Source organism: Vigna radiata, chromosome 7 (genome assembly GCF_000741045.1).
Source record: "Vigna radiata var. radiata cultivar VC1973A chromosome 7, Vradiata_ver6, whole genome shotgun sequence".
Lineage (NCBI taxonomy): Eukaryota > Viridiplantae > Streptophyta > Magnoliopsida > Fabales > Fabaceae > Vigna > Vigna radiata.
This window is the reverse complement of record NC_028357.1, coordinates 15,088-68,874: the sequence shown is the minus strand read 5'-3', so window position 1 is coordinate 68,874 and position 53,787 is coordinate 15,088. Positions and strand designations below refer to the sequence as shown.

The 53,787-nt window shown below is 33.2% G+C and overlaps 3 protein-coding genes across 5 annotated transcripts; 1 reads left to right on the top strand and 2 right to left on the bottom strand.

Annotated features, from left to right (window-relative positions):
• Positions 1-767: 767 nt before the first annotated feature.
• LOC106768898 (lysM domain receptor-like kinase 3) lies at positions 768-10,997 on the bottom strand. Of its 2 annotated transcripts, none has more exons than XM_022784486.1 (12): positions 10,148-10,997; positions 7,254-7,287; positions 7,146-7,153; positions 6,857-7,015; positions 5,866-6,059; positions 4,886-4,975; positions 2,796-2,889; positions 2,527-2,681; positions 2,356-2,450; positions 1,474-1,612; positions 1,260-1,358; positions 768-1,165 (listed from the first exon to the last, which is right to left on the bottom strand). In XM_022784486.1, exons 1-12 carry the CDS (start codon positions 10,773-10,775, stop codon positions 1,001-1,003), a joined length of 1,860 nt encoding a protein of 619 aa, XP_022640207.1. In that variant the 5' UTR covers positions 10,776-10,997; the 3' UTR covers positions 768-1,000. The 2 variants fall into 2 exon arrangements, with proteins under 2 accessions (XP_022640207.1, XP_014509761.1); XM_014654275.2 differs by having other exon boundaries at positions 6,857-7,012; positions 10,148-10,995.
• Positions 10,998-15,590: 4,593 nt separating this feature from the next.
• LOC106769378 (GPN-loop GTPase 3) lies at positions 15,591-22,348 on the top strand. 2 transcript variants are annotated; one of them, XM_014654980.2, is made up of 10 exons: positions 15,591-15,771; positions 16,232-16,291; positions 16,404-16,512; positions 16,608-16,689; positions 16,808-16,893; positions 17,215-17,318; positions 17,447-17,577; positions 17,661-17,754; positions 20,625-20,680; positions 21,959-22,348. In XM_014654980.2, the coding sequence occupies exons 2-10, from the start codon at positions 16,247-16,249 to the stop codon at positions 22,053-22,055; spliced, it is 804 nt and encodes a 267-aa protein (XP_014510466.1). In that variant the 5' UTR covers positions 15,591-15,771; positions 16,232-16,246; the 3' UTR covers positions 22,056-22,348. The 2 variants fall into 2 exon arrangements, with proteins under 2 accessions (XP_014510466.1, XP_014510465.1); XM_014654979.2 differs by having other exon boundaries at positions 15,592-15,771; positions 16,080-16,291.
• Positions 22,349-31,152: 8,804 nt separating this feature from the next.
• On the bottom strand, positions 31,153-33,946 carry LOC106765893 (cysteine-rich receptor-like protein kinase 25). Its single transcript, XM_014650662.1, has 7 exons — positions 33,187-33,946; positions 32,965-33,099; positions 32,720-32,868; positions 32,421-32,631; positions 32,058-32,295; positions 31,783-31,930; positions 31,153-31,401 (listed from the first exon to the last, which is right to left on the bottom strand). Exons 1-7 carry the CDS (start codon positions 33,944-33,946, stop codon positions 31,153-31,155), a joined length of 1,890 nt encoding a protein of 629 aa, XP_014506148.1.
• Positions 33,947-53,787: the final 19,841 nt, after the last annotated feature.

Genomic DNA, 53,787 nt, shown 5'->3' with positions numbered 1-53,787 from the left:
ATATATATATATATATATATATATATATATATATATATATATATATAACAAACTAACATTTTTTTTTGAGACATTTCTCAGAATGACGATTATCTATCCCAAAACGAACTTCTCTAGTGTTTGTGATGGTGAGTTGGTAAAAATTTGAGAATGAGTTACTTGAGGAGAGAGAGACGTTTTCGTAGACAACAATTTAGCAAGACCTCTCATTTGTGTCTAGGAAAGGTAACCGACACCACCTTGGATTGATTGTGACAAATGTCTTCTTTACATTTTTCACATCTTTCTCAGATGGAAGTTTGTTTTGAGAACGTTGTTTTGAAGTAAAAATAGCTAAGACTTTGTCACTAAAAATAGCCAAGATGACACAAAAATCAGTCCAACGTTACCCTGGTCGTCACCACCAAAAAATAGCACTCAAGTCCTCCAAGAAACACCATTCGGCTTTTCCACATTTTACTACCAAAAAGTCGCTCATAACTCATGAAGCATACCATCATATTATATTGAGCTCGAAGGGAGCTATGGGAGACATTTAGACATTAACTCACTGCTCCGTTGAAAAGTTCAATACTCAACTATTTCCAATTTTGGACACTTCTTTAACAACCTTTACTTTCACATACTGAATGTTAAAAAATAGAATTGCAAGTATAATCACAAATTCTCAAAGGTGTAGAGTAGAGGGTTCTTGATCTCCTTACCTTCAACTTTATCAAATTAGGTTTAGAGTTGATAAGTATTATGTAGTTAGAAATAATACTTCATTTGCAACAATAACACCCATAAACCTTTGCCAATCAAATATGCCTCAAATATGTTATTTTACAAATTTACGAGGACAAATGTGTTTGTTTGGGTGTGAGTTATCATAAAATTGTTAAACTCTCCACCCTTTCTAGTGAATCCATGTACAAATTCCTGAATGCTACATCCATTTTACACACAATTAGTCCAAAACGTATAATTGTAAATACAAAACAATTGATCTCGTATCATCCTATCTTCCTGACATTAGATTCACAAGATTTTGATTTTCATAGAAGGAACCAACATCCCACTCGTCTGTAGTTGAAGAAAGTGTCATTAGCGCAACCACAATAGATCTCATACTTGGACGGAGTTGAGGATTGTCTTGTGTACAGGCTTTGGCTAGTTGTGCCATCTGCAAGCCCAAATAATGAACATATATTTGTTGATCCATGTTGAAATCACAAAAAACAAACGTTCAAAGGGTTTACTCTTAACAAATTTCTTACCTTGCGGACAGAGTCAACTGGGTAGTTATCCCCAAGCCTTGGATCAACTAGTTTGATGAGATCTTCAGTGTTATCCGGCTGACCAAGAACTCCATCAAACTGCATTGCATAATAAAATTAAGAAAGTCACTTTCATAATTTAGATTGATGATGATTTTCTTAATATTTGCAATGACTACAATAATAAAAAATATTTGGAGAAATCAACACTGACCAAAGCTACTAGGCCCTTTGAGTCGGTAGCAGAGTCGTTTGTCTTGACAATTGCTTCCTTAGCCGAAATGAGTTCATAAAGAACAACTCCAAAAGCATACACGTCTACTTTGGGAGAAACATCCCCATATTGAGCATACCTTCAGACAAAGCCATGGCAATCAAAGGGTTGTCAGAAAACAAAGGGTTGAGATAGTCAAAGGTTGTAAATTAACATGTATTAAGGGGCATTATTCTTATGTAACCGCTAAATGTTTGAAGATTCATTGACATTATGATGACTTAGGGTGTTATATGAAGAGCTATGATGCACGGATAGGATACGTGTAATGGATACTGACACTTATCTGATACGCAGATAAGTTTATTTTAAAAATAATAACATAGGATACATGATATATGCATATTGAAAAATGTAAAAAAAAATCTTAAGAACATAAGAAATATATGTTTGTTATTTTGTGAGTGCAAATTAAAATCATATGTAATAAACATTGTCAAAATAAAAGATTATAAATTATTGCCATCATATAAGTACTACTACTGTTTTATAGATTAGATGATAAATATCCTAATGTACAATACGGATAAATATCCATAAAGTATCCTAATATATCATACACGAATACATGTCCCGAAGTATCGGTGCATCATAGGTGAAGAAGAGTCATGTAATAGCTAAGGAGTTCAACTGCATGAATATTTGTCACAAAATTAGCCATAAGAAATCATGTTCTCCTATTTTTGAAATGCAAATAAAATAGTTGCCAATTGCAATGGTAGTATTCAATATATGTTTGAAAAAAAACTGGTATGTGAACTTGGAAAGTAAATTTTCAATATGAACACCAACACTCTAATGTTAAAAGGAATATTATCATACTCCGGTGGCATGTATCCAAATGTTCCAACAAGACGACCCGTGGGAAGTGATGAACTTCCAACTTCTGTAAGTTTGGTTAATCCAAAATCAGCAACCTGCATATATGAGCATTGTATGAGCTCCCATAGCGATCCAAATAATAAAAGTAGATAAGATCTCAAAACATTCGACCTTGCCCCGAAAGTTTTTGTCTATTAATATATTTGCTGACTTGATGTCACGATGAATATATACAGGTACTGTGTGCTCGTGAATATATTCAAGACCTCTGGCAGAATCCAAAGCAATCTGAACACGAGTAGCCCATGGCAGTGGTTCTCTACTACCTAGGTAATTAAACACATCATAGTAATTAAACACACCATTATCAATTAACTGTCAACTGGTAACCATTTCAACCCATCATGGGTAAACAAAAACTAAACTAAGGGTTATACAACCTGAACCACGCAGATGTTGGCTTAGGTTTCCATTTTCAATGTATTCATAGACAAGAAAAAGAGATCCCTCGATGCTATACCCAATCAGCCGCACCTGCATAGTGATTAAGAGTTTAAGCCATTCCCTAAAGCAGATGTGAGAATTTATGTATAATAAAGCATGCTGAGTGTCTGTGTATAGTACAAACAGAAAACATAATGTAATAGAAATTCTTCGGGAAATATATGTTTAGCTTAATAACATTTGATCCCTATATCTTCACCAATTTCATTTTAGTCTATATACCTAAAAAATTATCTTTCAGCACACTATACAAGCAATTTTTTTATCATTTAGTCCTTATGCCTTCATTTTGTGGAGGTTTCAAACTGCTAGAAAATTGAAACATACACATAAAAAATTGCTTATAAAGGGACTAAAACGTAGAATTAGATTTAGGGACCAAAATCAAAAGTAGGAACTGGTATAGGACCAAATGATTTATCAAGCCAAAACTCTTTTGTCAACAAAGATAACTGTTTAGCCTTGTATATTGGTTTCATCATCTTATGTGTACAAACTCTAATTGAAATTTTAGATTTTGAGCCCAATTCACTAACATCATATAAACAAAACATAGATTCACCCTTTTTGTTTTCTTGTTGTGATGTTCTTCAAGGGAAAAGAGGAAGACAGGTGGAGATGGATCGATGACTTATTTATGTGATAAATCATAGAAATATCCTTAAATGACATGTTAGTTAGTTTTAATAGTTTGATGGTTTTTCAGAAAGTAAGAGATGACAGGGCATGAATAAGAATAGTAAGAAAAGGACTGAAGAATCTTTGGTTTGAGAATGGATTTTAGGAAGTAAAGTTCAGGTCTGTTTGATGGAAGGATGAGAGGTGATTCATTTATACTGTACATTTACAGTCATTTAGATACTAGTTAGACGGTATTCTATTTGAAATAAAGATTGGCTGTTTTCCCTAATTCTGAACCAGTATCTAGCATAGAGCCTGTTGAATCCTTAATCAAATAATAAGCTTTGCAAGATAACAAACTGAGATTCAAACTCAATCTAGTAGTGCCTTCTTAAGTATTAACTGATTCAAAACTCATTATGCTATTCAAGTCATATATTGATACCTTCAAGGAACTTTTTTCAGCTAATGGAAGCAAGCAAAGTGTGTACACCAAATTGAATTCATAACTAAAATTGGATAGTAACATAATAAAGAGACTGTCACGAATAGAATACTTCCAAGATCAGAGGAAAGTTTGAATAGAAAGGAAAGGGAAAAGGAAAAGGTCAAAAAGTAGAGGCAAGATAATCCGGATTCAAAATAGAACTACTTTAAAAACATTTACTAAGCACATAAAACTTCCGTATATATTATGCACTAGAGAAACAAATATTAAGGCTTAGAAAAAAAAATGAAAGTAAATTGAACAGGCATGGAGGAAATGTTTGAAGATTTGTAGTAACATGAAATTAAAAGTTTCATATATTTTAGGGAAGGGAGCCACTGTGGCGATAAATTGGTCAATTTAGGCTTGGTAAATAGGGAACAATTTAAAAGGTATTCTTTAATGCTTCCTAGCATTAGTTCGGATTTTCTTTAGAATAGGTACCAACTTTCTATGTATAGGGTGTTCAGCTTTTGTCTTGTATTTTTGTTATCATGGATTTGGTCTAGTCCCCTCATGATTCATTATTCTTTATTTTTTTCATATGATGACAAATGATAGATGTCCATTGAGATGTCAGCATAGCTAAGATGTCACAGTGCATAGTGATCCCTAGCATGAGTTTTTGATTTAAAAAAAAATAAAAAAATCCAAATTAGTTCCCAAGATGGACAAAATAATAAAGAGAAACAAAAGATAATAGAAATTCACTATTTTCAAATTTAATAAATTCCCGATGCTACTCCTATCTCAAGATGACTAAATTCAAACCCAGAGTATATGGGCCAAGCTAATGCTAGATCCCATCAAAGAAATCACATACAATCATCTCATAATAACTCTCCACCTGCTGATAAGCAATTCAATTAAAATACAATAGTAATGCTAAATATGCTTTAAGTTTTAAAGGACTAGTACCAGGTTTAAATGATGAACACGTGTCAAGACTTTCAATTCAGCAAGAAATTCTTTTGATGCTTGCATATCCATCTTCTTGATTGCAGCTTTCTGCATGGACAAATTTATTGGCTTATATAAAAAGTATACTGATTCAAAACAAACAAGAAGAATGGTTCTTAAGAACAAACAGACTCCGTTCCATCATGTATCATTATAAAGCATAATATAAAGAAATATTTGAGCTTTGTTCATCGACTTAAATGCATCATGCTGCAATTCAAAACAAAGGAAAGACATGCTAAATATTACTTTGTTCATAAACTGAAATGCATAATAATGAAATTCAAAACAAAGGAAATGCATATTAAATATTACGCAATAATTTCAAATTTCAAGCAAGGAAGCATAAAATAATTTAGTGAAACAGAGAAAACAGTAAGATTGATCAAATAGTTTAGTTGTTCAAGTTTCGTAATAAATTATTATAAACAATTCAAAGATGTCAATCTTCCTCACAAGAAAGGATGTCAACAAGAAAACAATGCATCTCAAAATACCAAATATCAAAAGATGACATTCAATTAAACTTAAATTTGGATTTTGGCCTAACTCAATCCCAAAACCAATCTCATAGGTGGCCCAACAAAGGATTCAGGATAGACCATATATTGTAACCTTCAGTCCCAATCTGGCAAGAAAAATATACTGATCTGAATTCTGATCAATCATTAAGTATCAAACTTTTCAGTCACTCTTTTCTTTTCATTCAATGTTTCGATGATATTGTATAATAGCTTACCATATTAGATAAAATTGTCACATGGTATCTATAAAGTTAGTCTTCAATCTTCTATTTCAATTTATCTTCATTCTACTGGCAATCAGTTAAAAACCACAAAACACCGATTATATCAATTATGACAAAACCCTAAAAGAAATATCAAAGTGAAACTGAAGGAAAGCTTCCACTATTGGCAGTTATAAATGTGAATACTAACCTCTCCCCTCAGCTCCGCATAATAGACTGACCCAAAACCTCCTTGACCAATTTTATTAGCCAAACTAAAGTTATCTGTGGCAGTTGCTAGTTCCTCATATGTGAATTCCACCGATTTGTCCACTTTTATGCCGGTGATAGCGGTAGGACCACCAGGTCCTAAAGTTTCATGCGCACTACTACGGGAAGCTTCATCTGGAAAATAAAGCACCAAATCATTTATGTCGATATTTTAGAACATACAAGAGCTAGAGGTACTGCAAGATGGATAGAGTTCCAACAAGAGGAAAAAAGTAGGTTTAGCAGAGATCTTGTGCTGGATGATTGGAACAAGAAAAGAGATTAGGAACAGATGTACTTGGGAGAAAATCAGGGATGAAAAGAATGTAATAGACTCCAAGATGTGGTCCCCCCAGGTTAGGAGAAAAGAGGATCCAATGGTAAAAGTAATTTAAAAGGAAGACAGTCAAAATAAATGTACTTTCTGAAAAATTGGAATTTGGAAAACCATAATGGCTTCATTTGATTTATGTAAGGTTGTTGCTGATAGTGTTGAGTCAAGAGCAAGAGGATCAGAGTATCTGTTTTTAAATTTAAAAGAAACCATTTAGAACATTGATAGCACTCAACTCATTTATATAGATGCACATAAGCTCATTATATATGGAAGAAAAAGTCCAGATTCTTCATTATTTTAAGACTCCTATAGTTCACACTAGTTTCTACTGACAAAATAAAAAACACTGATGGAAACCCAATATTCCAAGCGATGTGGTCAAAAAGTTAACTTTTTCTACAAGGACTTTACTAAAACTGAGATATGTAATCTACAGATAAAGGGAAAAGAGGTTATTTCAGTTAGATTGTAATATGCAATAGGACTACAGTAGAACTGGTAATTCAGTTACTTTTTCAGCATTGTATTATTCAGTCTATGTAAAGAGTTAGATAGAGGGAGGTGTTGCAAGGAGAATAAGTAGAAAGAGCAATACCCTTCCCATCTTGAGCAAAGAGTGCACTAGAATCTCGTGAAAGTTCCTCCTTCTTTATCTTCTTCCGGAATATTCTGAAATATATAACAACTCCTAATACCAGAAGAACTGCCACAACTCCAACAGCTATTCCAGCAATAGCCCCACCAGCAAGTCCTGCTTAAATAGAAGAAAAAATGAGCCAACATACGTCATCATCCTTCTGATTTTAGTACATACTGGTCATATGTTTCGTAAGAATCTCAAATAAAAACATCTCATAACCAATATTTTGAGAAGAAAGTCAAACCTCCTGAACTGCAGAAAAAAAAAATCAAAAGATAGTCATTGGATATTGTCAATGTATTGGAGATTAAAAAGTAATGCAATCAGGAGTAGATTGTAAACAGAGTATTACCTGGACGGCAAAAACACATAGCTACCATTTTGATCTGTCAAAAAATGAAAAGAAAGAAGTTAGTGCTATAAATTGAAATTTAGTTTATTGAAAAATATTCAAAAGATTGATCTATACATATGAAGTTTATTACGCATCCCAAAGCTTGAGTGAATATTAATAACACAATTCGTAGGCAACATCCAGCTGAAATGGTAACTGTTTTAGTAATAGATGCTTCATTCAAGTTATCAGAGAAAATTCGTTGCAGCCCTTTAAATAGAAAGTTAGAAGACCTCAAAATTTTATTTCAACTTCCAAGGATAAGCAAAGAATATCAACAGCATGGTATGCGCCTAAACCCTAGCTGTTGGAAAATTAAAGCAACACCAAGTCAAAGGAACACCGGGTGAAAACTGAGTTACTGTTGGAAAGTCACCTTTTGCTGCCACTCCAAGCCCACTCAACTGTGGCTTCTTTTAGGGTTGCCTTAATTGGAACCTCAAGGGTAGGGATTTTTTTTTTTCTGTCTTCTAAAAGAAATGACTTGTGTTTTGTTTCATAACTTGATCTAAAAAGTTGACTTTGTGGAATCCAATTAAGCCCTAAATATCAATTTATAAAATGATACTAGAGTTTATCCTAAATCCATTTTTGGATCCACTAGCATTTTCCACGCTTTAGCTAGAAGTCCTGAGTGTGAGGGGAAGTGTCAAAAAGTTGTCTAAATTGTAATAACCCTCTGATGGCATACCCATTAACCATAGTCAAGCATCTACAAGAAGAGTTGAAGTCATTTATGAAGATGGTCTAAACTCTACCTTTTGGATCACCTTTGGAGCCATCATGGAGCATAGCTTGGAGTAGTATAGGTTTAATTTAGGCCATGTATTTCAGCCAAGTAATGTAGGTTTGTTTAAGGCTTATATTAAGGCCTCATTAGTGTAGGATTTTTCCTTAAGCTAGACATTCAAACCATTTGAAAAGTATGTGTCATGTGTCATGCTTCCAATGGAGAGGACCTAGCTTGAGTAGTGGCCACATGTAGGAATGGAGAGACTTTTGCTTTATGAGTGACCACATGTCCTCTCCTCATTGGAGAGGATTTGTGAACACTTGTCCACTCCTTAGAAAGCCTCACTTTTGGCCAATGAGTGCAAAGGTGGAAGGTCATGCTTTTAGGGTTTTAGGAGACACCATTGCCTATATATAGAGGTGTCTCCTCTCTTGTAATCATCTTTGATGTTGAGTAATGTTATGCTGCCTATTTTTGGCCATACTACACATCTTAGATCAAGACTAGAACAACCCATGAGGCCTCTCTAGTCACCTTCCTCTTAGAGTTGACCAAACCTCTCTTAGAGCCTTCAAACACCACACCACCACCATTTAACCACCATATGGCCGTGAGCTTCTAGCGTCACAAACACCATAGCTTCCGCATTTCCAGCCCCTATCCTTGAGAATCCACCACATTTCCGCATCATATCTTCAAGGGACAATCTCCATTGCATCCTTCTAGCTTTAACCTAACCTAGCCTAGGAGATTGTCATCACCCTTTTAGGGGTTGCCTTAATTGCATCCTCAAGGATGGTGGTTTATTCCTACATCAATTAGAGTATGGTTTGAAAAAGTATTATAAAACTTGGGTAGCCTTCAACTTCAAAACCGATTTGTACAGTTGAATTACACCCTATAAAACAAATTTCTAAGAGTTACAACGCTACTTTGACCAACACGGATAACTAATGCAATAACCAAGCAAGGTTTTATATGCCTATCCCCAACAGTAGTGCAGCTGCAACATCAATCGCATCAGCTATTCCAGCTGCATTAATTGTCAAATTTGAATGATTTCAGTTCTGCCACTACAATTAAAAACCTTTCCAAGTACAGAGAACCGATGAATTCACATGAGAACACCAAAACATATCAGAAATAAGCACCTTTTACCAGTGATAGAAACCAAGTCACCAAACAACGCCCACATCCGAATTAGCATAGAAAAAAAACCCGCCATTACAGCAAACTCAATCTTGAATACAGTATCCAAACTAAGCACAAACACACAAGCTCAACATTCCAAACCCTCAAAACAAGAACCAAAGTCACCACTTCCCTCGACACATACACAACAAATTCAATATCCAAATGAAGAACCCGACCAAAATCTACAAATATTGCCAATATCAACGATCAAAACAATATCAGATTAAAGGCAATATAATAAAGCATCCAAACTAACACACAAAAACATCAAAACCAGTCTAGTTTCAAAACCAATGAAAACGTTTTAAAATACATCCTAGTGCCACAACATCAATGTTTTAGGGGTCTCTACAGCCAGATTCGCAACCACATTAGCTCCGTTTATCCACAATTTTCCCATCCGTAGACCAACCTTAAAAGACTGTCTTAATCTAACCACTTCCCCGCAAAATTAAAAGCAACTGCTTCTTTATCCGAATCGCTTAGATCATGGACTCTGGGTAATTAGGGGAGGTATATGATCTGAACTTAAACAACGGAATTTAAATAAGAGGACGGGTAGCATAGTCAAACGACAACAGTTACCATAAATAAATCTTGAATGATCATAAGTAAGGTGACTCACTGTGAAAGTTCTAACAAGGAGCCCCCTAGCCTCTTCGGACTACAACTAGCACTTTCAGTGTAAACTAAATAAGGTATTTATTTAAACCATTTTATGATAAGTGAGCATCTACCTATTTCAAACATCTCTGGGAAAACTTGGTTAGTCACTTTCGTAGAATCTCCCTCCAACCACTCACAACGTCCGAAACCAAACTCGCACTCGGAACACATGTGGGTATTTTGCTTATGTTGAAGTAAGAAACAGAATACACAAAAATCTTCCACTTCAAGAAAAGAAGAACAAACAAAATACACGGACCTTTTCCCGGAATATAAACGAGTCCACTCCCCTGGTTGAAATTGACGTCAGGGTTGTACCTCTGCAGCAACCCCGAGTCAAGGCTCACATCAGAAGCCACCGAGCCGAGAGTCTCCCCGGTTCTGAGAGGGTACGTGATGAACAGCCCATAATCGGCAACATCGGTGTTCCCACAAGAGCAATTCACCGTGACGTTGAGAGTGCCCGTGTCGGGAATGTTATCGGGTTCATAGGTGTTGAACCTCCTGAGCCAGGTAACATCGGTGAGGTTAGAGAAGACGACCCTGGCGACTTGCTCGTAGGTGTCCTGCGTTTGAACATCGTACTGGAAGGTGTGAGCGAGAAACTGGCCGTCGATGCAGTCGCAAGGGAAGGGGACGTTGACCCTTATGAAGGCCTGGACGCTGTCCTTGTTGGGGATGGTGTCCTTGTTGTAGAGGACTATGTCGTCGGGAGTGGTGAGAAGGGATGAGGACATGACCTCGGAGATGTAGGTGAGGTTGGAGCCGGACCACATGTAGTAGGAGCCCAGAGCCAGAGGGCAACCCTGCTTGCACGCCGATTCTGCTGCCAACACAAGAGAAAACAGCACAAGGGGAAGCAGCAGAAACCCCAATCTGGGTTCCATCGGAAACAAAGAAAGAAGAAAACAGCGAATGGGGAAGAGGTTGTTGTTGAGTTGACCAGGTGAATGGTGATGTACTGGAGAATGAGGAGAAAGAGAAAAAGAAAAAAAAAAAAAAAAGAAAAGAAGAAGATGATGATTTGTGTTTGAACAGTGACCGATTACTTAATATATTGATTGAATATTAATTAACAGCAGACAGCCGCCGTGTGTGTTCTCTAGACTTATGGAAACACTACTCAAAACACGACCAGACAAACGACTAACAGGAATCTTCCGCGGGTACTAATAATAATCATAATGACATTCTTGTAAAAACAAGCTTATTTAACAAACTCAATGTAATAATATAAATAAGTTTTTTTTCTGAATTTTGACAAAATTAAAATTTGATTTATTCAAAAATTTTATATATTTTTTATTCAATAATGGATAATATTGTTTTTTGAATTCAATTATCTTAAAAAAAATGTTTAAATCCATTTTTATCCTTAATGTTCAGTTTAAACTTTAAAAAAAAATTTACACCTAAAAAAAAATTTACATGTCAAATACATTTAGTATATTTTAAGACTAACATTTAAGTTATTTATAGTTGAAATACATATATTTTATATATTTTTTAAGTAACATTTCAAAAATAATAAAAATTTTACATTTAACAAGAGAATAGAGAAAACCATACTTTCTATTTTTACGTCTTAATTCTATTGTTCATCAGCATTTTGTCAAGACAAAATTGTTTATAAAATTTATATTTTAAATGTTCTCATATTTTGAAGTTTAATCAAATAACATTAAATCGGATAAGATATGAAAATGCTATAATTAGAAAAGAGAAAAGAAAAAGAGGGAAATACATTTGAGTCTATAGATTGCATTGTACTGAATAGTATCTTCTCTATGAGAGTAATTGTCTAAATGACTTATAAGCAATTAATTAATTGTAATTTTGAAGACAACTAAAACACTTGTTGTATAATTCAGACGAGTTAAGAAAATCTAGATAGTGTATCACAGAATACCAAGATTCTCTAACAAAAACCAGAAATGAATGAAACTCAACCCGTCTAAGGTAACAAAAATTATTCCCTGACTTGAAATACTAAGAATAATAAAAAATACTACACAAAGTAGGTGAAACTTAACTAAACAGCCTATATATACGAAGAGTGTCTAGAGAAAGTTTCTCTTGAGAATGAATACAATTAACCATGCTTTAAATAAATCAAGTTTACAAGCTAAGACCTTAAATCTAATTTAATGTTACTGTGTTATTAATTTACTGTAGTAAATAGTTGCCGTTAAACAAAAATTGCATCATCAAATTTCCAAATCACACTTCGCACAAATGTTTTTCCCAAACTTAAAGTTGAAATCATAATAAATTGAATCAATTAAAGACATGAATACTTGTATTATAATGTTGAGATCGTGATTGAACTTTTTATTTAAATAGTTCTTATTCATAATAATTCAATTCTAGAGATCGAATAAGCTTAATAACATATATCATAAAATATCTATCAACATATGACTCAAAGAAATTAAAAATTTAATTGTAAACAATGATTAAACAAGCATAACGAGGAAAACACATATTAACCATTGCGCATAACCAAACTGTTAGAATTTTGCAGTGAAATGTTTATGTTGGACAAAATTAAGAGGGGGTAAATTGTTTTGTTATTAAAATTTGTACTTTTAAAAAGTTTTCTCTTTTTAAGATCAAGTTCAATTAAAATTATTTCTTTTATAATAACTACAGATAATTGAGTATAGTAAAATAGAAAATTACACAAAATATTTTATATTGATTTGGATAAAAAAAAACTCTGTCCATTTATTAATCTCTCTAAAAAGGATTAACTCAAACATTAAAATAAACAAATCTTACAATCATAGAAGAAAAAGTTTAAGGTTAGAAAACACCTCTATTGAAGACACGAGATCAAAGACATTTTCTTTGAATCACATAAGTAATGAACCACCTCCTTTTGAGTCACACAAAGGATAAACAATTTCTCCTAGCAACAACAGTAACACTCAATCACTCAAAAACCCACTTGGTGAAAGTTATCGTTTTATCCACACTAGGTTTTTCAAAACCTCTTTTCACAAACATAAAGAGTTTTTCTAGCAATCACAACCTTAAACCTTAAATGAAAAGTTATTTATGTTAGAAGTGAGTTTTAGGCCTAACTCAACCCCACAAAACTGGCTTGTAAGGTGAGGTCTGCACCCCACTTATATATTATAAATTGGCCTTATCTCTAGTCGATGTGGGACTTTCAACACACCCCCCTCACGCCGAGGTATATACATCTCGAGCGTGAGACTAGATATTAATGGGTGGTCTGATAACGGCCCAATAGCGGGTAGAACAATATGTCCAACAAATCGCTAGGATGGGCTCTAACCATAGCTCTGATACATCGACTAGAGATAAGGTCAATTTATAATATATAAGTGGGGTGCAGACCTCACCTTACAAGCCGGTTTTGTGGGGTTGAGTTAGGCCTAAAACCCACTTCTAACAATTTATGAAATTAAGTTTTACCAAACATATATAAACTTTATCTTTCGAAAATTAGGTCAAGAATATGAAGAGAGTTACATCTGCCGCTGATAATGGATTATTTCAAGAGATAATCGATTTATCATAAAAGCTTTTCTAATAAAAACATTTTCTTGTTATAATAATCGATTATCACGTGGTCTTTTATGAAAATCTTGATTTTATTAGAATAATCGATTATCATTAGTGATAATAGATTATCACAAAGCTTTTATGAGAAATAAAACCTTCCCTTAGTGATCTTTGTACATTTTGCTTTATGATTCTCTAAGCTAATTTCTATCCATAATTTGTTCCCTAGTATATGATTTATTACAAAAGCTTAATCACATACATAAATAAAATACAAATCTTCCAATATCTTTTGTCATTACTTTGAGTTCTTGGACTTAGTTTTATCATCATCAAAATTTACTCTTTAGTACTAATCTTAATCATTTTCTTCTTTTAACAATAATTTTTCCCCTTTTTAATGATGCTCAAAATGTTTTAAAATCTTTTGTAATAACATGCAAATATAACTATACAATAGAAAAGCATTAAATAATCTTTAAGAAATCATGTTTTGCTTTAAACTTTTCTCCCTATTTTTAATAAATAAAAAGTGTACTATTAAGATAACTCCTCCTAAATCAGACAACTCATACAATATTGAAAGAAAAGGAAAAGTTATTTTGTTAATTTAAAATTTAGCACTTATATAATCATATCATCATTAAAATAATTATCAAATTGGTCTTCTAAGTGAGAAACTTTGCAATATTTTGCCAAATATCATTGTCAAGAATTATCTCTATACCTTTGACTTTGCTAAATGTTACCCTATCTCTGTATTTAAAGTTATAATAAAATATTCTTACCAAGTGAGGTAGTAGGTGCCTTGAAATTCCACAAAGAATTTGAGCCATTGGTTAGCCAAAAATGAAAGAAATTGGAAGCTTGATGCACTGAACCAGTCTGTGTGAATGAACTTGGGTGTAATTAACTTTTTGTCTTTCTAGAAAGAGATGAACTCAGCTCTCTTTTCCTGATTAGAAATTTATTCTTCTATGGAGGTCGTTCTTGCATATTGTCTAGTAGCTGTGTCAATGCTCATTCTTCTAATAGAAAACTTTTTTCTTAATCTTGCCATTTGGAATACAAGGTTTTTGAAAAAAATATAAATAAATAAAGTTTTGAGAAGAGACTCACTTGGCCACCCCTTGTCATTCTATTTAGTACCACATTTATGCAAAGTATTATCAAGACATAAGAGTCATAAATACATCATAATCGAAATAAAAAAAAAAAAACATGTTAAAATATTTAAAATAATTTTAAAATTACATAATATCAAGATGTAAACTGTAAACTTAATATTCATAAAAGCACACAGAAATAATTAACTTTTATTATTCTTTTCCCTGAAAAACAAAATTAAACTAAACAGGATTTGGTATAGGTAGCACCCACGCCATCTACTTGAAGACCTTATTCTACGCTATTAGCTCCTTCTTCAAACAGTCAAACCCTAACACGCTTCTCACAGGTTTTGTTATTATCATCCAAATTCATTAACTCATTTTTTTCATTATTTTTACTAAATTTAATTTGTTTCTTAGTATTGTAAAACTTGAGAGTTTACATAAAATTATAGGAACCTAATAAACTTTACTTATAAACTCTAATTGTAAAAAGAGTTTACTTCAAATAAAAAAATTTAAAATTATTTATAAATAATATAATACTATATTATTATATGATTATGTAAATAACATTATATATATATATATATATATATATATATATTATATGGTTACTGGATTGAGGTCCAAATAATTTATAATTAAAATTTAAAATTGAAACTCCTAATTTTTAATTATAAAATTCAATTAAAATATTATTTATATAATATAAATTATATTATGTAAGTTGCCACACAACATCACTAAAATTAACAGGTTTTGTTTTTGTAACATTTTGATATAATATAAGTATATTGTTTTATTAAATTTAAAATACATTAATATAATAACAAATAAATAATAAATTAGTTAAAAAATAACAACGTACACATTATATATCAAAATGTTATAAAAAACCTATAGCAAAATATTTTTTCAATATTAAATCCTCTTTCTTTTACACAGTACAATCCTATACTTTCCATCCTCTTCTGAAAATAATTCCTAATTCTTAACGTTAATACAAAAAAAATACTTAAATAATGCAATATAATTATTTAAGCAGCGAAATTAGTGCAATGGAAAGCAATTAAAAATGAATTAAAATTCCAGCCTCCCCACGACTTGCTTTGCTCCATTTCTCCACCCAACCGCAGCAACCCAATCACGGCTTCTACTTCCAGACGACGGAGAGCGGTTCAAAAGAAGGAACGGTGCGGGGCAGAAGAATAACAAGAGTGGAGCGCTAATCTAATCAGTGAGTTTTCTTCACGGATGTTGTTTAGGGTTTTAAAAAATCTTCTCTTTGAACTCGTCAACTCAGTTGCAAAATCGACGGAGTTCACCGATTCTACCGAGTTTACATCAAAATCGAGTTGTTTCCAAATTGACTCGGAAGCTTAAACTCGTCCGAGTTAATTCGCGAGTTTGATAAACATACATCAATCAATCAAAAATTCCAAGCACCATAATATTTAGCATTTTGCACTGCAAAAGCAGTTAGGAAGAACCACAATTTTTTTTTTTTTTTTTTTTTTTTTTGCGATTGATATTTGGTGTGCTCAGGTTTTGTAGTAGTGTGTGGTGTATGGCCTACAGTGATGTGGTGAATTTGCTGTTGGCCGTTGCGGTTTGGTGTACTGCTTACATTACTGTTGCAGTTCTCGCTTCCTTTCGGGCAGTCAATTACCTCTGTACTTTCTGAAACCTCCTTGCAGTTTCACAAGGTTACCATGGGTTATGCACAACTAGTCATAGGTCCTGCTGGTAGTGGCAAGGTAATTCTATTGCTTTCACAGATTTTGCTGAGTTAAACCACATACTGAGGTTTTAAATTTGCTATTAACAAAAATGCAATTATCTGTGTGACTTGTTTTTTTGTGCAATCAGTCTACCTATTGCTCGAGTTTGTATGAACACTGTGTGGCTTCGCGGCGAACGATTCATGTTGTGAACCTTGATCCTGCTGCTGAAAATTTTGACTATCCTGTTGCAATGGGTAAATAAAGTGTGTTATTATGTGGTTATTTCTTTTGAGGGTTTGGATTTTTGTTATCCTTGGAGCTTGACTTTTGTGGGCTGCGATGCTGGCAGATATTAGGGAACTCATTTCTCTGGATGATGTTATGGAGGAGCTGGGATTGGGTCCTAATGGTGGTCTTGTTTACTGCATGGAGTATCCTTTTTCTTCAATTATGTTTAGCAGTACACTTTATCTCCATGTGTACCCATGTTAGCTTTTGCTGTTTTGAAAATTTGATTTAAGATTTGGTTCCCTTAATAATTATATTTAGGCACCTTGAGGATAACCTGGATGATTGGCTCACTGAGGAGTTGGACAATTATTTAGATGATGATTACTTGGTTTTTGACTGCCCTGGTATTCACGCTCTGTTCTCTACCTTTTTGTTATTTAGTTATGTTTTAGTATCGGAAGTTTGATGTTTGAAGTTTTTGGAGGATATTGTGATTATGAGTTGGTGATAATATTGTTATGGTTATAAAATGCAATAACACTTATGGAAGGCGACCAAATCAGAAGGGGTGGTATAACGAACTACTTTAATTTTGTTCATTGAGAACAGAACGGTAGTATGGCCAGTTTCTGTAATGTTGAAGTCTATATTACGGTTGTTTATCATGATTTTTGGTTGGCTTGACAAGTTGCGATAAATCAGCTTTACATTGTAATGTTTTGCAGGTCAGATAGAACTTTATTCACACGTTCCCGTGTTTAAGAATTTTATGGAACATCTGAAACGGAAAAATTTTAGTGTTTGTGCTGTTTACTTACTTGATTCTCAGGTTTGTGGTAGTTTGCTGAAATCATATTTTCTTTTAAGCTTTTGGCTTTCTCGTATTTCTTTAGGCTTCCAGCTGTCGTTTATTTGTACCATCGTCTTTATTGACTAATGATTTTAAATTGTTTCCAGTTCATGACAGATGTGACCAAATTTATAAGTGGATGCATGGCATGCCTTTCTGCAATGGTTCAACTTGAAATACCCCATGTTAATATCCTCTCAAAGATGGACCTTGTGACTAACAAGAAAGATCTTGATGAGTAATCACTGTCACTAAATTTTCTTTCCCAAATTTGTTTTCATATTTTCATTCATTCAAGTTTTAATATACTTTTGCTCTTAGCTTTTTGGATCCAGAGCCCACCTTTTTACTGTCTGAATTGAATCAACGGATGGGTCCTCAGTATGCAAAGCTGAATAAAGCTTTGATTGAATTGGTAGGTCATCTATGATTTTATGGAAGTTATGCCATTATCCTCCTTTCCCAATAATATTTTGAGTTAATAAACTGTGTACATGTTGGTTTTCAATGTTAAACCGTTTATTAATGTAATGGGAACCAAGAAGACAGAAAGAAAACAGATCACAAGTAATAGAAAAGTATATCATATTATTGAAAGTATAGGAAAATCAATAGAAGTAGACTCCCATTTCCGGAGCAGAGCTCCTCAACAGAGAAATACAGATGATTCTCTATATCCCAAAAACCTTCCTCTTCTCTCTCTCTCTCTTCTTTCTCCTCACATACACTTTCCATTTGCTAGAGTCCGTATTCTCCCACTAAGAGTGGACCAATGGTTCTTTGGGCCTCATCTCCATATAGACCTCATCATAATGTCTGGGTTATATACCATGCCATGTTATATTTTCACAATTTGTTAGCAATTTACACTTCCGTCATTGTGTGCTGGGTTTATGTAGAATGTTGGGCTACTACCAAGGAACATAGAACATAGATAGCTATATTATTAGAATTGTTATAGACTGAAGTATAGTGGATTTTTGTTGACAACAATGTCTAAGTCTAAATAAGCAATTGAGTTTATCCTTATTTGTTAGGTTTCTTGGAGACAAGAAACCAGATTTATAATTCAGTTTAAGAAATTAACACACAAACCTTACTGCACAACGCAAATAACATTCTAATTCTGAAAAATATAATACAAGAAAATATCCAACAGCTTCCAAGGAAAGAAATTCCCTTCTACACAGGACAAGCCCTATTCTGAAACAAAATACACACCACCACTGGGAGGAACCGTTTCCTCCTTAAAAGATAACCCTTAGTAGATTAAATAACTTCTTTTAACCACCCATAAACTGTCCAACTACTGTTAACTGTTTTGTAACTTCTAATTTTGAACCTTTTTCCTGACATACACCTTAAAAGTCTTATCAATACTCCCCAGATTCCAAACAACCTTGTCCTCAAGGTGAAAATCTGGTAATTGATCGCGAATGGTCCTTATCTTCTTCTTCTTCAGGCTCCTCTTCCTCTTTATTCTCCCCAAAATTAACACCCGAAGGTTCTTATCAGGACATTTATGACCAGGACTGTATGGCCCTCCACATTGAAAACATATGCCCTCTTCCCTACGCTTGACATATTCAGGATAAGGTAAATTCCACCACCCTTTGGTTCTGTTTTCTCTTGTACTCGTACTGCCCACCTTAGACTCCTAGGTTACTCCCCCTCCATTTCTTAAGCCGTGCTAACATGACTGGAACTTCCTGGTTCAGTTGAGGTCTCCTTCACCATTTCTACCCGAGAATTTATTCCTCCACTCCCTTGAAAACAACTAGGATACAAATTACTTCTAGTTGTTGTTCTCTCCCCTGACCTTACCTCACTTGAAACTCCTTCCACATCTCTAGCGATCTCCATGGCTCTCAATAGATCCTTGGGATTGTGTGGTCAGATCTGATTTCGAATATTAACATGCAAGCCTGCAAAAAAATACCTTAACAATTGTTCATCTGTCATGTCTGTTGCTTGGCCTACTAACATCTCAAATTCCTGTATTTAATCTTCCACTTCTCCTTGCTGTTTGACAGCAGCCAATTTTTCATATACGAAGATCTATCCCTTCCTCCAAACCTTCTCATCAATGCTTCCTTCAATTCTTCCCATGTCGGTGTTTTAGTTTTCTTCCTCCAAAAACTGAACCAATGATTAGCTCCGCCTTCCATACTAATGAAGGCCAACTTGATTCTCTCCCTAGGGGAAACCTCTTGCACTTCAAAAAATTTTTCAGCCCTACTTATCCACCCAATGGGATCCCGTCCTTCAAAAGAAGGAAGTTCCACTCTTTTCATCCATCCTCGCTCGCTCTCCCTTTTATCTTCCTCCCATTCCTCCTCAACCTCTTCACTTCTTCCCACTCTATCTCCATACACAGAACCTTTGCTTTCAACTGATTCTCTTTCCATATTCTTGAGTCTTCGCAAGATATCCTCTATCATATCTCCGAATCTTTGAAAGTTGGCCCTAGTTTCCTCTCTATTCTCCTCAAAAGCTCTCTCTAATGTACTTACTCTGCATTCCATGGTGTTTGACTGATCTGACAGGTCGGACCAATTGTTAGGTTTCTTAGAGACAAGAAACCAGATTTATAATTCAGTTTAAGAAATTAACACACAAATCTTACTGCACAATGTAAATAAGAGTCTATTTCTGAAAAACATAATACAAGAAAACATCCTACACAGGCAAGCCCTGTTCTGAAACAGAATACACACCACCACCAGGAGGAACCGTTTCCTCCTTAAAAGATAACCCTTACTAGATTAAATAACTTCTTCTAACCACCCATAAACTGTCCAACTACTGTTAACTGTTTTGTAACTTCTAACTTTGAACCTTTTTCCTAACATACACCTTAAAAGTCTTATCATTATTTCTTTTATGTTAAAGTTATACTTGGGTGATGTTAAGCAAGCATGAATTGTCATTAAATTTCTGGGCAAGATTATCGGGCTGATGTTCCATTTTTAAATATCATATTTTGTCTGAGTGCAATCATACTTATGAGGTTCAGATAGGCCACCTGTGTTATTATTTAACTGCATTTTATTTCCAAATATGGGGCCAGTCTACTAAACTAACCCAATCTTGCTATGTTTCTAGTCACTGTATACTTATTAATCATCCCTTCAAAATAATTATATATATGAAATTTACGTTTCCTTTGGGATCAATCTTCAAAAATAATTAAGGGTGGTTCTGCTTAATCCATTTCCATATATCTTCATGGGACAATCAGCCCCTGTCATTTTATTTATATATTTATTTCCTCTTTCTGAACAGGTTAGTAACTATAGCATGGTGAGTTTTATACCACTAGACTTGAGGAAGGAAAAAAGGTATGCTTCTCTCTTTCTTTTCCTTGCATATCCTAGCTACAGTTTTTTTTCTTGAGTATTCTTATATTTATATCGTTGGCATAGTGGATATAATTTTGCTCGTGGCTGTGCATCATAGACTGGTATTGGATATATCTACCGTTGGTGATGCTGAAAATATTAGATTTGAATGGTATGAACTGAAACAGGTGTAAATTATTTCTATGGTAAAAAGAAAAACGATAGAATGATATAAATTAAACTATTATATTTGAAGATAGCACCATGGACCAACTGGAGGTTCATTGGCCAAGACGGCCCTAGTTTACACCTGTTTTCCTAGGCAAAAGGCTTAAGCTTGACGGAAGTTCAGATGAGGCACTGGTCAGTGGAGGGAATGTTGATTATTCAGAGAGAAAGTATAGATATAGATGTCATAAACTGAAGATCTAGATTAATTGTATCAGTTTCTTATGTTTTTATTATATTTTCTTTTCTCAATCAATACAAGTCAGTTTTGTTAGATAGGAAGAAACTGATTCCTATCAGATGAACTCAAATTGTCGCTTTTGTAGCTTGTGCTTCCAGAGCTTTTGGATCACTGTGAGTTGGCAAAATGTTGCAGGCTTTGAGATAAATGAACTTTGACTTGATTTTGTATTAGAGTTTACCTCTGTAGTATAATGGTTGAAACGAATAGAACATACAGTTTGAATAGTAAGTTAGGGGAAGAATAAGTCTCATCACTTAAGAAAATAGACTTGTCTTCATGAGATATATGAAGTATGTTGTACTCTGGCATTAACATCCCAACTTGGTATTCTTTTGTGTTCCTTGAATTCAAACTTTTTTTCCCATTTTCAACTGTTTTTTGAAGAAAAGTACATTTTTTTTTATAGAATTTATTAGTCTTTTTTGTTATGTAAAGTCTGATTTGTTTTCATCCAAACAATTCATTATCTTAAAATTGATTATAACAATAGATTTATTTTGGAACAATATAACTGGTTGGCATTACTAATCATGTTCACGAACTTAAATAACTATAGTAATATTGTGGTAAAATAATATTGTCAAACTACATGAATTACTCACTCTTCCTTATCTTTATAGTCCATGCTAGTCTCACCATTCTTTTTCCATTTGTTACCTTTTTTTTTTTTGTTTTTTTTTACTTATATCTAACCTATTTTTGGTGGATTTGTTTATCTAACCTATTTTTGTTTTATACTTTTTGTTGTATTCTTCTATCTAACCTATTTTTGTTTTATGCTTTTTGTTGGATTCTTATATCTACAGTATACAATATGTACTGGGCCAAATTGACAACTGCATCCAGTATGGGGAAGATGCTGATGTGAAGGTTAAGGATTTTGATCCCGAGGAAGATGAGTAGCAAATATCCTTCTAGAGTCTCTTTCTTTGTATTTTGTTTTACTTGGACATGATGGTGAATGAAGCTCACTCACATTGTTAATACAGTATCTCATTGGATTGCTATAAATGTGAACTGGGAAAGTTAAACATTTATGCAATTTATCTTTCAATTGGAAAGGTTGAGGTTGGTCATTCTCTTTCTATTGTTTGGTTGTAACATGTATTAAGACCCCTTAAAGTTGGTTACCACTACTATAAAAAGGTGTATGGCAAAGTAGACAATTTGGAATGACAATGGTTTCAATTTGGATAGATATAAATGAAGATAACAATTTTATCACCTTTGTTATCTTCACTCATGTTTTAAGTCAATAAACACATAGATTGAAACACTACTGGATGTATTCATACATGTTTTTGTTGTCTCCGGTTGTGTTCCAAAGTAAATAAACAAATATCAATTTAAAAAAAATACTAAAAATATATATTGGATGTAATCGTGTTTGAGTTAATTTGTCTAAAATCTTTTGTTAAAGGTAGAACATATAAATAACATATTTTTATTATTTGATATACAAGCTTTATAATTTGTATACATTAGTGTGATTGTACATATTTGATCATATTTTGCATTTAGATCCAATTTTAATTAGGAATTCCTTTTATCTTTATAGTAATTAAAATTTCATTCTTAAATACCTAAATATAATATTTAAATTAAAAATGGTTAGAAGTTTCACCTTGATTAGAGATAAGACTAATTTAAAGTATATAAATGAGTGTAAATATTAATTTATAAGTCGGTTTTGCGGAGTTGAGTTATGTTTAAAGTCATGGTATTAGAGTCATGTTAGAATCTATCATAGTGATATTTATTATTTGTTGGGCATATTGTTTTATCCGTTATCGAATCACCCATTAATGTGTAGTCTTATATTTGAGATGTATGTACCTCGGTGTGAGAGGATGTGTTGGAACTCCCACACTGACTAGAGATAAGTAGGTACAAACCTCATTTTACAAGCCAGTTTTATAGGGTTAGTTAGACTTAAAGTCTACTTTTTAACAAAAGGGTAATGATACTTTGACACTCAAAAAGTGACAAATTTTTGACACCGCCATGTGTCGTCTTCGTATTGGTCCATCTGTGAAATAAAGAAAAAGAACGAAATGACGTGGAAATTAGTGGGGAGAGGGGTTTCAAGGCGCATTTTCGTCTTTCAAATCAAAATCTTATTTCTACATTTGGGATTGAAAACCCTAGAGAGAGAAGCACCCCAGGCCAACGAGAAGCGTTCAACAGAGTTTTCATTGTCACTTGCAAACTTGCGTCGTTCAACGTTAACTGGAGGAAATTCTGTCGCTGTACCGCCGATTGGAACGTGCCCAACCACCGAAAATGATGTCCTGTGAAGAGGTTTTGGAGTTCGAGTGACTTCCCACCGCCCATCGGAAGCGCGCCATCATTGATCGTCCACCGGAGCACTTTTTGGCGTTGTTGGACCGTTTGGAAACTGCCTAGGCCACTAGAAGTTGTCTCCATCGCCAATGAACAATTCCTTTTAAAACTCAATGTGCAGAATCAGACCTGGGAGCATAGGCCAAATAAGTGGGTAGTTCAAGCAAAGTTTCTGCACACAGGGGTCAATTATGAAAATGACCTTGATTTTTAATTGAACCAACTTTTTTTTAAGACTTATTGGATATAAAAGTATTTAGCCATTGATGATTACAAGTATATGGATCTCCATGGCCAAGGAACAATTCCTTTTAAAACTCAATGTGCAGAATCAGACCTGGGAGCAGAGGCCAAATAAGTGGATAGTTCAGCAAAGTTTCTGCACACAGGGGTCAACTATGAAAATGGCCTTGATTTTTAATTGAACCAACTTTTTTTTAAGACTTATTGGATATAGAAGTGTTGTTCAACCATTGATGATCACAAGTATATGGATCTCTATAGCCAAGGAACAATTTCTTTTAAAACTCAATGTGCAGAAACAAACCTGAGAACAAAGGCCAAATAAGTGGATAATTTAGGCTGAATTTTTGTACGAGCAGGTCATCTTTGAATCTAGCACTTATTTTGAACTGCACATTTAATTTTTTAACAATTATATTAAATAATAATAACTATCTGTCATTTATTAACACATTTATATCCAAGTCAATCCTCAAGGAAACATTTTTTTTAAAAGTGATAGTGCAGAAACAGATCTGGTAGCAGAGGCAAAATAAGTGGATCGTTTAGGCTGAGGTTTTGCACGAGGAGGTCATCTTTGAATCTGACACTTATTTTGAACTGCACATTTAACTTTTTACCAATTATATTAAATAATAATGATTATCTGTCATTTATTAAAACATTTATATGCAAGTTCATCCCCAAGGAAACATTTTTTTAAAAGTGATGGTGTAGAAACAGAACTGGTAGCAAAGGCAAAATAAGTGGGTAGTTTAGGCTGAGGTTTTGCACAAAGAGGTCATCTATGAATCTGGCACTTATTTTGAACTTCCCATTTAATTTTTTACCAATTATGTTAAATGAAAATGATTATGTGTCATTTATTAACACATTTATATCAAAATTCATCCCCAAGGAAACATTTTTTTAAAAAAGTGATGGTGCAGAAACAAACTGGTAGCAAAGGCATGAGTGGGTAGTTTAGACTGAGTTTTTGCACGAAAAGTAAACTTTGAATGGGGCACTTATTTTAAACTTCCCATTTAATTTTTTACCAATTATGTTAAATAAAAATGATCATTAATTGCTGAATAACACTTCTATATCCAATAAGTCTTAAAAAAAAGTTGGTTCAATTAAAAATCAAGGTCATTTTCACAGTTGACTCTTGTGTGCAGAAACTTTGCCTAAACTACCCACTTATTTGGCCTCTACTCCCAGATCTGATTATGCACATTGAGTTTTAAAAGGAATTGTTCCTTGGCTACAGAGGTGTTGAGAAACAGGTAGGCTTCGTTTTACATCAAGAGGGGGGGGGGGTGAATTGGTGTTAGTTCAAAAACAAAATCTTTTCGCAATCTTTATACAAAAGTGCAAAGCTTTTTTATCTTTCTTGAAATGCAAGTAATGAAAAATTCAATGCAGCGGAAAAATGTAGTTGACTGCTAAACAGATAAAGTCGACTGGAAATAGAGTGTAGGGATAGAGAAAATCAAACACTGGTTTTTATACTGGTTCGACCAACAATGCCTACATCTAGTGTCCTTCCAACCCAGGAAGCAAATGCACTATAATGGTTGCAGTTTTTACAATAAGGAATTTATAGAAGCCATACGCAAAAATATAAGTCTCATCTCTAACCCAAAACCAAAATATAGCTGCACAACAAAACCAGAATTGCAACAAGAATCCCCTCTTCTACAATCTGAACCCACGTCGAACAATCCTCAACGTGTAACCAGCACTCTTCACAGGATGCCAAGCCTAACACAACAGACTTCACAGGTTGCCAAGCCTTCAATCAACGCAACAGTCTTTACAGGATGCCAAGCCTTCAAAGATCAATCAAGAAACACCTTCTTCGTGTAGATAATGATCAAGCAGTCAGCGCAATTGACTTCTCCCTTTGAATCTCTCTCAAGATAGATCAACACCGTCTTCTTGGAGAATTCTTGGAGCTGTTAAAACAGAGAATTCAATCTGAAACAAGAAATGAAAATGTCAGATTATCAAAAGTCACAAAACAACTCGTGTTCTATCTATTTATAGTTTTCTGTTAGACAGATTGTTTCTCAGTCGAATAGCCTACTAATTCAGTCGACTATATTAAAATAGTTGTAACAGACAGTCAACATATAGGGTCTCAGTCAACGAAAATCAACACATTCATTACAGTTGACCAAGTTATCAATGCTTAACTAACTTTCAAAAATATAGCCGTTGGAGCGTGTAAGCATAACAGAATTCCAAACAGATCAATAACATAGTCGAATATGCTCTAGACAAAGTCGACTAATACATGTAAAAACACTTTGAAATTCTTTTCAACTCAAAATATCACGCAACACTGATTCTCAAAAACTGTACAAAGACTTTAGCATAGTCGAATCCATTATAGGTGTATTCGACTGGACTAGAACTTTGTCTCACAATTATAAGTTCATAAAGGTACTTGTGATCTTTCACTTCCAGAAATGTGAAATAAAATGTTTTTAATTAACCAGTTCATATTGCACATTTCCATACAAGCATGTTCCACAAATATATTACACAATCAACCATAGGAACATACATCACAGTACATCAAAACATGTTCAGCAAATATGTCAAACAATTCAGAATAAGAACATGTAATGCAACAACATGTGAACTGTTATTAAGCATTGTGTTGTCATCATCAAAAACTAGTTTGATATAGAGTTTATGTTGTCAACAATCTCAACAAGAGACAACTTTTGGTGGCCTAGACAGTTTCGAAACAATCTAACAGCGTCGGAAAGTGCTCCGATAGACGGTCAATGGCGGCGCGCTTCCGATGAGCGGTGGGAAGTCACTTGAACTCCAAAGCCTCTTCACGGGACACCGTTTTCGGTGGCTGGGCACGTTCCAATCGGCGGTACAGCAGCAAAATGTCCTCCAGTTAATGTTGAACAATGTAGGTTTACAAGTGACGGTGAAAACTCCGTCGAGCTCTTCTCGCTGGCCTGAGGTGCTTCTCTCTCAAGGGTTTTCAATCTCAAATGTGAAAATCAGATTTTGATTTGAAAGATTGAAACGCACGTTGAGAGACCCCTCTCCCCACTAATTTTCATGTCATTTCGTTCTTTTTCTTTATTTCACTAGACCAATATGATGACACGCGTAGTGGTTTTAAAAATTTGTCATGTTTTAGATGTCAAAATATCATTACCTTTAACAAAAATATTCAAATATAAAATAAAAATTTCTAACCTAACATGAAAAAGAAAAATAATCATCTATATATAAAAAGATGAAAATTAAATATCCAAGAAAATATTAAAAGTCGTTAATAAATAAATAAAATTAATATATAAATATATTTATATAAAATATATAAATATCAGAAGTCTATATTGTATATAAATATAAATATGAAAGTTAAAGAATAAATATTATTTTATATATAATTATTATTATTATTTTGAAATTATATTTTTTCTTAATTTAGAAATTAAATAGATACAAATTTAAATTTTATAATTAAATCCTTCAAACATAATATTAAAAATAAAACATATTTGTAACTCACTCAAATATAAGTCTTGATAAAATAATAACGTAAACATACTTCTTTATTAGTTAATTTTAAATTACATTATAAACAGTATTTACCTAATTAAGATATTGTATGTACACAAGAGAATAAAATGTTATAGCGTTTGTTATGGTCAAAATTTTCTATATTTTATCTTTAACTAGAGTATTTAATATTCATCTTATATTATTCCTTATCAATATCTCGCTGAGTAAAATTGTGATCATTTTTCTTTATGGTAACATCCATGATATTACTGACATGTTCCCTAAAATTTCAAGTCGTTATGAAATACATGATTTTATTTTGTTGTTACATGCAATTTTGGTAAGGTATGTTTATAAGTTTTTCCATAACTCCTAGTAGGTGATTTGAGTTACTTTCCCTATCCCTAATTTAACTTAAATATGATCATTTATGATTTTATAGTATATAATTGAAACTTAAAAATTCTGACCTTTATTATGGTTTTTTATTTTAAATATACATATATAATATCTCAATATCAAATTTACCTCATATTAACACTTGAAAATTTTATACTTATAATGTGAGATCAATATTTCACCATCAAATAATTGTAATCTTAGTCTTAAAACTTGAATTATCGATTTAATAATCCATAAGTGAGGTGTTTCAAGATGTAGGGTCAAGGTTAACGTTCAAAGTTTATGTGATAGTCTAAAAGTTTATGCAGAAACACATTTTTCGACTCTTTGGAGGTAGAATTGGATGTAGGAACTCTCCTATTTAGTTTTTAGGGTTTTTCTATCTCTTTCATTCCATTGTACACCTAGTTTCTCCATGACGATGGAGAACTAAACTTCATTTGTTGTTGGGGAAGATGTAACCTCTAAACTCTCATGTATTTGAATATGTTCTAAACTATTTTGTGCTTCTTTCATTAAATGTTAGTGATTTTCTTCTATTTGTAATGCTAGTTTGTTTTAGCTATTTATGTCTTGATATTTGATTTGTCTAAGTATTGGGAAATATCTTACGAATCATGATCTGGAGAATTTCACATGAGAGAACTATTGCTTAGACATAGGGATAGAATGCTTGGTTGTCTTAAACTTCTGTTCGTAATGCAGAATTAATTGTTAGGGATGCAAGACATTGTGGTCTAATAATTAAGGATATTTCGTCGAGACATCAGATTCTAAGTAATTTAGAAAGTGACATTAACATTCTAATGAAGAAGATGAATTCTTATATGCATGAAAGTGATTAGGTGAAATCTAAACCCCAACAACATAATCTTCTCATATTATCAACATCATTTGTTGGAAACAGGATGACTCAGTTTCAACACCAAGAGGGGGGGGGATTGGTGAGGTTCAAAATTCAGAGTCTTTTTAAAATCTTTTTCACAAAGTATAAAGCTTTACAATGCTTCTCGAATCGCAAGGAATAAGAAGTTTAAGTGCAGCGGAAATATAAAGTTGACTGTGTAAATTGTAAAGTCGACTTAAAGTAAAAGTGTAGGGAAAAAGAAAGCAAACACAAAGTTTTTATACTGGTTCGGCCTCAATGCCTACATCCAGTGTCCTTCCACAACCAGGAAGCCAATGCACTATATTAGTCAAGGTTTTTACACAAGATTTCTATAGAGACCTCCAAGTCAAAATATAGACAATCTCTCTAACCCTCTAACTAAAAGTATATGCAGTAACACAAAAATCCGCAGCAAGATATTCCCTCTTCTGCAATCTTCAACCCACTTTGAACAATCCTCAAAGTATCCAGAACTCCACGAGTTCACCTCTTGTAATCCCAACAAGACAACAACAATCTTCCAAAGATTGATAGCAGTCTTGATCAATATGATGAGCACCAACAGTGCAGAATTTGATTAAACAGTAAGAGCAGATCACTTTGTCACTCTTCAAAGAAAGATCTCTTCCGTCTTCTTAATGAGTTCTTAGAGCGTTTTGCTCAAGATCACAATCTGAAACAGCAAATGAAAATTGTTAGATCAACCAAAGTCGTTGTAATCAACAGAATCACATCTATTTATAGTTTTCTATCTGCTGTTTAGCTGTTCCCGATTCTCCAGTGCCGTCCAGTCTTCTTGATATGGATTATCTCACAAGTCGTCCGCTTCCTACTGTACAAATATCTTCCTAATTAAGATTGTGATCATTTCTCTTTATGGTAACATCCTGACATGTTCCCTAAAATTCCAAGCCGTTATGAAATACATGATTTTATTTTATTGGTACATGCAACTTTAGTAAGGTATGTTTAAAAGTATGAATAGAAAACGTGAATAATCTCAATATTAGTAATCAATATTGAAACTTGAATAATCTCTTTTATCCATATTAGTAATCTCAATATTGAAACTTGAATAATCAATCTAATTAATCCATAAACAACGTGTTTTAGGATGTAAGATTGAGGTCAACGTTTAAAATTTATGTGATAATCTAAAGGATCCAACTGTTGTCCTTTGCTCCCAATGTGTTATAGTTGTTCGTCCAATATTGATCGACAGATACATACAAAAGATCCTCTGATATTAAAGCTAGTTTGTGGTTTGATAGTTTAGATATTAAATGTATAGTCTATGTAATCATCTACATCCTTATCTCCTTACTTAAAATCTATATTTATAGATTTTGAAATAGACGTTTGATTAACCCTAGTTTAATTACTATTCAATTGATGATAATCACATTTTTATCTTAAGTTGTTCAAATTAACTTTTTTATCCTATTTCATGATGAGCATGATCTTATAAGTTGTTTGTGGAAGTATTTGATTAACCGTTAGAACGTTCTATTTGTGACTTACTAAAGGATCATATAGAATACAATATAAAATGATGAAACATAATATCTTTTTAGAACTACTTATTCTCGTGAAAAAGAACATTACATATTAAATGCTCTCAACAATAATAATAATCAAATAAATTCTCTTATGTTATCTCAAAGGGCATAAACACGTCATTTTTAAATGAAGTCTTTCTATTTGAATATGCAAAATTAAAGCAACAAGAAACATTATGCCCTTTTGAGCACTTTGAAAGTTTTTATATCGAATATATAACTAAATATTCTTTTTCATTATTTCATCAATATCATATATTTATAACTATAAATCTAAATTTGATTTTTGATTTACTTTAATATATTTTGCTCGTAAGATGCTTATCTTTACTTGCAATAAACAATAAATAATTAACCCATTATTTTTTTCTTGTGATTGTTATATTTACACTAAATTCATGATGAAAGAAATTACAGAAGATTTTATGTTTTTATAATTTAATGGAGTCTGTCCACATCTCATAAGCCTTCAGCCTATTTAACCCGCAAATTTAATCTTATACATATAAATCCTCTTCAGCCTATTTTTAATGAACCGAATGTGGGAAGAACCAAATCAACAAATGGACTCACCTTATCATCTCTACCTTATCTTTTTAGTTTTATTATATCCCTTATTGTATAAAAAAATCGTTTCTCCTTAGTACGATCTCTCAGTGGACAAACTCCAACTAATCCTACTAACAGAAGTCTAAGATGTTTTAGAGGAAACTTCAAAGAAAAAAAGTAAAAAATTTTTTGACATCAAAACTGTGTTGGAAGTCCCACATCGATTAGAAATAAAACTAAATTATAATATATAAGTGAGGTGCAAATCTTATTTTAGATACTAGTTTTATCGGTTGAGTTTAAAGTCCACTTAAGACATGTCCTGTTTTAAGAAAATTAGTTTTGTATATTTTTGTTTACAAAATGTTAACACAATAAACACAAAGTATATATAGAGGCACCCAAACAGACTACAATACAAAATGATCCTTAATTGTAATATTTTCAGCAACAGATAACTAATGTTGCTGAATAAACATGAATAAGATAATTAGAAATCCTTGGTTTCTGTTTTTCCACGCATAAGAAATGCTGGTTCTTGAGGTAAAGGCAGTTTTCCAACTTGATCACAGCTAAAATACAAAGCAATTTTTGCCATGATAGGCCTCTGATCTGGGTTTCCCTGAACACATAATAGACCAATTTGTACACACTTTTTGATTTCTGTTTCAGAGAAGGAGTGTCGTAATGAGGGATCCAACAATTCAAGTACTTTGTTTTTCTTCCACTTCTTCCAAGCCTGCAATTAAGATGCTAAATAAATGTTCATTTATCTCTTTCCATGAAATCAATGCTCTTTAACATGTTCACAAAACTCTTCTTATTAGCTAAATATCTATTGAGAAATTACAAAATCATGAATAAAAGTCATCAAATCAGAAGAAGTGAAGATTAGAGAAGTTTCACATTGATTAGTGATAAATTTAATTTACAGATTAAAAATGATAACAAACCTCATCTTACAATTTGATTTTATAATGTTAAAATTCACCTTTTAACATTTTTATAATTTTTATAATATCTAATAATTCTCATTCATTCAATGTTTAGAAGTATGCTAAAATATGTTGAAGAATCTCTTACTCATATTTTTCTTGGAATGTAATATTAAGATACTCACATGGCTCAAGAGATCATCCAAATCTTTTCCATTCCCATCAACGTTTCTCTTCCCACTGATTATTTCAAGAATTATAACTCCAAAACTAAAAACATCAGATTTCATAGAAAATTGGCCAAGCATTGCATATTCAGGAGACATGTAGCCACTGCAAAACAATAATAAATTCACAAACTCATCATTAGGGTAAATAATAATGTAGAATACTATCAATCTGAAACCAAACAATTCCTTTGTATTGTTTAAGAAGAAAGTTTGTCAGCATCAAAGCTTACTATGTTCCAGAAATTATACTTGTGATCCCTTGCATTTGATCAATGGAAATAATCCTTGCTAATCCAAAATCTGATATTTTTGCGTTCATTTTGTTGTCTAGCAAAATGTTACTAGGTTTAAGATCACAGTGTATAATGTTAAGATGAGAATCCTCGTGAAGATAGAGAATTCCTCGTGCAATTCCTCTTATAATCTCGTAACGTTCGGACCAACTTAATTTCCTATGATTTTGAGGGCCTGTAAAATTTAACATGCCACATATTACTCAAACTGTCAAGGTGAAAAAATGAGACAAAACCATTTTTAATGATCAAATTGCAAGTGAAGAAAAGACAACAGATAAGGTTTTTAAAGTATCATACTGAATAGGTAGTAATCAAGGCTTTTGTTGTGCACAAACTCATAAATGAGTATCTTCTCATTCCTTTGCATGCAAAATCCTATCAGTCTCACAAGATTTCTATGTTGAAGTTTGGAAATTAGCAAAACCTCTTTCTTGAATTCTATAGCTCCTTGACTGGAATTTTTCTTTAGCCTCTTTACTGCTATTTCAAGTCCATTTGAAAATACACCCTGCAATATGCATGCTATTAATAAACCTTAAATTGATCATTGCAGCAAAATTTCTCCATTACTGTTTAACACAGCATAAGTTAGCAACCTTGTATACTGCTCCAAAACCACCTTCCCCTATCTTGTTATCATCAGAAAACTTGTTTGTTGCTTCTTGAATAGTACTCAATTCAAATTGCAGAGAGTTCAATCCTGTTGAAATCTCTTCCCCACCTAAACCAAAAATGTAGTCAGTTATAAATCAGAGAATAACAGAATCTCCACTGCTAAGTAAACTTGAACAGAATGGAACTATGATCATAGAAATGAAGATTGTTTCCAGTTCTACATTACAATTTCCTTTTCGGTGCTTGAGATCCTTCCTTAACTCCCTATGTAACAAATAGCAAACAAAAAGCAAAACAATAACTGGAACAACGCCATGAAAAAATATGATTGATGCAATTACTCTCAGATTCTTTCTTTTTCCTGCAATAGAGATTAGTATCAACATAAGTAACTATTTCTCTAAAATATGTCAAACAAAGGATACACATAATTAAAGTACGATCTAACCTCTAAGAAGTGGGAAAAACAGATAATGATCATATCTAACAATACAGCTGGGATATATAACTCTTCCTCCTATCTTGCCTTTTGCACATGTTTGAAGAAAATTCATGGCATCCCTAAGGCACTTTCTGCAATTTTCCTTGGAGAGGTATGGCATGCACTGAGCGAAGCCAAAAAAGTGCTTGTCCTGAGAGAATGTTATTTTCTTCACAGCAAATTTAACAGAACCCATTTGAGCTTCACTGGCTTCATTCAGAAGATCCTCCATCAAGGAACTCAGCATTCTGTTGAAAATATCCAATTCCCCCTCATAATCCTCACTGTTCTTAACACACCATGATGGCCGTTTCTCAGTAGTGTTGTAGAAAAACCTGTCTGAGTAGCGAACCATGCATTCATGAGTCCAAATTATAGCCTCTTTGTTGAAGACACACTTTGATTTAAGTGTCTGGATTGAAGTATTCACACATTCTCCACATTTCTCCGTATATCCATTGCACATGAAGAGGCCATAGACAGTGTCTTGTTTGTTTGTTCCACTGACTGTGGTGTTGTAATAGTTGGTGGTGTTAACTTTGGATGTAAGTTTAGATAAGAGTTTATTCAGATTCAATTGGTAACTACTTTTGGGACGAAACTTTGGCAAGAATTTGCAATCATAGTGCCTGAAAGTTGAGGCTGTTTCAGTTGCTAAAATGTTAAGGGTGCCGAGTAAGTAGAACATAAGCATTGAGAACAATATCAGACGGATCAAAGAAGCCATGTTTTGGGATATTCGTTCTGCTTAATGTTAATGCTATGATACACCACAATTGGATTAATCTTCAAGAAGTAATTGGATTTAATAATTAGTCTTTATTTTAAGCTAATATAGGTGTCTTGAGTGAAATAAGTAAAATGTTAAAAGCTTATTTTTGTTTCATTTACTTGTATCTGAAGTATAGAGATAAATTTTGTTCGTTGTTTATTAGGATGCTATCTATCTTAACATGCTAAGTGTAAATGTAATCCATCTTACATGATAGAAATTATATTTTCAAAACTTTTTAAAATTTATAATGAGAAATTATCAAAAGATGGTAGAAAATAAACAAAAATCAGGGGTAACAAACATATTAAACTTTATTTGTTTTGAAATTTAAATAAAAAAATATTACCTTACATTTTAATAGAAAACTTCACTATTTCTAATATAATGAATTATATTTTAATCTCATTTCAAATAATTTTATTTTTCTAAATATTTTGTGTAAGGACCTAGAATTATATTTCACACTCACTCAGTGTATGTCCGTCTAGGTGGTGCTCAAGCGTCCCCAGCGTAGAGGGCTCCATTTCGAACCGATTGCTTTCTCCATTCTGACCTGTAAGTAGTTTTCCTCTTCTACTCCGTTGTTTGAAACCTAGGGCATGCTGTTCTACTGGTTGCATGTGCCTTGTTCCTCCCCCTTTCGTTTTCTGCAAGATATTGAGCTTTGAGAGTTGTCTTTCATCACCAATGTGGTGGTTGTAGGGTGTTGTCTAGATCCTGGCTGAATAGGCGTTGTTAAGTCATTCTAGTAAGTTGAGTTGTGCTGTTGTTGCTAAGGTAAGGGGAGCTAGGCTTTCTGTTTAATTTGGTAATTTATGTATGTGCATTCTATGCTATGTATGTTTGTACTCTTGAGCTATAATCTAAAGATTCTGTAGTTGAAATTATGTGCTCCTTGGATGTTAGATTTTGAAATTGTGAATTGATGTTTGTGAATGGGTGTGGATGAATTGCATTGTTGAAATTTAGGTTGAGGATGATGAGGAATCTGTCATGCAAGTTGCTAGTTAAAAAGTTCAGTAAATTGTAGTGCCCTTAGGTCATTTTTTATAGAAACTAAGATAATGATTTTGAGCAACTAATGTCTAGAGTGCATTCGGGTTGTTGGAACAATCTTATCAGGAGTATTGTGACTTGTTTGAGTCACTAAGTTGATCAAAATAGGTGTAAAATGGTAGAATTGAGTTTGAGGTCCTTAAGCTATTGAAATTGGGGTTTTGGAGTAGAATTTGAGTCTAATCAGTTTAGAATTGTGATTGGAACGTTTATAATCAATTAGACATGTTAAATTAAGTATGAAACTCAAATTAGAGGTGTTAGAAATTGATAAAAATGGATAGAGTTGGTAAGAGGGTGTGTGAGTGCATAAATCTACAAAATATGCGTTATAATGATTATGCAGTCTCGCTATGCGAATTGTCTCGCATAGCAAGACCCTGTAGGAGGGTACTCACTGTTTAGTCATTCGTTGTGCGAGTGTGTGTGCTGTGCGAATGACCATAGAGTCATGCTCTCTGTCTGAGCTCTCGCATAGTGACCTGGGTGCGCTATGCGAGAGACCTGAGGTCCTGCACCTATGCGAGCTAATTCGCTTTGCGAATTTGGGGGTGCACTATGCGAAAAGCTCATGTCTCGCCTTGCGAAAAGGGTGCTGTTAACACCTTGACAAGTGTACCAGATCGTATCAAGTAATATTAAAACGGTAAGTCCGAGTGTCATTTTCCCAAGGGACTCTTAAGCCTAATCGTTTATGTGAATTGATTTCTTAAGACTTGATAAAAATTGAATTTAGGGTTTATAATGCAAAAACTAAAATAAACATGCAAATGTAAAAACTCGATCAATTGACGGATAAACAGTATGCATGAATGATGTTGTTGGGGTTTATGGTTTCATCCTAATCCACTCTCCTATATCTACTATTCTTATTAAATTCAACGTTGTTATCAATGTTCATGCTACTTTCTAAATTACTCTAAACCCGATGTCTCGGCAAAAAGAGCCCACTCCCAATTACTAGTTTACTATGTCTAGTCTCCATAGTAATTAGTCATGCATTTCAGTCTAGTCTCCATGGTGGTGCCCTATTAGTGTGTTTAGAATGATTTGCATGGAAGCTCAGTCTTGGGGGTTATCTTGAAACTACAATGATCAATCGTTCTCAAGTAGAGAGGATTGAATCATGTCGTGAGTAGTAGTAGGAGGTCTTGGTCTTGGAGGCTCCTAGTATGCTCCAAGGCGCGGTGCAAACTAACCTCATGAGTGTGGTATGGTGAAACCCATTGGCAACGGCTTTGCAAAGTAGTAGAAGCCACCACGAGCGCATGACCCACCATAGCTCGACAATCATTCTAGTTCCGAGGAGTCGATTTAAAGTGAAATGAGTCCTGTTTGTATAGTCTAGTGTATTTGCTTTAACTTGCATATTGTGTGTGATTGATATAACATGATTTTTATACCTAGCTCACCCTTGCTTATGTGTTTGTGCCTTGTATGTGTATGTTTTCTTTTGCAATGATCATCCACTTAGATGTGAGCAGATGTTGAGGAGGTGCCCTTGGAATAGGTGCTGGAGGATGATGTGGCAGCTTAGTTCTTCTAGGATTTCGTAATTAAGTTGTATTATTTTGAAATACTCAATTATATCCCTAAAGTTTTAAATTCTGGTGTTGTTTTGGGATGACTGTAACCTTAACAACTTAACTGCAAGTCTACTCTAATTGTTCTTTTATATTATGAGTGTGGACTTCTATATTATATGATGTTTTCTATAATAATGAGATGTCACATTTTGTTTAAATTAAATAATTCAAATTTATTAAATCATAGTTTTCTCTTTTAAGATAAAGTATTGCAATTATTAGAGATGTAAAATGTTATTTCAACGTCAAACAATTATTAATAATTAAAAACTTATTAGTATTGAAGATTTTTTTAATCAATTTTGATTGATGTTAGTATAAAGTTTTTTTCTCAAACGCTGGGTTATATTGTTTTTGTTAATGTCTATTATAACTGTTTAGACCGATTTTAATTAAAGTTAATACATTTTTTTATCACATTTAAAATATTTAATTTCAGCTTTCTTGAATTATAATTGAATTTAAATCCACTTTTTTAGCTTAATTTTTTTTTATTTCATATTAATTGAACTTTTGTTGGGTACAAAAAAAGTCCCACATCAGAAAAATTAAGAGATGGACATCAGTTTATATACACATAAGATACCTCTATTGATAAGAGGCCTTTTGGAGTGGTACCAAAAGCAAATTCGTGAGGGCTTGACCCAAAGCGGACAATATCTTATCAAATGTGGAGACTTATGTGTATGTGTGAGTGTGGAACCCCTCCCTACAAATCGTATCAGAGCCCATGGTTTGGGTCTGGTGACCGGGCTCAAGTCGAGTACATTCCTCCATGATCTGGTGAAGCTTTGGCCATAGCTAATAGCCTGGAAGTGAATCATGAGAGGTGGAGAGAGAGAAAGAGATGCTCAGTGTTTGACTATGGATTGTGAGAGAGAAGTGTTGACCATGGTGTACTCGAGGATAAGAAAAAGACTTCCGCGGTAGGGGAGGTGGTCCTTTGTTTGAGGGGAGGATGTTATCAAATGTGGAGACTTATGTGTATTTGTGAGTGTGGAACCCCTCCCTACAATTTTAACTAAAACATTGGTTAAAATTAATTTTTAAAGTCTTGGTAGACGTTAGATGTTCAAGATAGACTCCCTAATTAGATTGTTTAGACAAGTATAATTAAACTAGTCTGATTGAACTTCACTGTAATCATCTATAAGTTGAGTTTTGATTATATGATGTAATACATAAAAGCTTCTCGAACTTTTTAATTTGTGTTTTGTGCAGCTTTAACTAAGCTCTCGTTTATAGTTGATATAATAATAAATTATCTAATGGACTTAAGGATGATGTTAGCATATTGATTTAATGATTTTTCAGTGACAGTGAGAAATTAAGATTATAAGCTTAACAAAGAAATAAATTTTTTTATAGACAAAAAAGTAAAGTTGATTTATGGAAAGTTTAGTGGACTATACATCTACTCTATGAATGGATAGATGTATGATGTGTGGATCACAACCTTGTCCAACATATGGACCACTAACTCTTCTGATCCATGTACAATAGACTTGTCTAAGAGTTGTGCCACTGATTGATCTAATTTTTGTACAATAGACTCGTTTGATGTGTGGTCCATAGCCTCATTTAAGACGTTTAGATTTAGAAGGTATGATGCTTTGAAAGCACATTAAATCATCTTTTACACCAAACTTTCTACAAAAAAGGTTGTTACTTTAGAATGCTTTTCTTGTTAGAGTTTCTACAATAGAACACATAAGTCGTCTATCAAGAAGGACCTTTTGTTAGCAAAATCATGAAGATTGATGTTTTGATGATGCTCAAATTAAGTCTCAAGTGCTCACTTTGCAAGAAGACTTTCATGAAGAGTTGTTTTTATGTGTTAAAGCTTTTGTAAAAAGTAGATTTATGTATAGGGATTTATTTGTTGTTGATTCCATGTATTGTATGCTTTAAAATTCGTTTTGGAGTCACAAAAACTCTACAATAATCAATTAACACTTAAAATAATCGATTATCACAATGAGTTTGTTTTTCAAAGGTTACTAAAAACTCATTGTCTCTAGAATAATCGATTACCAATATATGATAATCAATTATCCATAATCGATTATAACTTACCATAATCGATTATCACAACTAGCAGTTGGAATTTTAGGCATAGTTTTTGCTATTGTGCATTCATTAAATGCATAATCGATTACCATAAGTGGATAATCGATTATTGATGAGTGTCGTCGCCCAATCAAATTTGATTGCAATTTAGAAATGCAGTATAGTGCTAGGGAATGACCCCTAGGTCGTCTCTCAAGGACCAACTGCGGTTCAGAATCAAGTCAAAAACGAAGNGGGGGGGGGGGGGGTTGTGAAAGGTTTGTGTGGTGAATGCGGAAAAATTAAAATGAAATTAAAACAATAAAAACGAAACTGCTACAGGAAATACGAAAATTCACGCTGGAACTGGGCAGCTCTGACCTTTGCTCAATGTTTTACCCATAACTTTTTCTACAAAGCTCTAAATGAGATGAGGTTTTTTTTCCTGGAAAGTAGACTCAATTATCTTTCATGTGATATATAAAACGTAGCATTTGGACCTCTGGTGTGGTTGCAGTTATTTTTTTTTAAAATCGAGTCCAGAGAGTGAAAATGCTAAACCCAACATTGCAACAAACAATTATCTAGCACAACTAGAATTTTTAAAATGCAACACTAAAGCTTAAACATTAAAAACAATTCATCATGACAATAATGCAAATAAAAGACACTTAAAGAGTAAAGGAATTAGAGTGATTCTCCACATGACACCTCACGTTCAAGCAAAGAAAAGAAACTTTTCAAATGGAAATAAAATTCCCAAGGCCGTGACACCAGGCAAATGAATCAGCACCGTAGCCCAAATGAAATCAGCGTGTGATCACTGAAATGAATGTAACATGTGTGCATAAAGCTTCAATAAATCATGACCAATTGAAAATAATGGCTAAAGAGCAAAGCANTAATGCTTCTTAGAATAAAACAGAAATGACGGTCAATTGGGATATGTCCCATCCTTGAATCAGCGCATCACTTTTCTTTAATTAAAGCAAGATAAAGGAAAATGAAAAATCCGTCCCACCTCAAAGTCAATTCTGCTTCAATTTCAACTAAACATTAAGTAACTTTCAAATTTGAAATTAAATAGCATGCAAGAACCCCTTTTTATCTTACAATGCCACATACCGCTGTTCTATTTAAAAGCAAAGAAAAGGAACATGCTTCTGAATTTCATCCAAAATCCATGAAGAGTATGGTGCCCATTCTGCATTCAAGATAAGCTCCAAAGCAAAAAGAAAGAAACGTTCCAGCCCCTCCCCATGTTCCAGCCGAGAGTAAAAGAAATGGTGCTCTCTAAAAATCTGCTCAGCCGAGAGTATGAGGCTCTCCAAAAAATGTGACGGCTGCAAGGGGGTTCTAATCCCTAGGGCCAAGTGTCCTAAAAATTAGGGTGGGGTCCACCCAATCCTAGGGTGTCATGTGTCTATTTTTTACTATTGGGCTCAACAACAAATACCAAAAATTGGCCCACAATGTCAAAGTTTGTCTAAAAATTCTAAACTACTAAATTAAAATACAACTAATTCTAAAACGCTTGTGGAAGAGTCTTATTTATTTTGTCTTCATCCTAATGCTCCAAAATATATCTCCAAAATTTTCCCTACAAATAATAATGCAAATAATTAGCTCAGAAAATTCAAATTAATTAAAATTAGAATTTCCAGTCAAATTAAGCATATTTAGGAAAAACGGGAAAATACCGGAAAATTAAGCACAATTCCCTGATTAATTCTAGCACAATAAACTAATTGAAATCAATAAAATATCGACTCATCAATTATCACACGAGAAAAATCCAGCAATGGATTTTTTGAGGTGTCCTTGAGTGAGGTCCTTATAAAGATGATTTAGGTTCTCATTCTAACACATGAGAAACACAAAAACATAGTTGTTTATTTTTGAGTTATGAAAAGAGTGATCTAGGGTTTGTGTAACCCTTGTGCTTTGGCTTTGAGAACATGGTGTTGGCATAAAGCGAGAACTTTCATTGGGAGTGTGATTGAGTGATGTTATTGTTGTTGCTGAGTGAAGCTTGTCATCCTTTGTGAAGATTCAGAGGAAGTGTTCATTCTTCGTAAAACATTTTGAGGAGGTGCTCATCCCTTGGGACCTTGAAGGGAAGTGAGTTTCATCTCTTGCGGTAACAAAAGAGGTGTTTTTTAAACCCCTTAAACTTGTCTTTCTGTATGATTGTAATAGTTTATTGGTTTTGTGATAGTGGAACATTAATCTCCATTTGGGATTAGCAACTAGACGTAGGATCCTTGTGATCTGAACCAGTATAAAATTGTTTGTGCAATTTTCTCTCTTTTCTTACTATTTATTATTGTTTTAATTATCTGCTAAGGAAATTAAAATTAAGAGAAAATTATTAAAGACAAACATTTGCGATAAGAAACCAATTCACCCATCTCTTTGTTTATTGTTCACACTAAACATTCCACTGCACCGCTCTGAACTTTCTGCAACAAAATTTGTTAATTTGGATCGAATGAATTAAAGCTTAAAAGATTATATTCCTGAGAAACAGTTCAGTTCACTAAAGAACGGGGGGGGGGGGGTGTTGAATATTGTTGTGGAAAACTTTTTTCCAAAAGACGTTTAACAACCTTGGTGATGGTTAATACGTTGTCATTGAACCTATCAAATTAATACTACTTGACGAGGAAACTTCAGTATTATCAAGTTAGTAGTTAAAAAACTAGATAAGGTTAAAGTAACCTTGAAATACAAAATTGTTTTTCAATACTTGACTCTTATGGAGACTCTAAAAGGTTAGTAAAATACAATGCATTGTTTAAAAATAAAAGTGAAAATTAATGAAATTAATATTGAAGAATGCTTGAGTTTAATTGAAGAACAAATAAAAGACTTTAAAGCAATTATTATGAAATAGGCTAATTCCACTACTTTTTCAAGATGGATTCATTATCAATTTTCCAGAGATTATTATTCAATTAATTATTTTCAAGTTTCAAATTAATTAAAGTATATTTGAAATTAATTTGAGGGCGATATTACAATTAATCAAAGTAGATTCTCAATAAAAAAAACAAGACGTTTCTACATTATTCACAATAAATTCAACCAAAGTATATTCTCAAATAAATCCTATTGTGTTTAATCATGACTATTCTTAAATCTCATAACCAAATTAAAAGTTAAATAATCAAAGTAAATTTTTAATTAATTATTGTTAAAGTTTTTATCACTAATCAAAGTACATTCTCAGTTGGTAGCAAAAACTCATTCAATCATATGAAAGTTCCTAAATTCAATTAAAGTACATTCTTAATCAAAGCTAGAAACCCTTGAACTCATATGATCAATATGCATGTAGATTAAAACAACTTATGTAAATACCATTACTTTTGATGTGATTGAGAGATGAAAGACATAGAAGAAGGATAACCCAAATCAATAATAAAAGAAACAAAGATATTTAATTCAACTTAACCTCAAAATCCATAATGAAATTACAGAATAGTCTTAGAAGCTTATCCCTCCATGAATGGAGTGGAATACATGATAAAATAAAAGTGAGGAGAGTGGTGGATGATTGCTTCTTAGTGGAGGAGTCTAAGTGAATGAGTGATGGGTCTTTTTTGCTTCCCCCAAGTCTCATTATATAAAAATTTATTGGGCTTGGATTCTGAACATTTTGTTGATAGAATATTTTATCTTGTACTGTAATATCTTCCAAATAATTAACAGATTTTAGATACTTATAAAAATATTTGGGAGATATATTTTGTTGATAAAATCTTTTATCTGATATTGTAATATCTCCTAAATATTTAATAGATTTGATTAGTTTTTAAATATTTGGTAGATATTTTTGTTGATATTTTCAGATATAATTATCTTGAAAAATATTTAATAAATTGTTAACAATTGATTTTTCCCTAAAATTGCATTTCAGCCCTTTTTACTTTTCCAGAATTGCACAGAAGCCCATAAAGTTTCAATTATTAATAACCATTTATCTTTACTAGAATATATTGTTATATTTGATAGACACATGTTTCATCCAGTATAGTCCCTTAGTATAAACAATCGTTTAAACATTATTTCTTGTGATTATTATTTCATTAAGCGATTTTTTTATACCTCAAAATCCGAGTTGTTGAACAATCTAGTTTTCCTAGGTGATCTCTTCCCAACATCAGTAAAACATCCTCCTGCCAAGTTGAAGGATACCTTAGCACAAAGTTGAAACTCCATGCTAAGAAAACCCCAATGAAGGGCCTTAAAGGTTTGCGAAGTGAAAAACTTCTCACCATGAAGGTGAGATTTCCTTTTTTTCCTTTTATCCCTTGAAGGAGGCGACAAACAAAGAAAATAGCCACCTCCCCTTTTCAAATATTAGAGAGACCTAACTCTTCTTGGCATTTAGGAGAGTACCAAAGTAGTGAAGAAGATGAGGGAGGAGTAGGAGTGATGTCTAGGGTCGAGAAGAGCACTCTAAAGGCATGTATCCAACCGCAACTACTCAGGTGCAATTGAATGGGTTCCATGTTCAAATCCTGTACTATTCCTATTTCAAATTCATCAAAAAGAAGACGAATGAGCATATCTTAGAAGAGACAGACATACATGTCGAAGAAGTATGTAGGAACACTCTCTCTCCAATGAAATACTCATTTGTTCCCTGTGGAAACGATCAATCTAAACATCTTGGTGCTTCGGTTAGCCTCAACAAGGTAGGTTTTCCCTAAAGTACCGAAAAACACTAGAAGGGGGTGTTGAATAGTGTTAATGGAAAAAAAAATTGCAACCTTTCTGATATAGCACTTTAATCGAGTACAAAATTTGTCTTGTAAGTTGTTAAACGCTTAACCTTGCGATTGGTTTTAAACAATAAATTCTTTTCAAGTGTTGCCCAGAATATTCGTTACATCATTTGTAAAGGCTTCCTTTTAATGAATAATCTTTAGTATGGGAAGCTCTTATATTTAAAACGAAAATGCAACGACAGATTTTATAAGTGTTGAGAGAGAAGTAAATAGTAAATGCACAGATATTTTTATATAAGTTCACTCCAACTGAGTTATTTTCAGTCTCCTCTAACCTTATAGGGTTCCACTATAATCTTCAATAATATTACAACTGAGTATTCTCACCACTCCTGGTATCCCAAGGCACTCTTGGTATCTTTTGATACACTACCTAGTTGAGTTTCAGCCACTGCTGGTTGTGCATTATTCTTCACCACTCTTGGTATCCCTAGTAAGAGAATAACTCCTATTACCCTAGACTAGTTGAGTTTCACCCATTCTTGGTTTCCACAATACAATCCTATTATCTCCCGATACGCTGCCTAGTTATCCTTAATCAACTCGCCTGAGTTATACGGCAAGTGTTTTAAATCTCTTCAGAGTTGCAATCAACTAATTGCTTCCAAGTCGTTAGACGATTACTCTCATAGAGAGGATATATGTTCAATACAATACAGTTTATAGACTCAATGAGTATTTCTCTCTTTTCTTTTTTCGCTCCACTTATAAATTATAAGCTAATATTACAATGACGCTTGAGAGTGTTTCTTTACTTTGCTTTTTCTCTTCTCAGATATTCTCTTTGAGCTTGAGCTTCTCTGTGCTTTTCTCTAAATGGTTTTTCTTCTCTTGGTTGGATCATGTTTTTGTTGTGAGTTATCCTCTTGATTCTTAGTTCAAATCATCTATTATTTAAAGGGCTCTTTAAAAGATATCCGTTAGACTGAGCTCTTGTCTTGAATCTTGTGTCTTTTTCGTCTTGTCGTGTGAAGCAGTCATTGGTTAAAGTCAACTTGTCAAAGCAGACTTGTTTTTTCAGTACTTTGATAGAAATAGGTTGTACTATTTTTCTAGCATGACTTTTGATGGTGAGAACATTCTGTGAATGTTTTCTTTGTCTCTAACGTCAACTTCTGATATATTTCAAATAGAGTAAGTGGATGTGTGTAGTAGGTTATCTCTTGAGTAGATGTGCATGTAGTAGATATGTCTTTTCTCTTATTAATTTTGTTGTTTTTGAACATTGAGCATTTAATGACATTTAATGCTTGTTTAGAACAACAAAGTGCATTTTACATTTTTTACCATTGAGGTAGCCTTTATCATTGAAGCTTTTCTCTAAGATACCAACGTTGAATAAGAACTTCATCTTTGGACGAAGTGAAGGATTTAGCTCATGGTATCGGCTAGTCTGTTTCTAAACGTTTTTTGAGATTTTGCTTTCTTTAGCTAGAATATTTAGCAACTTTTAGTTTCTACATGCTTTGGAATTTTTACTTGAGACACTTAAGGATTTTACCAAAACATTGTCTTGACACTTCAACATCCTTATCCAGTGAGAGTTTAATTTATTACCGTTTGGTACAATATAGCTTACACGTTTAGCATAACTCTCATAGATGCTTTGACTTGGGAGTTGTTTAGTGTTGTGTCTAAATGTTTTAACTTTGGTTGTTCTACGTTACATATATGCCCAAGTGTTTTCCTAAGGCTTTCCTGTATTGCTAGGAGATTAAGGATTTTGAGCTAACACTTATATTTCTGCTTATTCAATTCTAGTTATAGTCATCTTCAGATTTTCATTTCGTTTAATGTTATTTGGTTAAACTTCTAAACATACGAGAGCGTTTAGACATATAAGTCTTATAGACGATTTTATCTTAACACGCTCAACACAATCCATTAACTCCCACCCCCGATAGAAGTGGGTCACGTATTTGAGCACGTCTCAAGATGCCTGCTCATAGCCTAGGGCAATCGGGAAGTTTAACTCGTCACCCTCGTTGGCTGTGTTGATGTCCAACNCAACATCAACCTCAATGTTATCCAAGCTAGTGGCTTATTTGTATCTACAATTGTAGCTACACTACCAATCNAATCNATGTCTNGCTNTATTGATCTTAGAGCAAGANAGGCAACCAACAATGACNCCGACTATGAAGAGGCACCATCCGCATATGATGGCATACCCCCTAGCCTAGNGCAATCGNGAGGTTTAACTCGTCACCCTCGTTGGCTGTGTTGATGTCCAACCCAACATCAACCTCAATGTTATCCAAGCTAGTGGCTTATTTGTATCTACAATTGTAGCTACACTACCAATCNAATCNATGTCTNGCTNTATTGATCTTAGAGCAAGANAGGCAACCAACAATGACNCCGACTATGAAGAGGCACCATCCGCATATGATGGCATACCCCCTAGCCTAGNGCAATCGNGAGGTTTAACTCGTCACCCTCGTTGGCTGTGTTGATGTCCAACCCAACATCAACCTCAATGTTATCCAAGCTAGTGGCTTATTTGTATCTACAATTGTAGCTACATTACCAATCGAATCCATGTTTGGCTCTATTGATCTTAGAGCAAGAGAGGCAACCAACAATGACACCGACTATGAAGAGGCACCATCCGCATATGATGGCATACCCCCTAGCCTAGGGCAATCGGGAGGTTTAACTCGTCACCCTCGTTGGCTGTGTTGATGTCCAACTCAACATCAACCTCAATGTTATCCAAGCTAGTGGCTTATTTGTATCTACAATTGTAGCTACACTACCAATCCAATCAATGTCTGGCTTTATTGATCTTAGAGCAAGAGAGGCAACCAACAATGACACCGACTATGAAGAGGCACCATCTGCATATGATGGCATACCCCCTAGCCATGACCAAGCATATTCAAGAAGAGTTGAAGTCATTCGCAAAAGATGGGCCTAGACTTCTCTCTTGGGCCATTATGAAGCTTTTAATAGAGTAAGAATAATTTTGGGCCTTTTATTTTGGGCCAAGTAGTCTAGGATTTAATTGGGCTTTGTATGAGCCTAGTAGTGTAGGATTGAGTTTGAGTCTTGTATTTTGGGCCAGGTAGAATAGGGTTTTGACCACCTAAGTCAACAAAGGAACAAGGCCCAATGTCGACCAAGATCGGACGTCCAAGCATGAGTTGACCAAGGGGTCAACATTTTTAGCTAACTTGATGGATAAGAGAAGGATGGGCGATCAAGAGTAGTGTCCTCCTACCATTGGAGAGTTTTTTTCTTAGCCAATGACCACATGTCACTCTAGGAATGAAGAGTTTTTTCCATAGGTAGTGGCCACATGTCATCCTCTCATTGGAGAGGATTTTTGCCACTTATCTCCTTCATGTTGGAGAAGATTTCTCCTTGCTTTCCAAGCTAGCCAAGGTTGCTCTTTTAGGTCTAAGTTTCTGCCCATTTGGAGATACCTTAGCCTATAAATAGAGGTGTCTCCCTCTCATGTAATTACCTTTGATTTAGAGTAAAGTTATGCTGTCATTTTTGTGTCATACTACTTTTGTAACGTCACCCTAAGATAGAGCAACCTAAGTGGCCTCCTCTAGCCACCTTCCTCTAAGTGTTGGCCCAACCTCTCTTAGAGCATCACTAAACACATCATAACCATAGAACAACCTATGATCGAGACACTTAGCTACCTTCACCCATAATCATTTCTGCAAATCAACATTCATGACATTTTCCATCGTTTTCCTTCTAGTTTTGGTCAAACCTAGCTAGGGGATTGCCATCAGCATACTCCCAGTTACGCCTCCCCAAAGACTCCTCAAACGAAGAAAATTGCACAATTGACATTATTACCTGTATATGTTGAACGATCAATCTGTAGTAGAGAAAAGAAGAGTAAATGTGAAAATAATAGGGAAGACTTAACCCTATATATATGCGTAATCCTCCCCTGTCAGTCATCCTTAGTTGTTGGATCAAGTTGAATTGAACGGTTCAAAGCATCCAAATTTGCATATTCTGATAGGTGTAGGATTTGAATCGTTATGTGTTTCCCCTAAAGGTAACATTTTCAAACACTTTGAAGGGTAGTTTGCGAATACACAAAACGATTTGGGCGCACTTCGTGTTTCTTAAACAGTTGGCTAGAAGATTTTAGCCACCTACTCTAACCTTGCGGCCTATGTTGAAGCAATTATCTCCCTAATGAGCAAAACCTCTCATGGATGGCTAGAGTTAAGTGTGTAACTTCAAACCCCTTCACCACTCAGGCTTAGGAAGCTTGTGTACCGTATGACCGTCTAATCAGCCATAGACCAACGATCACCCTTATATTGAATTATTTAACAAACCACCAGTGAACCTGATCAGCCACCAAGAAAATCGGTCGGTCATGAGTCAGCATACATTAACCTTAATGTTGACCAACTTAAAGGTAAAGTGTGATTACTCACAATTGAGTTGGTATCAGGCTAGTATTAATTAAAAGTTCTCCAACCTATAAATGCAAGTTTGAAATAAGAAGGAAGATGATTTATATTTACTGTGTCATAATTTTTAACTGTCAACATTGAGTTGACTTTAAGATCGGAATGTCTTATATAAACGCAAAACTTAGACTTCAAGACAATTTTCAAACCATAAACGACTCATTAGACTGTTTAACTTAACTAGACCCGAAACAAGAATCATAATTAATATTCATCCAAAGTTTTCATACAATCATCACAGCAAACTATTAACAAATAATAACACTAATATCAATAACAAAAAATAATAATCACTATGAACATTAAATTATAAAAAAAAAAACTGACATTATAAAAAAAATCTAGTTCACATCTCTAAAAGGGATCATCTCTCTAATATTAGCCGACAATTCTGACTAACATCGAAAAAGAAATAAACACCAAAATAAAAAACAAGAAGAAAATTTTGTGAACCCCAAAATAGGTGAACATGAGTGTTATTTTTGAAATGTTTGACGTTACACTTGTGCCAATAACATTTTATTCGTTTCTTTAGTTTTTGTGCATGAATGTCATCTTTCACATATATGAGAAGCCATACGCAAAGGGTTAATGATTTAGCTGCACTCAGGATTACATAAATAAGAAGAAAAAATGATCATACATGCATTGAGTTTAGTTATCTCTATTGTAAAGATATACCTGAAATTATAATTTTAAGTCATATTGACGTGATATAAATTGAAGATCATAAAATTTTAAATAAAATGATACATCATAACAAAAAAAAAAACTTTTTTTATCCAAAAGATAATATTAATATTCTCAAGTCTTTTTTCATAAGATGTTGTTCTCTTTATTAAGATTTTCTAAATCCTAATATGAACAAACGATTGAGATGTCTCGAAAGGTATAATGAATTTGTGTAAAGAAAATTATTACAAAGATGTTATATATATATATATATATATATATATATATATATATATATATATATATATATAACACTTCTAATTTAACTTATATAAATTGTAAACGATATTGAGTTTATGAATTTTTTTTCTTATATAATATTTAACTTTGTTATTTTCTTATATTATATATCTCTAAGTAAAAATGCATAATAAATACAACAGTTAATAAATAGTGTATATCATAAAATATGTTTTATTTACCGAAATCTAATTAATTATTATTTAGATGGACTTAGATTAACTAGATCCTAAATACTTAATCTTTGACTAACAATCCTTATCCTATTTTAACAAGCGATTCTATTTTAGATAAAGATCATCTTGTTTTAAGTAGACAACATAATTTAGGTTTTGGATTATACAATTAATAATTAATATAATTTATAAAATATAAAAAAAAAATCCTATAACAATTAGAAACTTAAATTATAACGTTAAAATGCTTATCTTATCATATAATTTACATTGTGCTAATGGTTAATTTAATGTTTCATATGTCATAATCGCTAAAGAATTTACTCAACATGCAAAAAAAAAATGGTTAAATAAGAAAAGTAGCTCCTCACGATAACAAAATGCAAAAACAGTTATATTATGGCCATGGAGTTAAGTATTAAAAGAATTTTCAAGAATAAATCAAGTAACCGTTGGTGAGATCAAATAATGTGTGGTAAACACATTCAAAACAACATAAAAGACTTGGGAAAAGTTGTCCATGAACACTTATAAATGAAAAAAAAAAAAGTGAACAATAAACTTTTTATAAACTAAATTAGATTATATATAAATTAAAAAAATATTTTGAGAAAATTAAAAATTATTACAAATTAAATTATATATAAATTATTTTAATTTATCAAGAGGTTATTCATTTCCAATTTTAATTTCCTTTTCTAAAAGTGTTGACATTCATCCAGAGATACGAATCGACTATGCTTGACAAAGTTTTTCATAAAGGTTTATAAGAGAGGGAAAGCAATATATAAAATTAAACAAGTTACATCATAAATTAAAAAAAATGAAATAAAACTTGGAGATTCTATAAGAAGTAATTTCAGCATATGAAAAAAGAGAGTATATTTTTATAGAAGGAAAAAGGCTGTTTGACACCAATAATAGTTTTCATAAAAATGATTTTTTTTTATATTTAAAAAAAAAATAGATAATAAAGAATATTAGTGAAAGATAACATCAAACTTAGAGTTGTCAAAACGGGTCACCGATCGACTCGACCTGACTCCGTTCGGCTCACCACCGGATTGGTCACTTAGTTAGTCACATGTTGGTCACTTAGTTAGCCAATTCAATCCAGTTCATTTATTAAGGAGTCAGACAAATTTGAACCTGGCTCGACCCACTACGAGTTAGTTCACTGGTCCACTTAATTACATTTTTTAAAATTAAAAAGATTACAAAATTTGAGAACTTAAATAATTTTTTCAAGCAAAAAATAATAATAAATATTTTTTATATGAATTAAAATTAAATTTTAATAAAATAAAATTAGGTAAGTGGATTGGTAGGCCAACCCGATCCACCACGGGTTCAACCCGCATGAGTCGAGTTTAAATAAGCCGGATTAAAATCTAACCTACATAAAAAAAAATATAATTTTTTGAAGGTTTAAACCTCTTTTTGGTCCCTAAGTTATGAGCGAATGTTCAGTATAGTCCTTGCTTTTAAAAATGTAAATCTTTGGTCCCTAAGTTATAAAAAATGTATCAAATGAGTCCTTTTTTAATTTGAAATAGTGTTTTTGGTGGTTTCTTAACAAATGTTAGATCTTTAGATTGCTCTGATTTATTTCTTAATAATAACAGCATTTTAGATTGCTCTTTGTACTTTGACCATGAACATCAAAAAATGACTCATTTGATACATTTTTTATAACTTAGGAATCAAAGGTTTACATTTTTAAAGAATATCTGTTGATAACTTAGGACCAAAAAGAGGTTTAAACCTTTTTTGAAATTCAAAGCCGAACCTGTGTAGGCCGGATTGTGAAAATAAAAATTAAAATGAGACACCATTGCTATAAACTTAACCAACGTAAAACATATTTTTCTATATTGATTTATACTTGAATTGATATAAAAAAAATAGATGAATTATGTAAAGTGTTCCATGATAATATCACTACATTTTTCCTAATTTATTTAGTTCATAATCAATTATTGCTCTAAAATATATATTTTCTCTGATGGGAAGATAAATTCGGAAGTTGAATTTTTTCTGAACAAAAACTAATATATTAATTAATAATTAATATTCATAGATTATTCGTTAACAGTAGGATAATGGTTCAACTAAGTAATTGGTGCGTCATAATTCTTTCCAGGGTTTTGCGGCATTGTTCTATTACATAATATTTTATTTTATTTATCAAAAGGAGTATTTAATTAATATTATCCCATTAAAACAATTATTGTTATAATATTTTATTTGGACAAGGAAATTTATAATTTATAAGATAGTAAAATATATTAAATTTGAATTAATTTTGTTTTAAATTATTTTATTTTTCAAATGTTTTTTAATAAAATATTTTAATTTAATTTATTTTATTTTTTGGATAAAATATTTTAATTTAGTAAGTTCAGATTATAAGGTTGGATTTAATATGGACTAGAGTCAAGTCGAGTTGACTAAAGTCTAGGTCAAATCAATTTAGTCTTGACAACTTGTGTTGAGTAAACCTGGCCTTGATCAAGTTACATTGTCCTAGTTATAGAGTCGATCGCATTCCAAATTGAGTCGATCTAAGTGCATGTTAACCCAAGTCAGTTTGGTCCAATTGATATGAGTAGAGACAAGCTTACACTCAATCAAGTCAGGATGAGTCCATGTTTATTTGAGTCAAGGCATAACCATATTCATCCAAGTTAGGCTAGAACCAAGTTAGTCATACTTTGATTAAGACTAGGCTGAGTTGAGTCCATGTTAACCGGTTAGGTTGGCTAGAACAAGCCGAGTCAAGCCAAGTCGACCTAGCCCAGGTCAAAATGGGTTAGTCCAAGATGAGTTGTGACGATCCACGTTCATCGGAGTTTCTCTTAACCTACTTTTACTGACGTTAGGCTACTTGTGTCATATGATCAAGGCCATCTTTGATTAGCCCTTTCTTAGCCAATGCATGATTTTAGCCCAATAAAAAGAGAACAATGTGTTCTATCCTTTTGAACCTTGAGCCTTTTACATGATATGAAAACCCTTTCAAAAATCTTTACCTTGAGTTAAGTTGAGAGTATTCGTATGGTATTGATAAAGGTTCAAGTTTGGGGTTGTTGGGTAATTTGAAGAAGAAAAAGAAAGAAGATAAGCATTGAGCTAAGTATTGAGCAATAATGAAAAGGAAAAAGAAAAGAAAATAGAATGAAAAGAAAGAGAAGCTTAATGCAAAAAGGGGAAAGTTGGGAATGAGTGAGATTGGTTTGTTTATAGAGAGTTTGTGCTTGAATGAGAAATTTATGAATGACTCTCTTACTCAAGGATTTTGTGATCCAGAAAAACCAGTGTTCTTCTTAGCCCAACCACGTTACAAGCCATGAAAAGTCCTTGTGATGATAACTTGCTTGTGAGTATGATTGATTGTGGTTAAATGAAAGGCAAAGTTCATTTGTGTGATATTGTGATAGTAGAGAGAATGAGTTACATCAATATACACCTGTGTGCTTGAGTGAAACACTTTCCTTGGTGAGGAGTAGTTCCAGTTATACATGATTGCATTTGTGCTTGGTTGATTGGTCATTCATGATAATAGAATCTGTTGAAAAGACTGTGATTATGTGAACACTATACTGAGCTTAATTGAAGTAATGCATCTGTACATCTTGATTGATATTTTTATGATGAGCTGAGAGTGATTACTTGTCTTGGCAGAAAGAGTTTTGAAAAATGTTAATCCGTTGTATTGATTGTTTGAAAACTGAGTTACATTTTGTTTTTCTTGTGGACAAGCAAAATTTTAAGTTTGGGGTTGTGATAAATGTTGAAATGCCGTTACTTTTTATACTTAATTTTGATACTTAATGCACCATTTTTTACTTAGAAACTTGTTTGGACTCATGATTTTGCTTTAGTTTTGTGAATAAGAGAGTTGATGATATGCTTTATGATTTTATTACTAAATTCACTTAATTTTGAAGCTTATTGAAATGATTTGAAAGAAGTTGAAGTAGTAAGGAGTTGGACTAAAGAGAAGTTGGAAAAGTGCATAAAAAAAGAATCGTAGTTGGCGCTGAGCGCCATTTCCATCGCTGAGCGCTATCTTTGTTGTGGAGTTCTTTTGCTGATGCTTAAGCGCCAACGCTGAGGGAAAAAACAAGTGTCGCAGCCACCGTTGAGCGCCACTTTTACCACTGAGCGCCAACCTCTTCAGTGAGTTCACTACCACGCGCTTGGACGTCAACGCTGAGCAATATTTCTACGTGTGCACCTACCGTTGAGCGCAAATCTGGCATTGAGCGTTGTCAGCGTGGGCCTGGGCCAATTTCCTATTTTTTTGAGCTATTTAAGGATTTTGTCGACCTAGAGGGTCTATCTTTGGACAGAAGTATTAGAATTGCTGCAACGGAATTATTATCGTGGAACAAACCAAGAGGGGAGGGGGTGAATTGGTTATATATTTTTCGCGTGCCTTTAACAATTTTTCTCTTAATTTTTCTTACTAAGCTGATAATAAAATATAAACAATAGAGTAANGGAAAGAGAAAAATGCACAGGTGATTTTATCCTGGTTCAGATCACAAGGATCCTACGTCCAGTCGCTTATCTCAAACAAGATAAACTTTTTCACTAACACAAAACAATTACAAATATTAGTCACAGAGAAAAATAATTTGTAAGAGTTTAGAAATACCACCTCTCTTGAAACCACAAGAGATGAACTTACAAACACCT

What these genes read in the sequence shown, in the direction of transcription:
- LOC106769378 (XM_014654980.2), top strand. Translation starts at nt 16,247, where the DNA reads ATGGGTTATGCACAACTAGTCATAGGTCCTGCTGGTAGTGGCAAG. An exon ending in TTTACTTACTTGATTCTCAG is followed by an intron (nt 17,319 to 17,446) that starts GTTTGTGGTAGT and finishes AATTGTTTCCAG; the next exon opens with TTCATGACAGATGTGACCAA. An exon ending in GACTTGAGGAAGGAAAAAAG is followed by an intron (nt 20,681 to 21,958) that starts GTATGCTTCTCT and finishes TTATATCTACAG; the next exon opens with TATACAATATGTACTGGGCC.
- LOC106768898 (XM_022784486.1), bottom strand. Translation starts at nt 10,775, where the DNA reads ATGGAACCCAGATTGGGGTTTCTGCTGCTTCCCCTTGTGCTGTTTTCT. An exon ending in CAAAGGGCCTAGTAGCTTTG is followed by an intron (nt 1,359 to 1,473) that starts GTCAGTGTTGAT and finishes TATGCAATGCAG; the next exon opens with TTTGATGGAGTTCTTGGTCA. An exon ending in CAGTTGACTCTGTCCGCAAG is followed by an intron (nt 1,166 to 1,259) that starts GTAAGAAATTTG and finishes TTGGGCTTGCAG; the next exon opens with ATGGCACAACTAGCCAAAGC.
- LOC106765893 (XM_014650662.1), bottom strand. Translation starts at nt 33,946, where the DNA reads ATGGCTTCTTTGATCCGTCTGATATTGTTCTCAATGCTTATGTTCTAC. An exon ending in CAAGCACCGAAAAGGAAATT is followed by an intron (nt 32,869 to 32,964) that starts GTAATGTAGAAC and finishes TTCTCTGATTTA; the next exon opens with TAACTGACTACATTTTTGGT. An exon ending in GTTTTGGAGCAGTATACAAG is followed by an intron (nt 32,632 to 32,719) that starts GTTGCTAACTTA and finishes TGCATATTGCAG; the next exon opens with GGTGTATTTTCAAATGGACT.